The sequence below is a fragment of the Cavia porcellus genome, unplaced genomic scaffold (genome assembly GCF_034190915.1).
Source record: "Cavia porcellus strain 051 isolate PalLab524CR breed Dunkin Hartley unplaced genomic scaffold, mCavPor4.1 scaffold_53, whole genome shotgun sequence".
In the NCBI taxonomy this organism is placed as follows: Eukaryota; Metazoa; Chordata; class Mammalia; order Rodentia; family Caviidae; genus Cavia; species Cavia porcellus.
This window is the reverse complement of record NW_026947536.1, coordinates 2,765,167-2,837,255: the sequence shown is the minus strand read 5'-3', so window position 1 is coordinate 2,837,255 and position 72,089 is coordinate 2,765,167. Positions and strand designations below refer to the sequence as shown.

The 72,089-nt window shown below is 41.1% G+C and overlaps 1 long non-coding RNA gene across 1 annotated transcript; it reads right to left on the bottom strand.

The window, feature by feature from the left end:
- Positions 1-32,969: 32,969 nt before the first annotated feature.
- LOC134475070 (uncharacterized) lies at positions 32,970-65,807 on the bottom strand. Its single transcript, XR_010046028.1, has 8 exons — positions 65,695-65,807; positions 46,684-46,783; positions 46,002-46,117; positions 45,009-45,128; positions 41,596-41,948; positions 40,866-40,956; positions 36,188-36,289; positions 32,970-34,890 (listed from the first exon to the last, which is right to left on the bottom strand). It is a non-coding gene; the product is annotated as an uncharacterized LOC134475070 (long non-coding RNA).
- Between the last annotated feature and the right edge of the window lie 6,282 nt (positions 65,808-72,089).

Below are 72,089 nucleotides of genomic sequence, written 5' to 3'. Positions count from 1 at the left end.
ATAGCAGTTAGAGCAGAACAGTTGATGATTTGTCCATTTGTGATTGGTCAGATCATGAGGGGTGACCAGTGGGTCAGAGTTGATTAACTGTCTTGTTTTGCACAGCTTATTTTTAGGTCACCTAGCTCCTGTGTGGCTTGGTTCTGACATACTTCCCAATCTTGATTAGCATAGTCAGCAGACTTTATCTCTGAGTTTCCTGACATTAACCAGCCATGGTTGCAGATGTTTTCTTTTGGGCCTCTCACAGAGCTGAGTTAGAACTGAGTCAACCGGGTCATGGGACTCAGTTCTGTTCTTAGCTGGGGGTGGGTAGCTGTTCCTAATATCTCCTGAATAGAAAAGTCTAACAGCAATTAACAACCTTAATTACCTTACTTTAGCAACACAACTATTCTATTTGTAGAGGGCAACAATGGTTAGCATATCAATTGGGTAAGACTTTACAATTCTTTACAGAAGAGAGCATTGATTAACATATCAATCTTTTACCCAGGGGAAAAGGAAGACACACATTTACAGTTACAGGTATTACTATGATATAAACGAAGCTATTTTTGTGAAGAATGTACAATCTAATACAATCTGATGCAATTAACACAATTTGTGATGGGGCTTCTGGATAGGGAAGACCCAGGATGTCAGGAGCTATTACCTCAGGCCTTTGTTTTATGGCCTTTAGGAAGTTAAAACTTAACCTAGTTGGATTTGAAGGGAAAAGGGGAGGGGAAGCAGCAGATGGAACGAGCTTTCTTGGTCTCTTCATTCCCCCCTTTTTCTTGTGGATGACCTCTAATCTTAGAGGTTTGTTGTAGCTAGGGGTTCATATTGGTGACGTATGACCATTACTTTGACCTGAGAGACTTGTCCCCTTATGAATTGGGTAATCCAGTTAATGAGGCAAGGGGCAATGGCTAGGATTAGGATTAAGGTTACTAATGGTCCTATCAAGGGAAAGAGATAGGGGAGAATTCCATTTTACATTTTCTAAAGGGGGCTCCCATAAAAAGATCTTTAACAATTGTTTTTTTTTTTTTTTTTTGCTTACAGGAGGACCAAAGCCGCCATGCAACGTCGGCATCAATGTTATTAAAATCAAAACAAGCAAGCTAAAACAGTTCATGACCAGCATAATCTAACTATGCTTTAGTCAATTTTTAACTTTAAGGGTTACCAGTCTGTTGTGTAGTCCAATGAGTATGTCCCTCGTTGTCTGCTGTTTCCAGTAGTTTTACATGAGTGTAGTGAATCCGCGCAGTTTTTCCTGCTACCTTGATGGCAGTGGGGGTACTGAGCACCACGGTGAAAGGTCCTTCCCAGCAGGATTTGAGGGAGTCATGGTGGTGACATCGAACCAAGACTGGAGTCCCTGGGGCCTTGGTGTCTGAAGGCGAGTCCAAGTGTTTTTGTCTAAACAGCTGGTGGATCCAGGCAAACACAGGTTGGAGTGTCTGCAGGGACTTAAGATCTCAGTTAGTAATTTCAGCTAATTTGTCTTCTGACAATCTTGGAACCAATGGCGGGGGCCTCCCAAACATGGCTTTAAAGGGGGAAATTTTAGAAACATATGGGGTATATCTAGCTCTTAACAGTGCAAAGGGAAGAAGGCTCATCCAATTATCGCCAGTTTTTGAAGACAGCTTAGCTAAAATGTCCTTGAGACTTTGGTTCATACGTTCTATTTGCCCTGAGCTTTGTGGCTGATAGGCACAGTGGAGTTTTAATTAATCTTTAATGCCTGGGCTAACTTTTGGGTGACTCGGGCTATGAAAGCCAGGCCATTATCGGACCCCATTGATAGTGGGAGGCCAAATCAAGGTATAATCTCATGCAATAGCCTTTTAATTACCACTAAGGCTGACTCAGACTTAGTAGGGAAAGCCTCTACCCAGCCAGTAAAAGTGTTTATTAATACCAAGAGACAGCGGTGTCCCTGTAAATTAAGTTTTACCATGTCCATAAAGTCTACTTTCCAATGTTCTCCTGGAACAATTCCTTGATGTTGGGTGGTCTCCAGCGCAGAGCTCTTGGCTGAGTTGACTAACAAGCACTGTGGGCATCTAGAGCTTGAAGAGGTGGTCAGTTTGTAGAGTTTTGGAATAAAATACTGAGTTCTGGACAAATCCACAAGTTTAGTTTTTTCTAAACGAGTAGTCTGGCGAGACCGGTATAACAGCTCCTGCCCTAGTGTCTCCAGTAACCGTACTTGTATATCAGGTAACTGGTATTAGCCCCTTGGGGTGGGAGACTTTATTCCAAGTTGTGATGCCAACTGTAGGTCTTTCTTTGTGTAGACTGGTACTGACAAGGTCAGAGGACTAGTATCAGAGCAGTTACTTTCTTGGTTGACCCCTCTGATGTGGTTGCCATTTTTCATCTCTGGTTGGGTGAGCCTTGTAAGGAATAGCAACCCATTGAGGCAGCCAGACAGCTGCCAGCAAATCTAGAATCTGTGGAGCATTTTTAGATGGCTTCCATGTATATGTACAGTAGCAAAGGGATATCTTCAGTAAAAAAAAATGTTTACCCTCTTTTCCGTGGCTAGTTTTAGCCTCTCAGTCAAAGCAACAAGCTCTGCCTTTTGGGCAGAAGTGCCAGGCTCTACCCGCTTAACCCAGAGTACCTCCTTTTCGGTGGTCACTGCTGCCTCGGCCACTCATTTGCCATTTTGGATGAAGCTGCTTCCATCGAACAGTTGTCGGCATTTCCCAAAAGCTGGTCAGTAAGATCAGCCTGTAGGTTCTGCTGCAGTTTGAGGATGTCAGCACACTCATGGAGAGAGGTGTCCTTTGTTCCTCCAGGTCATCATCAGGCATAAGGGTGGCTAGGTTTAAAGCTGAAGAAGTCTTGAATATCATTGACTCTGGGTCTAGAAGCAGGGCTTGACAGTAGAATTCTGGTGTTTGAGAGCCTTTTTTAGGAGGGGTTTTGATAAGAGTCTCTAAACTGTGAGAGGTTACCACAGAAATCACTTGCCCAAAGCGAGTTTCTTTGTCTCCTTAAGTAACATTGTCACAGTAGCTAGTATTCTTAGTCAGGGGGGCCATACTCCTGTTACTGAATCAAGTCTTTTGGAGAGGTAGGCTATAGGCCTCTTTTAAGGGCCAATGTCCTGAGTTAGGACTCTTTTGGCAATGTCCCTGAGTTTATCTATGAACAAGGTGAAAGGCTTGGTAACGTCAGGGAGTCCCAGGCCTGGGGCCTCTGTCAAGGCCCGCTTGAGCTGTTGGAAGGCCTGTTTACATTTATCAGTCCAGTTCAGCGAATTTTGAGTTTCTCCCTTATGGGAGTCATATAGAGGCAAGCTTTTCAGTAAAATTTAGCCTACAGTATCCAACTGCCCCCAGAAACTCTCGTCTGTTTTTTTTAAAGTTTTTTCTCATAGAGCAATTTTAACACCTTGGCTATCTTTTTGTAAATTTTTTAGTTCTCAAAGACCTTTTTGTGCTATCTCTATTAACTGGCTGAGGGGCATTTCCTTAAACCTCTCAAACCTTTGTAATTTTTGTCTAACATGTGGGGCCGACTGAGTTACAAAGAGAACAACTGGCAATGTTGGGAAACCTTCTTACCTCTGGATGTCCAGTCAGGGTGGCACAAAAGGAGAACATGGTTTTGGCATTCGGGATCAGAGAGCCAGCTTCATCTGGATGGCACACTGCTTTTTGTCCAAGGGTGTCACGTGGCAGGCCATCATTTTACTAAAATTATATTGTTAACAAAAGGGGCTTTTTCACAGGTAACAAAATTGTGCTGCATAATCTCCCAGATGTTCACAGTACATGCAAGAACTTGTATCTTATTTCTAGTATCACCTATAATCTCATTTTAATGAAAACATTTTGCAGCAAAGTACAATCTTATGTATACTTCTACCAAAACTGATCTAATACTGTCAAATTCTGAACACATTTACTTCTTGTCAAACCTGTTATTTGTAGTACTATAAACCAAGACAAATAAAATTTACATCCTCTTGAGCCTTCTACAACTTAAAATAATACCTCTCAAACTAAGCTTTAATCTTTTTCTACATTCTGGCATAGCCAGACACCTTTACTTGAAGACCACCCTCTTTGTCCCTCTTTTTACTATTACCAGTCAATTACCTTTTCTCTCACTTCTCAGACAACATCAAAACTCTCAACAAAACCCTTGAGGTCACCTTCTAGTAGTCCAAAACATACTTATTTTATGTCTTTTTACCACATAAAAATGTTGTATTTTAAAAACAAAACTGTAACCTTTTAACTGGCTCAAATATAGTACCGCCTGGTTTTTACTTGGCAAAGTTGACATGACTCTTAACAACCATAGATATACATATATATGTGCACATGTTTACATTTTTACCAGAGAGAAAAAATACTGCTTTTAAAAGGCATGCTGAGGTTGCAAGCAATCAATTGAAGTCTTACATATTAAACAAGGTGCCACAACATTAAAGACACAAACGAAGGTTGTTTCTTGCACAGTTTGGTCAGCTAAAGGAAATAATTTTTCTTATTATGAACCTTGGATCTAATAAGCCATATGGATCCTGCAACAGAAATGGCAACAAGCCCCTAAGTTAGTAACAAGTTTAAACAGGCAACCAAGGAGAGGGCGGAGGAAGGAAGGGTTTTACCCACGGTGGGGGCTCTTTCCTGAGGTCCTGCCATACCAAGATGTAGGCGACCCGGTCGGGGTGGCCCTCTCATCCGGGGTGGAAGATGATGTTCTTAACTGCTAAGATGAGGGGATGGTGGAAAGTCCCCTCCGGTGGCCAACCCATGGAGAATGTGGGCCACTCAGATGAGCAGAAAGTCTGCCATTTACTTTTTTAACCTGTAAGGAGAGATTGTGAGCCCTCTCTCGAACTTCCGACCAATGGTCGAGGGTGAGGGACAATGGGGACGGTGTCATTTGTCCCATGGTGTTCTGAAGACAAAGAGTGGTTAGCGTACGTGTGACACAACAAATAACCGATCACAACAGCCATGACACACAGGACAAACAGGCCGGCCACCTCACTCTCACGCATTAGTTTCACACCAAATGAGTCACCTTAGGGGGTGCCTCCAGATTGGCCAGGACGGACCACAGATTGGGAATGAAATTCCCCAGATTGGCCCAGACGGACCACAGATTGGGAATGAAATTCCCCAGATCGATAGGAAAATCCTATCGCAGACAGTGAGTCACAGAAAACTGTGTGGGGCGTCCCCTGATCACCCAAGAACAGAATTTGCCCCTGAAGTAGAGCCAGAGTTCGGCCTGGGGCGAAAGGAAACGGTGGATTGATCCAAAATGAAAGTAAACAAAAACCGGCCGTACTACTTACCCCAGAGAGGTGCCTTTGGGGTCTCCCTCTGCGAGGAGGTCTGATCTCAGTTTGATCTCGCTGGGGCCTCCAAAATGTTAGACCGGTGTCGCAAGGAAGACTCCAAGGGCCTCGCTCTCATGTAAAAAAACAAAGGGGTTTTTATTATTCCATGCACATGGGGTCCTCCAAACAGGTGGAAACGGAGAACCCTGAGTTGGGGCAAGGCTGGTGTTTTTAAGGATGAAAACCACAAAGCAAGCGTTGTTACAGAAGCCAATCATAGCAGTTAGAGCAGAACAGTTGGTGATTTGTCCATTTGTGATTGGTCAGATCATGAGGGGCGACCAGTGGGTCAGAGTTGATTAACTGTCTTGTTTTGCACAGCTTATTTTTAGGTCACCTAGCTCCTGTGTGGCTTGGTTCTGACATACTTCCCAATCTTGATTAGCATAGTCAGCAGACTTTATCTCTGAGTTTCCTGACATTAACCAGCCATGGTTGCAGATGTTTTCTTTTGGGCCTCTCACAGAGCTGAGTTAGAACTGAGTCAACCGGGTCATGGGACTCAGTTCTGTTCTTAGCTGGGGGTGGGTAGCTGTTCCTAATATCTCCTGAATAGAAAAGTCTAACAGCAATTAACAACCTTAATTACCTTACTTTAGCAACACAACTATTCTATTTGTAGAGGGCAACAATGGTTAGCATATCAATTGGGTAAGACTTTACAATTCTTTACAGAAGAGAGCATTGATTAACATATCAATCTTTTACCCAGGGGAAAAGGAAGACACACATTTACAGTTACAGGTATTACTATGATATAAACGAAGCTATTTTTGTGAAGAATGTACAATCTAATACAATCTGATGCAATTAACACAATTTGTGATGGGGCTTCTGGATAGGGAAGACCCAGGATGTCAGGAGCTATTACCTCAGGCCTTTGTTTTATGGCCTTTAGGAAGTTAAAACTTAACCTAGTTGGATTTGAAGGGAAAAGGGGAGGGGAAGCAGCAGATGGAACGAGCTTTCTTGGTCTCTTCACAATGACACTCAGCTTAGTCAGCACATAAACAAGTGTGCTTTTCAAGTGATGTTAGGGGATAACTGCTGAGTGGCAAGTGATAAAAGTATGATCCTAAAGATTCATACATATATTTCTCAAAGGAAGGTTGAGACTCAAGCCTGGGATATCTTAAATTTTCTCACAAAATCTGAATCAAAAGCTGAGTTGGTGCATATTTATAATCCCAGGACTCAAGAGGCTGAGAGAGGAGGGCTGTTGTGAAGTCAAGGAAATTGTAGGAACCAAACAGGTTCCAAATCCAGTGATCTACATAGTGAAATCCTGTCTCAATAAAACAAAATTAAACTAAACAAAATAGAACCAAACATCACAGCTGAATGGAGACTGAATTCTTCTAAGCTTAATTCCATGTCTCGGTGATTAATTTTATGTATAGACATATTTTTTGAAAAAGCAATTTGGATGCTAGATTGCAACTCACAGCCAAATGGGAGCACTGACTTTTGTGCTGAGTCACTGCAATGGTCCCTGTGTCCCCATTGTCTCTAAAGTAGAGCGCACAGTGGGATCCTGCAGGACCAGCATCCACAAAGCAAAGGGGTAGGCAAATATGTCGTGAATCACTTTGATATACTACAGATGATATCTCTTCAAATCTCATTTAGGTTACTGAGTCCTTTGCTCTTAATATACTTAAGCAGCATTTTGAAATTTGAATTTAGTTTCATATAACAAAACATAAATAACATCAAATATGGTACGTAAATAATAACTCAAATGATAATGGAAAACTGTGTATGTAAATGTATAAACAATGAAACAAGGCACAAGTTGCAAATTATAGCTCAGTGTCACGAAGTGATCATCTTTCACTCAGAAATAAGAAATATATCTTGGGAGGCTGATGCAAGAGAACTGCCTTGAGTTAGAGGCCAACCTCAGTTACAGAGCTGTCTGAAATAGAAACACCTTGACTGAAAACCCCACAAAAAATGAGACTTTAAAATTGACTGCATAAAACACCATTTTTTAAAATTATACCCATACAATATAGTAACATTCCAAGAACATTCAAAACATTCTGAGGAAGAATGTTGATACTTTCCATAATATACACAAAACACATTCATGTTTGGGTATTTTTCTCAGTGGCATAAACACTGTGTGGCAAACATGAGCTAATGAGTTCAATCCCTGGTACAAAAAAAAGAAAAGATTCAAATTCCTGCATTATGACACTGCCACATAATTAGATTAAATCAAAATTAGATCTCAAGTACAGAACACAAAATTCATGGGATAACAGGTATGTGTAATACTGAATATTGACAGAGTTGGTGTTATTCATCTCAAGTAAGAAATCAGAAGCCAAATTTAACTTCATGCTTACCCTAAGAACTACTTAATTTTCAGTGAAGATCTTCTCAGTTATAAATCCTGCTATTGGCATCCTGTATCATGCCAATCACTTGCACAATCTTTCCATTCTCCTCTGATCCACACTACACAGAAAACCCTTCATGCCTAACTATGGATATCCCTGCAGCACAACTTCTATTTAGGGATTCTATTTTACACCACTTAGTAAAGTCCATTGCAGAGAATTTCTATAGATAAACAATGTATATTATCAGCCAAGCTGTTAAATCAGCTGTTAATTCAGAGATGACACGCCTATTCCTTTCCATTCAGAAGGATATCATGTGTATGGGTCCATGAAAATGCATAAATTTTGGCATTTTTTAATGAAGGTTTAACAGGCAAGTGATTCTGGAATTTGTTCTTAGTAAGCACACTTTACCCTGCCCTTGATAACACATTCCTATATGTTTCATTTTTCTCAGAATTCAAAAATCCATGGCTGTTCTCACAGTCTGTGAGTAGAGGTGTCACCTAAATAATTATGTTCAAAATTCTTTTGCATTGTTCTCTGTGATGCACAGGAGTTCACCAGGTGTTTGAGAAGCCTTCCTCAACTGAGGCATGTCACTATACATCTTCAAATACTCAATACCTTTGCCAACAGCTGTCATGAGGATGGAAATAAAATAACATACTATAAATTCAGGAGATCACTCTAAATACAAAAAAAAACACACAAGTTTAAGGAGAGCAGTTGTGGCTATAAGGCCCTGTATCACAGACATTTATAAACATCAGACCCTCCAGGTCTGCTTCTCACAGCAATAAGAGCAGAGACCTTCCTCAGCACTTTTGCAGCAGCTACAAAATGCATCAGAGTCAGGGTGTCCCCAAGCTCCTACCCTCGTTGAGATTATGGAGGTGCCAAGGCAGCAGAAAATTTCAAAGATGATACTGGAATCTGCTGCTGTCAAAGAGAAGATAGAATCACTCTTGCCACCAGAAAGAGGTAAAATGCACAATGGATGACCCACAGCCAATGCTGGAGGACCTCAGGAGCTGAAGCTAACTAAATACCTGAGGATCGAGACACCGGAACTGCTTCTAACCACTTGGAACTGGTTTAGCTCATTTGCACCCTATTTCTGGGCTCCCATCCACAACCTCAGCATTCTGTGGCTTGAAGATCTCCCAGGTTCTTTCCTAACCACATGACATTGAAACCATTAAATGAGATCCAGCAAACATTCTGCTCCAGTACTGTGCTCACAACCGGTCAATAATGCCCAGATAGGAAGACCTAAGAGACCGCCTGCTGTGGCCCATCTGATTGGACAGTTTATATAGCCCACCTCTTCATCAGTGATTCAGTCTTGCTCTACTGCTCTCCTTCTGAGTCAAGAATAAACAGGGAAACGAACCACTCTCTGCAAGAGTGGATCCCAAATGATAGACTGTAGTGTAGACTTCTGGAGCTGAATGTCTTCTACAGTGCTGATATCCACAGAGGAGTGCTTGTACCAAAGATATTTACCTCAGGCTTTTTATTTCCAATTCCATTTGATTTCAAGGATAAAAATAAACTAAAACTAAATTTCAAAACATGTTAATCAGGGGACAACAATGGTAAATACTTTGCACACTGTCATCCCCAGTACATTCACCCAGAGCACAAGACGTTTGTATTGAATTTTCCAAACAATACTGAGCTGAGTTAGTCAAATAATGTTGGCAGTGAGACAGGGCTAGGTCCCCGAAGGAGCCCATGCAGAAGCCCAGATACCTATGGGGAAGACAGATACTTCCTGCTAAGTGTCAAATTTCAGGACAAAATATTAAGCAAATGTATTGATATTGTAAGGATTGATTCAAAATACTTCCCTAGCACTCTGAGGAAGTCAGCTGTCACCATTCAAATAAATGTATCCCTATCCTAAAGCCTGATACTCTAAATAATTCCTATCATCCTGGTGAAGTGCTGAGTTACCTTCTGAACCCCTAATTGAAGAGTCACTACTGCATAAGAATGCCTGCTTTCTGTGTGACAGGCTTCCCCATTTGTTCCCAATTTAATCAACTTTTCCTGAACTACTAATTTTATTTGCTTCCATATTTCTGTCCCATCTTATGCATATCTGCCTTGTGAGCTCCCAGTATTCCCACCTTAAATCCATCTCACAAAATGATTTTATGCTATAGAAGTCCCTGGAAAAGACAGTCTTTGGCAACCCACTCAGGACCCCTTCTCTCTCTCAGACAGCTTTCTTTCTCCCAATTAATATATTCTGCTCTTAAATTCTGTTGTTCCTAAAATTTATGCTTAATTTTAGAGAGCACAAACTCACACCAGACATAGTAGATCAGGAGTTTCTTTCCCCTGTAGCAACACCATTGTAAATTTTTCTTTTTAGTGAACTCAGATAAATGAGTAGTAGTTTTTGTTCTATAAATTTGATCTCACCTCTTCAGGGATACTCTCATTGAAGGCCTTTATGCATGCATTTAAGTGCTGCTTCGGTTTTCTGAAAGTGAGCTGCTCTGTGATTTTGGTTATGGTATCTACAATTTATTAAGGAAATGTCTCAAAATATTTCTTGTGAATGGTTACCACCAGCATTGGAGGAAGACACATTGCAAAACTTCTTTATTTTTGTTTTGCCATTCATACTGACAGATGTACTTGAAAGAGTTTTGCCCTAAAATGAGTTACAGGACCTCCTGGCTGTAGTTGAACATGGTGGAAGACCCAATCAGGGATGCTAACCATATGGCCACTTCCTCTTTTTCCCTGATTACAACCTCCTCATTCCTTTCCCAGGGGCCAGAAGAAAATTCCAATCAGCTCCTCACATGACAGAAATGTCTGCTCCAATCGCCACATCCAGGCAAAAGTCACTTATACCCCTAACCCCATAGTAAAAAACAAACAAACAAACAAACAAACAAAAAACACTTTGGTTTTTATGGGCTCCTCCTCACATTCCTTAAATAGAAAGGCCACTTTTACTTTTTCTTATATTCTGCTTCTCTATTGCACCAGAAAATGCTAACAGTACTGATTCTTGTCTATGTATGTAGCTAATTTATCTCCTCAGTAATTCATATGATCAATGCCATGAATATATAATTGAAATGAATGTAGTGGACTGTTGCTTCACTCCATCAGTGTCAATGCAGTGAGTTTAAGCCTAAGATAAAAATAAATCTTCATATAAACTTCAATGCAGAAAAAGCATCAAAATATAAACAGGGTCCTACAGATGTACAGGATTCTTTCAATAACATAATAGAAGCCTTCTACAAAAAGGAAAAAATACTCAATTCATGTATCTTAAAATTGTTGAAGCAGACAGTAATGTAGAAATTGTTCTAAACAATTTTATTTGAACACTCACTTTTATATGAGATAACCTACTACCATGGCAATATCTAGTTCTTGCTAAATTATACACTCAAACCAATTATTTTACATTTATAATGACTGATATATACAACTTTATACATTGCCAGGAATACAACCACTGTGAGTTGTATTGATCACTTAAAACTGCATGAAAAGGGAAAAGCATTCAGGTAAATCATAAAGATATTTATGTTAATTTGGCTCATGTTAATGTTAGAGGGGAATGAAACTCCTGACCTACTATATGTCTGATATGAGTTTGTGTTCTCTGAAATAGAAGAATAATGTTTAGAATGATGGAGTTTAAGAATGGAATATATTTATTGAGAGAAATTAAGCTTCTGTCTGAGAGACAGAAGGGGTCCTGAGTGGGTTGCCAAAGACTCTGTATTTATAGAGTAAAAACAGGAGGTTAGATGGGTTAAAAGAGGGGAAAAATGGGAATTTGCTAAATTAGTAGCAAAGTGAGCATAAGGCAGGATAGAACTGTGTTCAACCAATAGGGTCAACTGCTCAGGTAAAATTGATTCAATTAGGAACAAATGGGGGAGCATGTCACATAAGTGGGGTTCCTTAACAGCAGGGACTCTTCCTGTAGGCGGTTGGGATGGTGAGTCTTGACTTCTTCAGGGTGATACAGAACTATTTGGACTATTGGTTCTTAGCACTTGATTTTATTTCTGTTGGAATTTGTCTTGAGATTTGGCCCAGAGAAAGAGGTGATTGTCTCTTCCAAGGCTATAAGCAATCTGAATTTCTCCTCTTGCTCCTTTGAAGTCCCAGCCCTGTTGTTAAGGGCAGCTGAGTAAGTTAGAAATATATAGGCAGTGAGACAGGACTAGGTCCTAGAAATTGCCAATGCAAAATCCCAGATACCTTGCAACCATGGGGGAGATGGATACCTCCTGTTGTGGGTCAGGCCTCAAGACAAAACATCAAGCAAATGCATCCCTATCCTAAGGGCTGAGCCGGTGCTGACAGACAGGCTTGGATTGGCTCTGACCTGGCTGCTGCCCCAGTCTCAGCCCCACTCATGGTCTCATTGTTCTGTTGCCCCCTACATCCCTTTATTTTTTCTAGAAAATATCTGGTGGATCATAGCACAAGGAATCCAAAGGGAATTTATAATTATCTCTTAACTGTAGCTGTTAAACATCCAGAAGATGAATACCATACAGTACAGGACAAGCAGAAAACTTAATATAGAACATTAAATGGAAGTGTTATTTTCTATTAACCATGGTGTTTTGACATTTGAGCACTGAAAAAATTTGTGGCATATTTTGGACTGCTCACTATTACATTACATAAATTTTTGTTAAAAATTATTATTTGACTGCTGACCTTGTATTGGCCTGATTTAAATCACCAGGCTGGAACACAAGAAAAAGACATAAGACATCTAGATATGAAAGAAAACATTTGTCATCATAAACAATCGCAATTTTATATTTAAAGGCATGAATATAACATCAGATCAGTAACAACGTATTGTCTTAGTAATATGAACTTTACTTGAACTTTATCCCATGAGGCTAAAGAGCTTATTTGGACCTCCCATCAGTGAACCTGACCTGGTTAAAGTACCTGATTGTTTATGGGTAAATACCATATAGTCTCCCTAGTGTGAGAAGTGGTAAGAGTACATAAGAGTTTGTGGTAATCCTGCCTCCCCATCACACTGCTTTGGAGCCTTATAATATTCCCATTCATTACTCAGAATGGTTTCATCCTGGGTTGTTTGATTTTATTATCTATTATTATTATTTGAATAGCTATTTTGAAGAAAATAAGACATTATAATAGCTAGTGCTGATTTAATAGCATCTTGTTTTGAAGTGCTAACATGCTTTTAGTCTTCTGTTTCCTTGGTTCTATCTTGTTGTATCTTATTGGATTGTACTATGTGTGATAGTATAAACAAATATTTTACAGGCAATGAGATAATATAGTAACAATTGTTCATTTTTTGTTATTTGGTTCTGAATAATCTGTAATACTTTCATGCTCTTTAATGGTTTTATAATATTTTGTTATGTTTGATACTATTATGTATGAAGATATACTCAACTACTTCAAGGAAAGAGACACTATGTAAGGTACTGATATGTCAGGTTGTATTGTGTTGAAATACTGTGTTGCTTAAATTGTTGTGCTCCAATCTCATTTGTTAAGTCCTCTTTTATTTTAATCTCTTTGAAATTAAAATAAAAATTTAAAAAAGTTCCCAGGTGGCCTCTTTCTCGTTTATCAATTGGAGCGCTGTCTAATGTTGCCTCACCCCAAGGGATTTTGTTTAAACAATTTTAACATCATTTTGACCAGCTGGAAACTTAGGTGGAAGCATGTCTTTTAAATCTGTTACCCAAATAAACATTTACTACATGATCTGAAAATATAAATGTTGAGGAAAACCTTTTTGAGCTCAATTAAAAAGAAAAAGCTGCTAACAGAGCAGACCACTGGACAAATGGACAACAGATATATAAACTGACAATCATCTTATAAAGTTATATTGCACTCAAATATATTTGGCCAACTTGAACTATGACAAAGAGTAGAGTGAACCTTCTTATAGATCAATTAATAGAGATCTCTTGAAATAAGAATACCAGAAAAGGAACCTAATTGGTGGTTAACCTGAGGTAGCTCAGAAAGTTAAAAAGAAGGAAAACAAATATTAGTTAATCTTTTAGATCCAGCCTGTTCCCAAAGCAGCAGTAGAAATGAGCCCAGCAGGTGCATGTGTGTAAACAACATGGCTGCTGGCAACCATGTGGCCTGCCAAAAGGCTGCAATGCCTGCGACTGTGTATGGTGGGCATGCAGAGAAAATGGCAATGCAGGGGAAGGAGGAAAAGAACACTCAGATGGGACAGATGGCTAGAGCAGGGGGATTGAGAAGTCAGAGCCTTGTGAGAAATGCTAGGGGAAGGATTAGAGACTCTAGGGGAAAGACTGGAGGCCGTAGGGGAGGATTGGAGACCCTGGGGAGTGAAGGAGGAGGAGGGGATGATGCAGGGTGTATAGAAACTTTTGGCTGACAAAGCAGCGGGATTTGGTATGAGAGATGTGGGGAGAAGCTGTAAAGACAGGAACTGCATCATAAGTGAGGGGAAGGGAGAGATCCTGGTGGAGCAGAGTGAGCCAGGAGTACTTGGGCCATCACAAAAGACAGAGTGAGAGAAAACCACGTCCTTAAAGTGAAGAAGGCCTAAAGATGAAGGGTTTTGGCCAACTTACCATGACTGTGACAAAAGCATAAATGAAAGATCAGCTTTTTGGTTGTTGTAGCCTTTTAGAGGCCAAAAGCACCAGGGTTATGTACCAGGAACCAAGAAGTGTGTTTTCTTAAGGGCAGGAAGTGGTCCCCATGACCGAATTATAAGAGAGCTGAGAGAACAATTTCACCAACTAAGAGCTGTAGCTCCTCCAAGGAATGTGGAAGTTTTGCTCTGTCACATAGAACATAAGAGATCATAATCTATTTTGAAAGTGTGACAGGCAAAGTCCCAACAGCCATTCTTCTTGGCAGGTAACCAAAGAGAGCAGGGCGGGGTCCCAGCATATAAAAATCTCAGTGTTACCTCCAGCTGTGTGGCCTAAGGAGTATGGAAACTGGTAACCCTGTTTGGGAATGGCAGGATGGGTTTTCTGTCACAAGCTTGCTAAAGAACAGTAACAAACAAACAAACAAAAAAAAAAAAACAGAAGGTATCTCACCTCTGTTCAGTGAGTAAGGTTGCTGTTGCATGCATATTAGCAGTGGCAAGTAAACCATCCAGGAGGAAGAAACTGGTGGTTTTAAGGCAAAGGGACTCAAAATGGGAGGGATTCCCAGGAGACACTCAATCTACCTTACTGGTCAGGGAACCAAATGATAGGATTTTTGGTGTGGTAAAAGAGAGAATACACAGTAAAAATGTCAGGTAAGGGCATACATATAGTTTTCCATTGGGGTGGTGCTTAAAGGTGGCATTGCTGATGTGCAAGTAGCTAATTGGGACTCTTTTCATGCCACAGGTAAGTTGCAAAGGAGAGGGGAATGTGACCTCAAGGTAAATGTCCCCTGGTCTCACATCCCAGTGCTGAAATATCCCATCTAGAGCAAAATCCTGTCAATTTATTTCTCTCAAAAATTTATTCTGCTCTTACCTCCATTGTTCCTAATTATTCATTCTTCAGTTTTAGAGAACCTAAACACATACCCAACATAGTAGGTCAGGAGTTGCATTCCCCTATATCACTGTCTCACTGCTTATATTTCTAACTAACTAAGCTGCCCATAACATTAAGAATCCTTTATCAACTTCTCTTAGCATAATTGTAGCAAATAAAATGTACTTAATGGATATAGTGAAATATATGATTAAAATGAAAAAATAATTATCACAATTTCTCTATCTAGCATCACCAAATATTTTCAGGTTTTAAGTATGTGAAAAAATAAAAACTAAAAACAAATCTCAGCAAATACCCATAGTATAGGGGACAGTATATCATTCACTGTATTTACCATGTTATCTGTAGATATTTTGTAGAACGCAAAAAAAAAATTGAGCCACTGAATGAACATCTGTCAATTTTAATAACTGTGCTCATAGCACTACATGGTTTACAACTGTAGAAATTTTATTTTTCATACCAGGGATTGAACTCATGACCTTGTGCTTGCCTGGCTCATCCTTGTACCAAAGAGCTCAATCCCCAGCCTGAACAACCTTAGATTCTAAATACGAATATTACCACTCTTTAATTTGCCATTGACAGATTTAATTGAAAACTTTGTTCATCTACACCTTCACAAATGAAATTATTTTCTTTCCTTGCATTTTAAATCATTTTTTTTTTAGGTACTAGGGATCAAATTTACAACCCGGCTCTTGCCAGGCAGGTACTTTCGCCTGCTGAGCTAAAACTCAGGGCCCTATTAAATAATATTTTATTAAATATATAAATATCACTTTATCCATTCAAATAGTCTTGTGATTTTACTACAGGAGGCCAAGGTAGACAGAAATTGATATACAGTAAGAGAGGAGATGGAACCTCAAAGGAATCAATGTAAAAAACTAAATACAACAATCCCTGCTAGAGGCAAAGCTGAAGAAAGCCAGACCTGAAGGTGAAGATGCAGTGACCATGTCTACATGCCTCTTAAAGAGAAAAACAATAGCTTGAAATGTACTACAGTTACCACCACCTTCCCCAGGAAGTCCAGGTAGGCATTTATTACCATACTCAATGAACAGAACACCTGGGCTATTGTTCCCACAAAATTCCTTGGCTCTTTCTGCATACCTTTTCTGGGTGACTTGCTGCCCTTCTGAATAATATTAGTTAAGCAGCTATACACTTATAGGTAGTTTGTAGTTTGAGACCCACACTGTACTCACATTCTGACTTTGCTGTATAAATGACCCCTGACAATAGATCTGTGGGCTAAACACTGAAGACACCTCCTGCGAAGGCAGGGCTATTCTGTCTTTTTTTCCAAGAAAACTTTTTGAACTTCTTTTGATTTGTGACTTCATTCTTCAATGCCGTGAGCCAACCAACTTGCTGAATTTGCCATCAAACCAGGTTGGATTATATTTCTCCTACTTCAACTTGAATATCAAACATCTGCTAAAGCCCATGATTCAAAGCCTTGATTTCAAGCTGCTTATTTGCTCTGAGTTTGATATTTCCATGAACTTTTGGACCTCCTGTCTAGTAAACTGCAGATGTATTGGAGGAAGGAGGTCACTATTGTGGTGTAGCACAATAGGTCCCATTCATAACTGTATTTTTCACTGCCTCCTGGGTGCCACTTCAGGACCAGCTTTCCTCTGCAACATCATTCCATAATTCCCATTTTAGTTAAGTCAACTTTCATTCAGCTCTAATATTTTTGTTTTCTTTTAATAGTCTTTCTCTGTTCCTCGGTTTTTATATTTTTTCATTTTTTTTTTTTTTGTTTTTAAAGACATAGTCCCCCTTTGTAGTTCTGGCTGACCTTGCACTCACTATGTAAGGTCGTCTGTCCTTGAATACATGGTCATTCTCCTGTTTCAGCCTCTTTAATGCCGGGTAAAGAGGTGGGTATCATAACACATGGTGTTTGTCTTTTTACTTTCCTCCTTTTCACTATTATTCTTTCATTAAGGTGTCACTGTATTTAATTTAGGTTCTTTCTTGTGTCAGTAAACCTTTCTGGAGCTTGAGGTTGGTTTGTGAACAATATATGAATCCACACAGACAAAGGATAAATTTGGAATTTAAATAGCTGCACTTATAACCACTTCTCCCATTTCAAAACCTCCCCCATTTCAAAATCTAAAAAAGTGATCCTGGACTGGAATGTTAAGAGTTTTTAAGAGAGAATCACAAAGAACATCCTATTGGAAACAATGTAGCTACAATCTTATGTTAATTTTTGGTTGACACCTTTATCCTGTTTTTTTGTTTTTGTTTTTGTTGAGCAGGTTAAATTTTTTTTTCCCCTTGGGTGCAACTCATTTTGCTTCTCTCATTGTACTTATATGCTGAGTCATTTTCCATTTTCCTGGCTCAAATACAAGGCACTAGTTAAATGTAGGGCTCAAGATTGTATGATTTATGCCAAGCTACAACACAGCTAGGATATAGTGCCAAGCCTTAATATTTTCTAGGTAAAAACACACATAATATTTGACTATTTCAGTATTTATGATGTTCAGCATTATAATAAATCCTTATCTACAGTCATGAAAGGCTAAAGTCACCAGGTCTCTCATTATTTTCCACTGGTCTTTTCACTCATCTTCCATAAATACTCTTAGTTCATAATACTGGTGCTCAAATTTGACACATATTCCTAGCAGTGATGTCTCCGGTATTTGCAGTAGTGTAGTGTGTTATCCTCAGACCATAAGAGATAGAAACATGTCTTCTGATTCCCTACACTCCAAGGGTATTATGTGTTAATTTGAACAATTTTCCTTTAAGGAAATGACAGTTAATGAATACATATGTATCTCATGACTGTTTTCTCATCTTTCAAATAACACCAGGAATTCTTTCAGGTGTCAGGTGCACACCTGTAATCCCAGGACTTGGAATGCTGAGGTAGGATCACCAGTGTGAATTTACTGGACTAAGATGTGCGTTCACAGTCAGCCTGAACTGCATAGGGAAACCCTGTCTCAAACAAATAGGAAAAAAAAGTATCTATTATTGCTGATATACCTGAGAAAAAGAACTCAATAGTTTGAAACTCTTAGCATCACACATTTTAGGATACATCAGGTGAGTATAAAAACCAGTAAAACTATGTTTAAGGATATGGAAAGCTCAAAAATATCATATTGCAAAGTCTTATACAGATTTAATGCAATGCCCATCCAAATACTATTAGTATAGTTCACAAATATAGAGAAAACTTTTCTAAAATTCATTTGGAAACAGAAAAGATCTAGAATACCAAAGACATTCCTGGGCAACAGAGGCAAGTCAGGAGGCATCACAATTCTTCACTTGCTATAATACTAGAATGCTACTGTCACAAAATCACCACAGTCCTGGCAGAAAAACAGACCCAATAATCTATCAAACAGACTGGAGATGGAGACACAACTACAAACACACTCTGCTACCTTGTCTTTGATAGAGGAGCCAAATATGTTCACTGGAAGAGAGATAGCCTCTTCAGTAATGCTGAAGAAACTGACTTTCCTCATACTGAACACTTAAACTGAGTCTATGCCTATCACCATGAAATAGACTAAAGTCAAACGAGCTTGGAGATCTAAATATTGCAACAGAAACACTAATGAGGCTTCAAGAACAAAACACAAAATTTGAAGAATCAACTTCAAAGAATCAATCACTGGGACTCCATCTTATTAAAAAATATTTGTACATCAAAAGAAATCACTAACACAGTGAAAAGACAATGCACAGTTTGGCCAAGAGATATCTTTCCTTTTTCTGATAATCTCTTCAGTATCCTTTTACAAAGTACTGTAATTTTCAATATGTAAGTCCTTGACTTTCTTTGTTAGGTTCATTTCAAATATTTTATTGTCTTGGAGGGTATTTTAAGGATGTGCTTTCTTTAACTTTTCTCTTAGTGAGTTGATTGTGTACAGGGATGCTCTTAATTTTTGATTGTCAACTTTGTGTTCAGTGAAATTATTGAATTTGGTTAAGTCTAGAAGTCTTTTGGTGGAGTAATTGACATCTTCTACATAGAATATCATGTCATCTGTGAATAATGATAGTTTACCAACTTTCTGTTATATGATTATTCTTATTTGTCTCTTATATCTAATTATTCTGCCTAATGTTTCCAGAGCAATATTGAATAAGAGTGGTGATAGTAATCATCCTTTCCTTGTTCTTAATTGTACTGTTAAAGGTTTTAGTTTTTCACCATTTACTATTACGCTGGGTGTATTTTTGTCCTTGCTTGCTTTATCAGATTGAGGTAAAGGCTCTCTATTGTTACATACTGCAGGATTTTATTACAAATCAATGCTTGATTTTATCAAAAGCTTATCATTTGCTTATTGAGATGATCACCATGTGACTTTTGTTTTTGCCTGTGTTGATATAACATTTAAATTTGTAGATTTGTAAGTACTGAAACATCCTTGCCTTCTTGGGATGAATCCAAGTTGTCAGGTTTTAAAACTTTCTTGATGATTTGCCACATTCACTTTGCTAGTATCTTATTAAGGATTTTTGCAACTATGTTCATTAGGAAAACTTCCCAGTAGTTCTCTTTTTCTGGTTGTGTCTTTCTCTGGTATTAGTATCAGTGTAATGCTAGCCTCCAGGAAAGAGATAAAGAGAACTTCTTCCCTTTCAATTTCATTAAAGAGTAGGGGCCTTCAATTTTCTATACATTTCTTATAAAATTGAGCAGTAAATCCCTGAAGACTTGGATTTCTATATGTTGTTCAGTTGCCTTTTGTTGTCATTGTTTGCTTCATTTTAATGTATTTTGCAGAGGGTCTTATTATGCACTGGAGTGGCCTTGAGCTCACATTGTAGCCCTGGTTAGTTTCAAACTCACAACAATCCTTCTACCTCAGCCTCCCAAGTTCTGGGGTTACAGGCATGCACCACCCAGCCAGTACCCAATAAAATTTAATTAGATCTTCAGTCTCATTGACAGATACTGCATTATCTAGAATTTTTATATCTTCTTGAGTCAGCTTTTGCAAGTCATATGAATCTAGGACTTGATTCATTTCTATGTTATGCAACATAGTGAAGCATGAGTTTTTGAAGTAGATACTGATGATCTTAATTTTCACACGATCTGTAGTTACCTTACTGTTTTCATTCCTCAGTGAATGGTTTTTAGTGGTTCTTTTCTTCTTTTGATCTGGTTGGCTAAAGGTTTATCAATTTTATTTATTCTTTCAATGAACCAACTCTTTGACACATTAAATCTTTTTATTGTTTTATGTTCTGCACTGCATTACTTTCTTCTCTGATTACTATAGTTTCCTCCCTTTCATTGGCTTTGGGGTTTTCATGCCATCATTTTTCTGGAAGTGTGAGGTGCAGCAGTACATCTTTATTTATGCTCTTTCTATTCCCTGAAGTGAAATTTGAGTACTATTAATTTCCCACTTTGAACTGCTTTCATTGAATCCCATGAGAACCAAGATTTGCATCTATATTTTTGTTGTGTGGTAGATACTTTCAGGTTTCTTCCTTATTTTATCTGTGACCTATTGATTATTTGGCTGAGTGTTACTTAATTTCCATATATTTATGAAGTTTTTGTACCTTCTTTTACAATTATTTGCCAATTGTATTGCACTATGGTCAGGTAAAATGCATGGGGTAACTTCAGTTTCTTTGCATTTACTTCAGCATGTTCTGTGGACTAGTTTATATGGCATGTTTTAGAGGACCTGCCCTGCACAGCTGAGAAGAATGTTTATTCTGAATATGTTGGGTCACATACTTTGTAAAGATCTATTCAGTTCATTTGTTCACAGATTCAGTTCTACTTTCTTATTTGTTTGCTGATTATTAGTCTAGGTCATGTATTTGTGATAGTGGGATATTGGAGTCTCTTGGGTCAATTGTGTTATTTTTTGTTTGCCTTATTTTCATGTCTTTTAACAATTGTCTTATATTGTTGGGTGCTCTTGTATTAGATGCACACATATTTATTATTTTTATCTTATCCTTTTAAAAACTTTCCATTAACATATATGCAGTGAGGCTCTTTATCTTTTTGGTCATTCTTGGTTTGAAGTTCATATTGTCTGCAAAGAGAATATCTACTCATGCTTTTTTCTGGGCCTCTGTTGCATGGAAGATTGTTTTCTGTCCTTTGAATTTCAGTCTCTGAATTTCTTTTTGAATTAAACATTTTTTTCTGTATACAGCATATTTTTGTATCTTGTTTCTTGATCCATTTCACCCATCTATTCTTTTGGTCGATGAGGTGTGACAATTAACAATGATATGTATTGGTTTGTCTTTGTGGTAATATTGTTCTGCTGTTGATTCTCTGCTTTTCTCCTCTGTTAATTACTTGTCCTGCCTGGTTGTTTCTGTTTTTCTTGGAATTGTGGCCATTTTTACCTCTCTCTAGTAAAACTTTCATTACTTTTTCTACAGTCAGTTTTGCAGTCATATATTTCTAAGTTATTCTTTGCAATGGAAGTATCTTATGTTTCCATTAGTTTTGAAAGTTTTGCAGGATACATCAATCTGGATTGGATGTTCTTTCCTTTGAAGACTTTTATTTCTGTCCAACTTCAGGACTTGTTCTTCTGTTTCAACTACAGCTTTCTTCTTTTCTTGGATATTTCTGCTGAGCAGATTGAGGTAGGTTCATGAACAAAAATAAAGGAATCAAAGCATACAATTGATAAATTTGCAATTTGATTAATAGAGCTCAGGACCACTCATTTAGATTACCTGCCAATTTCAGAGTCCAAACAAGTGGCTGAACTGGAGACTTACAAAGCTTTTAAACAGAGAACCACAAAGTGACATCCTATTGGAAACAACTGAGCTAGAATTTTACATTAATTTTTAGTCGACACCTGTATCATGTTTCTTTTGTTGAGCAGGGTAATTTTTCTCCAGGTGATACAGCTCATTCTGCTTTTCTCACAGGACTTGTACTCTGAGTAATTTTCCATTCTCTTGGGTTAAATATAGGCCACCAGTTAAAAGCAGGGCTCAAGATGATATCAGTTATGCCAAGCTAAAACAGAGACTGCTAAGAATTTGATTTGCTTTCAATTATAAGTGATCTGTGACTTTTCCTTAATAGCATTTTATACTGTGTTATTCTGCTGTATTTCTGAAATCTTGAATATTATATGTCTTGGTGTAGTATTATTTTGGTTATGTCTGTTTGGAGTTCTATATGCTTCACTTATTTGTATGGCAAGTTTTTAAATCATGTTTGGGAAGTTTTATTCCATTATTTTGTGAAGTTTTTTATGGTGTTTGTGTTGTCTCTGGCTTTCTCATTGACCCCAAACAAACTCATGCAATTCTTCTTTGATGCATTTTGTACCTGTTGGATTGATCTCTCATAGTCCTTTGCTACTTTTAAGATAGCATTGTTTTCATGACAACTAGCTACAATTTTGTCTTCAACATCTGAAATTCTAAACCAAACTTTTGTTCAGTCTGTGCATATAATTTTAATCTCTTATAGGTTTTATATATCTTTTATATAGCATTGAACTTGTTGAACTGTTGTTTGGATCTCTTTCATGTATTCCATTTCTTCGCTATGTTGGGCAACCATTGTTTTTCAATGTTCATCTATTCTTTTTTTTGTGTTCTCTAATATATTTGACTTAAAGTATGTTTTTGTATCTGAAAGAGTTTCTCTGTAAACTTTTCCACTTTTTTTTTCAATTCTGGGTGATCAATGCAAACAATTTTGAGAACAGTCTCTAGCTGATAGGTTGCAATGTCATGCACCACATAAGATCTAATATGCGTTCTGCATAATAAATAAACCATGTGCCTATCTTCAGTGTAATCAATATACACTGCAAAAAAGTGTATATTGCATCATGCAAGGGGTCCTTCAGGCAAATGCAGGCTCATGAACAAAGCATCAACTGTCCTCAAGTTAAGACCTTGCTAATGGAGATTCTGGGATCTTTCTATCATAGTAACATGCACATTTATACTTTGCTGTATACACAAACTAACAGAGACACATGGAAATCTCACTGTGTTCTGACTGGCCCATACCCCCAGAAGCAGCCTACTCTTTTCGAGACAAGTGAATCCACACCACCAATATCTGGTGGTGACTGAGTCATGGAACAGAAAGTGAAAATGAAAAGCAGGCAAACCTTCTGGAGGAGCCCTCAGTCTGGCTCCAATGTCCTGCCTTTCTAACTCTGTTCAGATCACTGATTCTTGCAAAGTGTTCAAAACTGCTGTCTCCTCTCTGACCACAGGCTACAGGCTCAGAAGTGGATGTAACAGTGACTGTTGAAGGTGCCCCCTGCCCCTCTGTAGCTGCTGTCTTGGAGGACAAAGCCACTTTTCCTCCTCCACCTCCCTCCCCGCCTCTCTGACCCAGCTTTGAAGGCTGAGCTGCTACCAGACAGTCTGGTTGGAGACACTTAGCAAGGCCTTGAACATATATTTATCTGGCACACAGCTTCTGAGTAACTTATCATGGGAAGGAAAGTTATAGTAAAAAGTGACATCTGAGTGGCAGGAATCTTGCTCTGTACATCATGACTGCAGCAACAATGTGGTGGGGATCAAAACACATAGGGTTCTTGCCACAATCCACAGCTGTTCACAACACAAAAGCCCTATTGCTGGTGACACAGGCGCTTGCCTCACTCCAGCACACTGGCCTACAACCTCACTGTGCAGCTGGACTTGGGAAATCAATTCTGCTGTGATTCAGGTGAGAACACAATGGAAGCCTGGCAACTAGGCGACCAAAACAAAAGAAGAATTGACGGTGGCCATATCCTGAGGCTGGTCACTGAGACAAAGTCACATTGTACACAAGTGAGCCTTGAGCCTGTTTCATGTCCATGTGCTGTCCAGCTCCTGAGGGGCCCAGAGGCTGGGCCATTAGAAGACTGACCACACTGCCACACCTTATAATACCTTCCATTGCTCTTAGGACAGGACCGAAATGTATGAGCCCACGGGGCAGGAATATGCATGCAGACTCATTTGGGCTGGGACACACTTATTTGCCTTTATTCCAAAGTGTAACACATATCTGAGGGTCCTGCTTCATGGTCTGGTGCACCCAGCCTTGTTCCCTGAGCAGATACAATTCTGCCCATATCTTATGAGCCATTTCAAAGATACTATATCTACCTGGATTCTGCCAGACAGGAGCATCTGCATTTGTCTCCCCACATATCCAGGAACACATGCATCACACAGGGACCCAAACCTTAGGTCAGGTCCTGGGTTGCTCCACAATCAGATTGATCTTGATCCCCCAGTTCTGTCCACCATGTCCTGAGGAGAACTCTAGAGCTTAGAGCCAAGAATAGAATTCCTGGTAGCCTCAGTCCCATGTTGTGAATCAAGGACAACATATTTTGGTTCTAGTTTGTTGTGGGTGACAACAAATCAGCCATACCTGTGGGTACTGGATTCTCTCTTCTGGGGGAGTGCAGAGCAGCTCCCAGTCCAGCCAGAGCTAGCACAGCCCAGATGTGTGCCCTTGAGAGGAGAAGTGTGTATAAGAGGAGGATGGAGGGATACCTGGGGAAAGAGAGAATGGAAGCTGTAAGAAGAAGGCTAAGAAGTCCCTGAGCTGCACTATGGCTGGCACTTCGTTTTGTCACCCATCATACCTTTTGGCTGATAGCACCAAACTGCACCAGCTATATTATGGGCACCTACACATGTAGTGTCTCCTTTCTGGCTCCACTGAAAGATTCAGAGAAGACTGGGGTGGACAATGAAGGATCTGGGTAGACAAAGTCAGGCAGTCACACAATCTGTGTTGTGCAATTTCACTGCCAGACAGAGCCAATGTCCACTGCCACACTGACCCAGAAATAGCAGGCCAGGAACTCCCTTGTTCAATGCAAGAGGCCCATCCTGATGCCCTCACAGGCACTGGGGTCCCCACATCAGAGAAGGGCTGCCCACCTCTGTGGTTTCCACAGCACCTGCTCCTGCCCTTGTTTTGTGCTCTCCCTCATGGTGCTCAGCTCCCACAAGGTGCCACACAGAGGGGCCTGGATTTTTCCATGCTACCTGGCACTGATCCTGTGCTTCAGCTTGCTGTGCCATAGTACCAGTTCAAGTGACTCCCCTCAGGCTCAGGGAGTAAGGGAGGCCACATTCCCAGTTACATGGCTGCCACGTGTGAAAGTGAAGCCAAGAGATGATATTGCCCTGGACTTTGAGCCTGTGCATGATGCCCATCAGACTGTGGTCAGAGCAGCAAGCAGGGGAACAGCACATCTGCTGCTTGGAGAACCATGTTCCAGCCCAGGTCAGGACAGCTGAGATGCTCCATGACATTTGTGGCACAGGAGCAGCATGGAAGTGAGGCAAATATCATCACGGGTCTTAGGAAATGATGCCAGGGAAGAAGAATGAAACTTAGTCTCCTCTCAAAAGGTGTACTCACCAGGGATTTTGGCTTTAGTTAGTCATCAGTGCCATGAATCAGGTCAAAGGGCAGTTGGGTTTGTTCACTGTGTCTGAGGTATGACAGTTCTTGCAGGCACTTGGTAACAATGACCAAAGTGGATGAAGTTGCCTCAATGGACAATTCAGTCAAGAACAACCTCCAAACCTCCCTGTTTAGTGGTGGCCCAGGAGGAGACATTCCCAAAGCAGTTAGCTGCTATGCAGTAGAGGATAGGGTTAAGCATTCATTCTTTGGGATTTTGAGGGTTAAGGAAAATACTACTAGTAATTGCAAACACCCCTTTAAATTGTTTACTTATTTCAGATGACATCCTCAAGGTAATGAGAACCACAGAAGTCATTGCTTTAGGGTGAGGACTTCACTCAGCAGCTTCAGCACCTGCCTAGAAAATGCAAGGTTGCTAGTTTGATCCATGCTACCAAAAAAACAAAAACAAAAAATGAGAAATTACATTAAACCAAACAAAACAGCACACACACACACCCACACACACACACACTCTTGTAAGTCATCTAGACTAACCCATGCTTGTTACAATCACCCTTTGAAACTGGCATAATTATGCACAACTGCAATTCCCATACTGTAGGAATCTGAGACAGGAACATCAGAAGTTCAAGCCTAGGCTGAAGAATATGGAAACTCAAAAAAATGGAGAGATAGTGAGACAGAGACAGAGACAGAGACAGAGATAGAAAGAACAAGGAAGGAAACAAGACTCATAAGGCCATAAGTTCAATCCCTAGTAAGAGAGAGAGAGAGAGAGAGAGAGAGAGAGAGAGAGAGAGAGAAGTTAAACAGAAAAAAGCTATGCACACATTATAATATCAAGTTCTCTACTCAGAAGTGTTCTAATCCACCATTTGTTTAGTTTAGGTTTGTCTTTTTGAAACAAGGTTTCAATTTGCAGTTCAGGCTTGACTTAAGCTCACTGTGTAGCCTAGGTTGGTCTCAAACTTTCAAGAATCCTGACTCAGACTCTTGAGTGCTGGGATTACAGGTGTGCACCACCATGTCCAGCTTCCACTATATTTTTAAAACACAGGCTTCAGAAAGGTTTGCTAGAGGAAGATACAAAATGCACTCAAGCATGGATTGTGGGTGCTCAAAGAGATGAGCCACCTAATCTACCAGTTTTGATGCACAGTGCACAATGCAGCATGATCTATAATGTGATTCCAGGAGAACAGGAAAGTGTCTCCCTCTAGAGGTGAAGACCAATCATCCCCATATGGGAGTGATAGGCCTCTCCAGTACAATCCAGCTGCCCTTGTGTTGGGGAGGCAGCTTTGACAGTTACCCCAGCAGCTCTCTTCAATTGCCAATAGTCACAAATCTGTCTTCACTCTGCTATTCTCTGGAAGTGTATGCTTTTGGCATTGAACCCTGCAGGGTGCACCCCCAACTCTGTTCCTTTAGTAGTTATGAAACAGTGTCAGCAAAACAAAGGGGCCAGAAATATGGATTACTGAACATTTATCACAATTGTCAAGACTCTTGAGACATGAGCCCTCCATATTCCTGTCTCTTGGACTGGGAACAATGAACCAACAGGTTGATGGCTGGGTACAAGTAAGGCAACTGGCAGCCTGAATTTCTAAAGATGCAGGTAGATGCCAACCAATGGTGATTCTGCTCTCAGTCAAATACTTACCAGTCATGAGGTCATTTAGCCATAGTCCATGAAATTAGTGCCCTCTGGAAGAGCATGTGGTTGAATGCAGCTACCTCCCTTGTCTGTAGCCTGAGGCTCACAGAACAGAAAGGGAGTTTCCCTGACATCTGCCAGGTCACTATGCCTGTCCATGGGAGTCTGGAAGGAAGTGAAAGGGTGCAGAGTAACCTCCCTGGGCAGACACTCTACCTTTCACCCAAACCTTGACCACATACTGAAATCCACTGTATCTTGTGCCTGGGACCCACCATACCCTGCCTGACATGGGGTTCATGCTCCAGGTGACAGAATATGGTCCCCTAGGGTATGGTTCCCAATGGGCCCAGCTTCCATAGATGCCTCTGCTTTTTGGGGCGCAGGTCCACCCCTCGCCTTTTGGAATGTTTATTACCTGCTTCTCTGTTATTCTGAGACTGTGAGGCACCTTCAACACAGACAGTCTTGGCTTTGGACATGAGCAAGTGCTAGGTCACAGGTTTGAGCAGCCATAGAGAGCATGGATTGAGAGGACCACACACAGTGTCTGGGTCTCTGACTCCAACACTCTATTCTGTGCACCCAGGAAGATGGGGCTTCCTTCCTGTGTAGACAGAGCCTTGTGGTGGGGAAGAAACCACTGCCCAGCTCCTGGCTGCAGACGGCTATCATGATGTTCTTGGTTGCTCTGCATAGCTCCCATGGAGCATGAAGCCCACTCTCTGAATGGAGTTTTCCTACTAATAAACTCCAAGCACATCAGGAGTCTGACTTTGACAGAAGCTTACTCTTTGGGGCTGAGCATCCCTGAGCCTAGATCTTTTTGGTGTGGGGTTTGGTCAGTCAAGGTTCCCCATGATTTCACAGGTCAAAGGCATGGTCTCAGAGAGTACAAGGCTTGAAAGGTGGTCTGTGAGACACAAGGTCAATTGCAGGTCTCTATTTACACAGGGCCAGCACTGCTCCTTTGGGTATCAAATGCATGGTCTATATGGGAAATGGGTTACACTCAGCTGAATTCAGCAATGTGAGCATGGGACCATATAGCAGGATGGGTCCCTAGTGTGCTATCCTAGTTAATTTTCTCTTGCTGGTGAGACAAAATAACAGACACCCAGATTTTAAAAGGGGATGGTTTATTTAGTTCACAGTTTGGAATGGTTTCAGTCCATTACCTGCTGGCTTCAAGGTAGGAAGGGACATGGCAGAGGCCAACAGACCATGTCAGTGGAAAATGGTAAAAACAATAGGTGAGGAGGGGAGAGGAAGTCTCTTTTCATCCCTTACAATGTAAGCAGGTACTAACCCTAGGGCAGGTATGCCACAAACATTCTTAATCTCAGCATTAGACCATGAATCCATCACAAACTTAGTTTCAGCGATTTCTGGAAAAACTGTGCTCCTGTGTCTACATGAGGCTTTGGGGGTACATCCAGACAAAAAATGTAACATGTGCAATATATATACTGCCAGTGAGAGATGGTATAGCCTTTTGACCTGGCTCTAAAGCAGGGACTTCAATCCAGAATCCCGATACTCACTGCTTAATTTCTCAAGAACTGTCCTGTGTACATAAGAAGCCCTGCTGCCTAATAGCCCACTCAGGTGGCCATGAGTCACCAGCAGGAAATAGGAATAGGGATGGTGGCGTTTCAGGCCTTAGATGCAGAGCAGAGGCCAGGCAACCCAGGTAGAGGGAATCTCACTAGGGCTCTGAGGAAGGCCTTATGGGGGCTGATAAGTGAGCCTGAGCTGGTTCAGGGTTTTGGGAACCACAATGTAAGAATAAATGGGTAGGGGAAGGTGGATGAGATCTGCTTCCAGAAGGACGCAGCCTGGCTTTCCCACCAGGCCAGCAAGCCCCAGGTGCTATCAGAAAGGCTGCCATGTGGAACTGCAATAAAGGACCTGGTTCATCATATGGCTGGTGGCTTCTGTGTTGTCACTAGAAAAGTGAATCCTTTCCCACTTAGGCAATCCCAAAGGAGACAAAGTGAGACCTCCTGGTCTGCTGCCTGGCCGGCTGGTAGCTTTGAGGGCTTCCTGGATCATAAATGCTAGTGAACACCTCTTACTGACTACCTGTTCAGTGGGTCTGGGTGTCCCTACCAACCCTACCATGGAGGAACAGGGTTATGAGACAGGATGTGGCCCCTCCAACCTCACTGTGCAGGGCTGACACTGCAGCTCTATGTGCAGCCTGTGCTTCCAGAAGATGCCAGGTCTCTGTGCTGTATTCACATCTCTGGGAGGCTTTGTGGGAGTCCTGATGGTCCCCTTTTCTGCTTGTCTGAGATCTCAGAAGCTTCTTGCACACTACTGGGCACTGCACCAACTGTGCTGCCCCAAACATCAGCCTGGAGCAGGTCCCTCCAAGGCTGCAATACACATATGTGTACCACAGTGGGGCCTCCCAATAACAACAGATGCCAGCAGGGGGAGAGTGTGAGCTGAGGTGACTCTGTAATGAAGCCACAGTAGGACAGGGGATCTTCAGGGTCAGATTACACCTTCAGAACCTCCCTCCAGTGTATAGTAAATAGCAGGCCTGTGGTACTGCCTCCAAAGGAAACTGGGGTCTATGACGTCAACTATCACATTCTCTCTGCTCAGCCACTAATTCAGCCAAGTGCCAGGTCACTGTCCACACATTAGTGGAAGCATCAAAATAGAGACATGGACATAAAGTCACTTCACTTCCTGTCATGATTTACTTTACTTCCACTGTTTTAGTTCACTGTAACGCCTGGGCACAGCTATCCCTTTGGCACTGGCATGACTGTGCTTCTACCATACCCCCCGCTCTGACACATCATCACATCAGAAGAGGTGCACTCATCCAAAATCTAGGCCCTTGCTACTTTGCCCATGTCTCAGGGTAAATATACAGGCCCTCAGGTCAGAGGTTAGGGGCACACTAGGCTAAATGACATTGTACCAGGAGACAGTGCACATAGCCACTCAGCCTTTCTTGGCTAAGGAAACTGGACACATTTTCTTCAGCAGCACCACAGGGAAGTACCCTGTGTGTTATCACATACAGGTCTCCACTCCCACATCCAGGACAAGCCTATTTTCTCATCTCTAGAATGTGTGGTTGTCACATGACATGTGGGCATATACTCTTCATGTAGGAAGTTAATGACTTATTTGCTCACAACTGATCTGAAAATGCTATTATTTCTAAATGCTCCTTATGAAATTTAACTTTTGAGTATCACTACAGCTTCCAGCACTCACGGTGGGGCGTGGCTGGGCCATTAACTCTAGGCTTCCTACTTTCTCATCACAGACTGCAAATCACTCAGTGTAGAACTTGGTGGTGGTGGTGTGCACAGTGAGGGTGGCACAGGCAGAAGGGCTGCACAGCCTGATGGAGCCCCTGGAACAGGACTTTCTGCACAGCTGCCCTATCCACAGCTCTTCCTTTTCAGGTCCCTCAAGGGCCAACATTTGCACCCCACAGGCCCTGATGGTGGGATAGTGAGTTTGCTCTCAGCTGCACAGTGTGACTCGGCCACCTAGAGCTGAGTCTTTGAAACGTGCTTACATCTCTCAGCCTCACTTCACTGAGAACTGAGAATTATACCCTGTAATAGTGCAATTCTCAGAACAGTAAATTGTACTTATGGCCAAGCTTATAGGGTCCCTATGGTACAAAATGGGGTTTCCAGGCAATTGCTGACACCAACCAAGGCTCTATGGAAGGCCTGCTGGAGTAGCTGTGTTTATTCTCCATTGAGTTGCTCTCTCCATGGTAAAGGTTTGTTTCTCCTGCACTGACCCCTACACTGAGTATACATTCTCTCTTCATTGTAGAGGAGATTGGACAGTTGCTCTATGGGATTTGGGAGGTATTATTCAGAGCCAGATTCTCTGGGGGCTGGCAGAGGCATCAGGCCCTTTTAGACATCAGGGCAGGAACCAGTTGGTACCATGAGTACATGAATATACATAGAGCTATACCATGCACAGACACTTTTCCAGGCACTGACCACGATCCAATGACCAGGAAAGATATATGTACTCCCCTCTTGACCTTCCACATTAGTGGGGGCTACACTTCATGGCAGATCATCTACCACTAACATTATAGTACATAAGACCCCCTCTTGGCTTCCCTAGACATGGATGCACAACAGTGAAAGAGGAGCCTAGAGGAAGCACAGAGTACTGGGTGGCAAGTCACTGAGCAATCTAATGACTGAGGAAAGATGGAACAAGACACATCCTTCTGTCATCTCACTTCTAACATACTTACGGAAAACAACCGCTGTACCACAGCAGACAGTTTTCCATCCCCCATGAAGGCAACATGCCACTGGAGAGCACTAGACAGATGTGTGTCCAGCTTCCCTGGAGAAGGGAGAGATGGTCACACCAGTGTAAACAGACTCTCCCTTGGAGTCATCTGTCAGTCTCTCAGGGCTCTCTGGACCAAGACTGATTCACTGGTGGTGGAGATAGAGTGGAACTGGCTCTCCACAGCTGGAGCAGCAGGCAGGTGTCCAATTCATCAGGTTGCCTTGGGCAAGCAGTTTGGGATTGCGGACTAGACCTCATACTCAGCTCCCCACACCTGTCTCCTTCAGAACCACAGCCCTGCTTCTTAGCTCTAAGCAGCAGCTGCCAACCCAAATGAACCTTCCAATGCAACTTCACCTTGCTGAGATTGAGCATTATGAACACATTGAGGCAGAAATAAAGGTGAGGAGGACTGGTAAGGTATGTGGGTATGTGAGGAGGACAAGGCTAAGGGACCACCCTGAAGCTCTGAGACACACAGGAATCAGTGGGTGGATGCAGTGTGGGAAACTTCCTGATAGTGGATTTGTGCACAGAGCTGTCTCTGACAGGCACTGGGAAATTTGTTTGCACTGCAAGGAACATGGGAAATTGATGATCTTTTCCCCTTGTGCTGTTGAAGGGTCAGCTGCACACCAAGCTCAAGGACCAGCTGCACAGTCTGCACCTGATCCATCTCCAGTGCCTTCACCAACTCTGGGAACACAGGAAGAGCCAGCACCATGAAGCCCATCTCTGTCAGCTCAGAGGTATGACTAACAGGGGCTCCATGGCAGGTGGCAGCTCCTCAACTCCCCTGAGGCCAGCTCCTGCTGAAAACTTGAGTTTCCCATCTCCTCCACTATTTTTCCATTTTCTGGCCCTTACCTCTATACTCTTTTTAAATATTATGGCATAAATTAATTTTGAACAAACGATAGGATGTCATTCACTTTCATTAGCATACTCAGTGAGTGGCATGCACACATTCTCAATATGAACAATCTTCATTTTTGCCCAGTTCCAGAACATTTCCTACAACTTCATTCCCATTTGGACACATTTCCCTCTCTTCCCTGCCAGCCCCAGCCACCACTGATCTTTCTGCCTCTGTGATTTAGTACTCTAGGTTTTCACATCAGTGCATCACAGCTTGTTTGGCCAAGCATTAATGGAAGAGACTAACTATTTTTCTTTGATAAAGGGGACAGTCCCAGATAGATTCCATTTATAAATAAAACTTAAATACATTCATCTTTGAGGTTGGAATTGCTTCTCCATTTGTTTTGTGAGGAAAGAGACAAACACTTGCAATGCAAAAGGAAATCTGCTCATATGGCCAACAAGTTTACAAAATGCGCTGAAGATACATTCAGGGCCATGTCATTGAGTTGTGTTGTGTCCCCATTTGCCTTCAGGTTTTAAGGTAAGTGGGGAACAGCAGTGGGGAGAAAATGGGGTGGGGGAAGCAGAACCATTTCCCTCAGCTCCCATCAGAGCTCTACACAGTGTCCCTGTACCTCTCTGAACTAAGCATAGAGGTTTCTCCCACACAGAGAGCTGCACAACAACAACACAAAAAAAAATAAAGAAAAATATGCATAACATTTTAACTTTCTTTTCAAGATTGTTGTTCACAGCACTTTTAGAACAGGAAGGAACGAGGACCCTCCCTACCTTGCAGGTAGAGAGTGCAGGGCACCAGTGCAGGCCAGAGAAAGCAGGGAAAGCTTCAGGGAAGCTGAGCTCAGTATCTCTAGGCCCACAGAGGAAGAGGCCAAGGAATCTGATCATGAAATTACCATTGATGCAAGATGGATTTGTGTGTGGAAGATCTCAGTTTTTACAATGAAATATCTCTGCCATCATATGCATACACACAGAGATATGCGTGAGACAAACAGAGTGACAGAGGCAGAGTGAGGCAGAGCCTTGGATACTTGCGCATCACTTAATGAATGGAGCTGCAAAGGACTGGAAATGTGAATGCTCTTCTTTGTTTTACTCTCAGATTCCTTTATCATACAATGTCATCTTTGGGTAGGGAAGTGGCACAGGGAACTAACACAATCCTGGTGACATAGATAAATATACCAAGATTTTTTTCTCTTTTTCTAAATCTGTCATTTGTAATAAGAGAGCATGTATTAATGGCATACAAATAGTTCTCCAGTAGCAGAGTCCTCCATGGGCTTGTCATTAGCAGGCTCAGAAGACAGAAGAAGGGTGGGAGAAGCAGATCAAGGTCCATATAAAGGTGGAAATGGCATTTACCCTTAGTTGAAAAAAATGTCCCCTGAGACTACTTACTTAAACCAGAGATGCCACCTCTTCCCAAGGTGTGTGTGTGGGGGGGGAGCACAGAGTACAAGTCTGGGTAGGAAGAGAGCCAGGGCTCAGCTGTGTGAGAGGGGATCACAATGTACTATCAGGGCCATTAGGATGAGAGGTCTGCCATACACCAGCTCCTCTCTCCTGTCCGTGCCTGCTGTGAGCACCTGTGTCTCTTCACTGCTGGGTGGAGAAAGGGCCAAGCCATAAGCTTTCTGTCATCTCAAGTAAGACTGGGGACATGGCCTAGAACATGGCCTTCTTTCAGCATTTTCTGTGCCTGTAAGTTTATAATTCACTCAGCAGTTTTGCTGTGTGCTATGTTCATGGTTTCTAATTTTTCACACCTTACCTGAATACAAAAGAATACGGGTGTCTTTCATTCTCACTTTTTATAATGAAGACTTAGCAGTACATTTTCCAGGTTAAATGTATACATGTTGACTGTCATAGTCACAGATTTCAAACCTGAAGTCTCCACATTGAGTTGCAGCCTGGAAGAGGAAGTCCAGGGATGCTCAGATCTCTGTGGAAATCTTATGTCAGGGGAAAGTGGGCCAGGCAGTGGTAGAGAACACCTTGGCACCAGGCCTGAGGTCCAGGCCTCCTGACCCTCAAGTCAGCTTCTCAGCAAAGCAGCATACACTGCACACTGGACAAAAGAAGGCTGGAATGCCCCTACTGCCAGAGCTCTTCCCTGTAGGCCTGAGGCCCCCTGTCTCACTCAGGGAAGCACTATATGAAAAAGTCAGTCTGTTACACAGCCAATACTGACTGAATGTATTCCATCCAGGTGCAGATCTCAACTTCCACATGTGGATGCACCACAGCTGTGGAGCAGGACAGGTGTTGACAGGGAGCAGGTCAGGAGGTGGTGACACTGCAGACAGGTCAGTTTATGAAGCCTGAAATAATAGACAGGCACCTGATCAGCTTCAGTTTCCTTCAGCAGTAACCACTCAACAAGAACATTTTGCATTAAAAGTCTAAGTAACTGAAAGGAGTTACTGCCAAAATATATACTGTAGGATTAGTTGGAAGATACAAAAGTAAATGGCTGCATCCCTAAGTAAAATGAGACATGACCCTTAATGGGAATGTGGTCTCCTTTGGTGTCACTGACCCACATCCAACAGGAACAAACACACTGATGAACAGAGCAAAAATGAATATAGGCAATGGGTCAACAATCAAAACTCATTAATAACAACAACAAAACCCATAAGATAAATGACTCAGTGAATTTTTTCAAGTCTATAATAATGAATAAATAGCAATCACTATTGGATTCTTCCTAGAAATTGGAGGGAAAGAACCAACACGAACTTCTTTTAGATGACAAAGTCACCTTGAGAATGAAGCCAGACAATATTGTATTGAAAAATGAAATAAAAACAATTGAAAACTCCTTACTGACCAATATTCCTAATGAACATAAGCAAGATTATTCAGCTAAATGCTTGTCAGATAAATTTGCAAGCACATGCAAAATTAAAGCACCATGATCAACACTCAGCTCAATCTCAGTGATGCAACAACCATCCCACTATAAAAACCATTGAGCATCTCTTGCCACTTTCACAGAATGAGACAGAGCTAACCCTTCAATAGATTTGGAAAAATAGCTTTGAGATATTCTGAAGTTTAACATTTTGTCATGGTAAGAACTACTCACACACCATGTATAGGAAGAATGGAACTCAGGACAGCAAAGATGATACATGAGAAGCTCATCCCTGACATTGTGCTCAGAGCCTGACAAGCTGCAAGATTTTCTTCTCAGATCAGGAACCAGACAAGGCTTGCAGCAACTTTTAACACAGTACTCCAAGTTCTAGCCCTAGAATTTACTCAAGAATAAGAAATGAATGGCTTCCAAACCAGAAAGGAAGAATTAAGCACTGTTTCTGTTTCCTGAGGACACAACCTTTCATATAAGAAACTTATATCTTCACTGAAAACCTTTTAGAACAAATTCAAAAATCACATAATGTGCAGGGTACAACATCCACAGGTCCTAAACAATTCATATCTATGTGCTTCAAACAAACTGCAACCTCAAATACAAAGAATACAATTCATTTCATAATTCATCAAATAGAATTAATGCTTAGGAAAAATTTAACCAAACTCACATGTTCTTTAAAATTTGTAGAAATTGATGCAAGCAGTACAATAGCACTAACAGAATAAAACACATACCATGATGGCAGATGGGAAGAATTCATGTTGTTATAATGTACATGCTACCCAGACCAGCCAGCCTTTTCAAAGCATTTCTGTCAAAATACCGCTGATATTTTCCTAGAAATAAAAAAAAAAAACAATATGAAAATTCACAAGGAAGTACAAAGTGTCATCCTCTAGCCATGTAAAGAACATTATATGTAGAAGCACAAAATACCTTGTTTTCAAATATATTATAAAGTGACAGCAGTCAAAAGGGTCTTATACTGAAAGAATAGGATCACAGATGAAAATGACTAGCCCAGAGACAAACCAACTCATAGAGTCACCAGGAATTTGGTTTTGTTTCTTCATTCCATTCCTGTCCTTTCCTATATTTTCCTTTATTTTTTCTTTTCAGGTTCTCCCTCTGTCGATCTGTCCTGAGGTGAAATCAGAGTGTGTTGCAGGCTTGTCTGGAACTCCCGGTAATCCTGCTGCCTTAGCAGCCTGAATGCTGACATTGCAGGTATTTTCACCATTCCTTGCTCAGCCAGTGAGTTTTTAATAACACCAGGATGAAACCACGTCTGGCAGTGTGTCTTGTAATCCTATCACTCTGGAAGCCTGAGGCAGGAACATCACAAATTCAAGGATAGACTCACCAACTTAGCAACTTATTGAGAAACTCCTCAAAAAAGGAAGACTTTTGGGGCTGGGGATTTAGCTCAGTGGCATAAGTGCTTGCCTTGCAAGCAGGCAGTCATGAGTTAGATCCCTGGTACTGATAAAAACAAAAAAGACTAAAAGGAAGACTTTTAAAAGTGCAGTGTAATAAAGCTAAATGCAAAAGCCCTGTATTCAATTTCTAGAAACTGAATGGAAAACCTAAACCATAACCAAAACAAAACCTTGGAAAGTAGAAGGGAAGGCAACAATGCTTTATCCTGGCCAGGCCTTCTGGAGGGCAGTGCGCCCCAAGTAGCCTTATCCTTCACAGCTTTCTTGGGATTTGAAACCAATCATCAATTTCCATGAGTGATCAGAGAAAAAGAGAAAGTGCTTTGGGGATATCAAGCCTCAGTCCCCCAGCAGAAGGCATTTGGAGTGAGCTTCTGAAGTGCATGCTGACCACAGTTACTGTTAAAAATCAGTGACTCTACCAATATTCTTAATGGGAATTTCAGTACTACTCATTGTGAAAGAAATTGCAGATTATGAAGGTGGTAGATAGCTTAACTAGATGGATTCTTTCTACAAAGTCTAAAGATCAAAGTCAAATATTTTATTCCATGAATATGCAAAATTGTTTGCCAATTGCTGGCTCAGAATAATGTACACCTGTAATCCCAGGCCTCTGACAGCATGAAGAAGGATGATGAAGGGTTTAAGCCTAGCATGGGAAACTCAGAAAACTGGTGAGACTATGTCTTAAAATCTTTAAAAACAAAATTTTACAAATGTATGAAATTATTGATCATTAAGAAATCCTAGAAATCACTGTGCAAGGTACATTAACCACTGTTATTCTACAATTATTTTATCTTTATGAAGAGTTAAAAAGAGTATCTTGTTATTAAAAAGAGTCCTTGTTATTGTTTCAGAAAAATAGCAATCCCTTGATCAACTTCTGATTCTAAATATAAATTTAGGAGAGGAAAAAAAGCAATGATCACATTCTCTTCACACTGAGCTACCCAAATCCTAAGAAAGTATATTCGGTAGCATATCTGCAGTCATCTCTGTAAAATATTCAAAAAAATTGGGGCTGGGGGTTTAGCTCAGTGGCATAAGCGCCTGTCTTTAAAGCAGGCAGTCGTGAGTTCAATCCCCAGTACTGGTAAAAAGGAAAACGACAAAAAAAAAAAAAAATCAAAAAAATTGAAACAATGCAAACCTGGAAGCACATCAATGTCTACATGATGGTAAACCTTATGCTAGGTGTGATGACTAAAGTACATTTGCAAGAAAAACACATATGTTTTTATTCTGAATTCACAGGTGATATTTGACTGTATTTTTAAACATTTTAATTTTTCTCTTTTTTTCTTTCCCACTTCTTTCTTTCATTCTTTTTTTGAGATTGGGTTCTGCTATGCAGTTGAAGCTGGCCTTGATCTTCACTTGTAGCCCTGGATGACCTCAAACTTACAACAACCCCCCTGTCTCAACCTCTGAGAACTGAAATGACAGGTGTGTACCAACAATACTGAATGTGTTTTCCTTTTAAAATTTTCTCCAAAAAATCTTACTCAGAATTATGTGATATTCTTATATTTTCTCAGATTGAATATAAAAAATCAAATCAGAAACCACAGAAAATACAGTTTCAAAATCCTCACCAACATATAACATAATGTAATGTAGTATAGCATAGCACAGTGTACCATAATAAAACAAAACAAAAAGCAACCACCTAACTCTGCTTTAAACAACTGCTTCCAAAGATACTTTAAGAATTTCTAAGTAAGCCATAAACTAATAATATAATCCATTAATTTCATATTTAAGTTGTTTTTCTTTAAAATGAAAGACTGCATCCACTCAAGCACATGTATAAGAATGGCTGTGGCAGCTTGCTTTCAGGGGTTGACCCAGAAACAGAAGAAATGGCCATCAGCAGATGGGTGAGGGGTGCATGAACAAGTGACAGCTGGTTTTGTTCAGCCCTCCAATGGCATGTGGTGGCAGCATCCTGGGAACCCAGGATGCAGACACTGCTTGAAGGAGACCAACCAGCGAGCATTTTGCCTGATCAGCCTCAGGGCCATCACCTCTAGGTGAGGCCATCACCTCTAGGAAAGGCAAACTACCCAGCAGGGACACAAAGCCCATGGTCTGTTTGGGGTGGGTGGACTAGAAGTGATATCAGTGGCTATGAGACAAGTTCCCCAGGAGTGATGTGCATGTGTCCTTCCTCAGCATGGGGTGATGATGTTCATGGCCTTGGAAAGCCTCCCCTTGTAATCACCATCTGCTCTCCCCTCCACAAAATGTCAGAGTATGGAGCTACAGTGTGTGGCTGAGTTAAATATCTAAGGATGAATAAGTAATCACTCATAGGCCCATGAGAGTAAAACTTGCTAGGAATCCTCATCCCCTAGACAGGAGGAGGTTATAACATGAAATGTTCACATACTTCAAAGAAAATTATTATGGTTATTCAGGGAACATCTCCATACTCCTTAATGGAGTTGAAATGAAACTAACATAAGCCAAAGAAAGAAACTCATCCTAAAATTTTACAGATCTCTAAGTGAAGCCTAATTCTCAAAGAGAAAACTTTTTGGATGGAAATGTGCACTTGGCACCCAGCCTTCCACTTCCAAAGCATCTACATGTTTGTTGTATGAAATATTTTAAAGTGAAGAAAAGTGTAAAACCACATTCTGTTTTCTAGTTTTTCACTTGCCATTTCTAAGGAACACAAATTTGTTCCACAATAAAAAGAAAGGAGGCATCAGAGGGGGAAGCCCAGCTATGGACCCCAGCACATGACACAACTTCCTTGGCAACAGGTCTAAACAGATTTGAAGGTTCTGGTTACAAGACACTATTTTCTGGTGGCAGTTGACCTTCACCAGCACTTGGCTCATGAGAGTGACCAGTGAATATGCTGTGCTGCTTTCTGAGGCTTTGAAGCCCAAGCCTCTTGACCCTGCATGGGAAAACCACATGCAAATGAGTGAAAGGATGGTTCACTGGGCCAAGATGTTTCAGGAAGCTCACCGGGAACTGCCTAAAATCAAGGGCAGCCCAGGGCAGGGCCCAAGAGCCCCAATTCTCAAGACACCAGAAACAAGAGGGAGCCCAGGACAGGTGTCCCTATGATCAGCCACCAGCCACTCAGAGACACCAACTAGAGGACATTACATTAAGGGCTGGCCACTTCTGTGAGTTCTCCTAAACAATTCACATCCTAAATCATCAGTGTAAGGGCTTTGAAGACAGTCAGTGAAGACAGATGCTCTGGGGCAGGGGCAAGTGTTGGGAAGTGTGAGCCTGTGCTCCTGTCATGTTCCTACCCAGGACAGGGCTGGCAGGAGGAGAAGGGCAGCACCCATGCTTATCCAGAGCCTCCAGAGTCATCTCCTGTCCTCCTGGGTAGAAGTCTGGGACAGAGCTGTTAGTCTTTGAGGAACATAAGGTTATCTGGGTTCACAAGTGAAACCTGTGGTGTCTCAGAGTCTCAGGCTTCCTGTTGGCTACTGGGCACTGCCCCAACCATGCTGCACACAGGACATTGGCATGGAGGTGGACCCTGTGTGCCATATCCCTGCTCCAGAGATGGGACCCACAATAACAGGAGGTATTGGCTCCAGTGCAGAGTATGTGACCAGAAGGGAATGTATGGAGGCCCACACATGACTAAGAGGAACTTTGGGCCTGATTAACACTTCCAACACCTCCATCCAGGGCTTGTCAAATACTAAGCCTATGGTCTTGCTCCAAAAGAATCTGGACTGCAAGTGCTCAACTACCATATCCTCTCTATTAAGCCTCTACCTCATCACAGGCAAGGTCACTGTATGCATATTGATGGAAGAGGAGAAAGGGAACAGACGCAAAATCATTTCATTTCTTGTCATGAATGAATTCTGCCATTGTAACTCATTTTCTGTACTGGGCCTGGTGTCCAAGGACCATTAGCAAGGTGTCTTCCTCCACTGTCTCCAGCTCTTACACAGCATCACCTCACCAGATGTGTGCTCACCTCAAATGTCAGTCCACTCTGTACAATTCTCTGGCACTTGTCTCATGGGATTTTTCCATGAACTTCAGGTCCTTTTGCAGGAGCCTCTGGGCTAAATGAGCACAAGAAGACAGCAGTGAGCACAGTGGCTCAGTCTTCCATGGCTATAGAAGAGGAACTTAATTCCTTCCTGGGGACTTTTCATCAGAATCTTGGGAGCATTCTGTGGTGCCTCATTAATGGACCAGGACATACAGAATGAGCCTCCTTTTCTCATCTCTAAAATGGGGGGGGTGCCTTAGGACTCATAGGTTTTGTTCATACATAGACTTCTATTCAACATCTCAATTGCGGTGATCTGAGCATGCTAGTATTTCTAAGTTTCCATTGTGAAATGTAAGTTTTAATAAGAGAATCCCTTTTCTGCAGGGGCCCTCCTGTGAGCCCATTACCACTAGCCTCTGTGGACTAATTGGAGTGTGGGCTTTGCTTCAGGCCCAAAACCTCCTGAGGAGCCATGTGCAGGACACCAATTCCATGTCTACCCACAGTCTCAGAAGTCAGGCAGCAGAGAGCCTGGTAGAGGTCTGTACAGGAAGCACAGTGCAGGCAGATGAGCCTCACAGCCTGAAAGTGCCTATGGAGCTGGCCTTCTGGATAGATGTGCCAGGCACAGCCTCTCCTCCTTGGACTCCTCCAGGGATGACCTCTCTATCCTATAGGCACCAAAGCTGAGAAGCTGAGTTCTTACCTTAGCAGCCCAGTGGGAATTGGTCACCTGTGGATTCAGGTCCTGGCCCTATGCAAGGGCCTCACTCAACCCTAGTTTACAGTGCCAAATGGGTCGGGACTGAGTGGATTGAGAGCTTAGGGTCACTGAGGATGAAATGGGTGCTCCATGCCAAGGGGTTAGCTGTGGCCTTGGCCCCATGAAGATCTGGTGTAGAGGCTGTGATAATTCTGATGGATGAACTTCTATCCCACTCAGTGACCAACACTTGGTGGATGCAGTTCTGTTCATCAGAAAGGAGATCGGAGAGTCACTCTGTGGACTTCAGGGTTTGTTCAACAAAGGAAATCTTGAGAATGGCAAATTGTCCATGGCTGTCAGACAGATAGGAAGAGCAGATAGGTGTTACCAACCCACAATTGTATATGAAGACACACTGTGTGCAAACATGTTTCTGGGTATTAACCAAGATTCTGTAAGCAGAGCCTGTGGAACCACTGCCCTTTTGAGTTTCGATGTTTGTGGGAGGCCACAGAGTAACCCTTGGCAGCAGAACAGATATTGCTCACCTCAAAGCCATTGTTCCAGTCTCCAGGCCTCCCTAGTTGTGGGTACAACCATGCACAAGGAGTTATACAGGGACAAAGAGAATTGGGCACTGCATCACTGCCTGAGCTAGAGACTGCAGAGATGCAGGACAGATACTGATTGATCCCTCACTTCTCAGATATTTATGGAGTGACAGCCCTGAGCCCTTGAGCGCAAAGACAGGGCAGATTGCAGTCTCTACCTTCTCCAAGCTGACTTTCATTGGGGAGGGGCAGGGAGATACTGTGTCAGGATTCCCTGAAGAATGTAGATGTATGATAAAACTAAGCAAGGTCTCCCTCCCACTGAGACTTCTTTCAGCCACTAAGGGCTCCTTGGGCCCTCACTGCCCAATTGTGGGTGGGTGAGGATGGGGCTGGACATTGTACGAACTGGGCAGGAGGTCCATGAACCCCTCTCTACAAGTGAGATGTGCAGTCATTGTGGGAGCAAAGCCCAGGTCTCTCACTCTGCTGGTTCCCTGTCTGCCCCAGTTCTTCTGTGCTTGAGGCCACATTGGAAATATATGCCCATGTGGATCCCAAGGCTGAGCTTCTCCTGGACCAGCTGGAGCCCCAGAGACTGAAGCACAGGGTAACTATCTCTGGAGTGTAGGATGCAGGGTTGTGGAGGAGGTGATGGCCTTGGAACTCAGCAAAGTTCCCAGATGCTGGGTGACCCAGGAGTATGACACACTCAGCAGTCGGTGTGGGGATGCAGTCAGGAGACTTTCCTGGGGCTGTATTGGTGCACATGGCTGCCTCTGACAGGCAGTAGGAAGGTTTTGCCCAGGAAGTCCATAGAAAGTTGGCAATGTTTTCATTTCCTGCAACTACAGGGCCAGGCTCAGCCCATGCAGAAGTTGCACCTGCAGATCTTGTGCCAGCTCTACCTGAAGCTCCCTAACCAGCTGTGATCCCAGAGCAAGAGCCAGCACCTGGATTCCTTTGTCCAGCAGCTGAAGTTCTGAGCCTCCTGGTGGCTCCATTAGGAGTCATCTCTCGAGCTCTAACTTGGAGCAGCTCTTGACCCACACCTGCCATTCCCCTCTCTTCCAGATTTACTTACTATTGTCTTCACAACTACACTTATGTACCAGAGATATGTTAGTGATAGAACAAATATAGATAAAATTTAAGATTTTAGGGTTGTTTAAAATAATCAGCTTGCTGACATTCACGGCATTCTCAATGTTGAGCAAATTTCCCCAAGTCCACTTCCAGAATATATTCTTCAAATTTTTACACAATGGTGTTTTCTTTCCCCTCTTGCCCCATCCAGTCACCACTGATTGTATGTCCTCATACTTAACCTATATTACATTTCCCACATCAATGCCATAAAGTTTTCTTTGGCCAGGAATGTTGGGTAGTGACTATAACCTATATTACATTTCCCACATCAATACCATAAGGTTTTCTTTGGCGAGGAATGTTGGTAGTGACTATCTTGGGTTAGAGTTAGGTTTAGGGTAGGTTAGACTGAGGGTTAGGGTTGGACTAAGCTCCCAATTATTGCATTATTACCCACTGTATTTGTCATAAAGAAAGGACAATCGAGACAAAGCAGCACCTTATGCTGGCAATGTCTTGGCCCTGAGCTGTGTGCTCAATGCACAAAACTTTGAGAGCAATCACTGGTGGTTGGATTGTACCACTGTGCAAAAGATAGGGCCCAATATGCATTCCATGCATCACATGTGCCCTGGTCCTAACACCAACATAATCAGTATACACTGTAAATATGTAGTAAGAAAAATATACAGTAATCTGTAAACAAAACACAAAGCAAGGAAATCCACTTCTGACATGTGGGGAAAAAAAGAGCTACTGATGAAAAATCTCACACAGAAAAGTCATGCTCTCCTTGGCCAGCAATGGTTCCTTTGTGCAAATGCAAATCTGTAGAGCAAAGCTTCAGCTGTCCTCAATCTACATCCTTGCTAATGGAATTTTGGGGGCTAATCCTCCTAAAATAGGAACATGCACTTTTATTCTTTTCTCTATGCACAACCTAACAGAGACACATAGAGGACTCACTGTGTGCTGGGTACCAGAGCTCTTCAGATGCAGATCACACTTGGGGAGACAATTAAACTCACACTGCCAATAGCTGTTGATGACTAAGTCATGGGCAGAAGGTAAAAACCAAACACAGGCAGATCTTCTGCAGGAACCCTCAGTCTGGCTCCCAAGTCCTGTATTTGTAACTCTGCTTAGACCCCTGATTTCTATCAAAGTGATCAAAACTGCTCTCTCCTCTCTGGCCCCAGGTTACAGGCAGAAGTGTGTGTAACAGTGACAGCTGGAGGTGCCCTGGTCCCTCTGTAACCGCCATCTTGGAGAAAGACTCTTGTCTTCCTCCACCTCCCTCCCTTGCCTCTCACTACATTTCAAAGGCTGCGCTGCTGCCCGGCAGTCTGGGTGGAGATGCTCAGCAGGGCCTTCAATATAGTTTTATCAACATAGTTTTATATGTGACATACTGTGTCACATACACAGATTTCCAGTAAATGGTCTTGAGATAGAAAGATGTAGTAAAAAGTGACAGCTAACTGGAATGAACCCTGCTTTATACACAAAGGCCCCATATCCCTGTGGAGGGAGAGGAAATATATTAGGTTCTTGCCCCCCTCTGTGGCCACTCAAAACTCAGCTGCCCCATTGCTGATTACACAGATTCCTGCCCCACCCCACCACACTAGGCTAAAGCCTCACCGACACAAGGACCAGAAAACTAGGTGTTTGCCTCTGGAGCCAATAGGCAGGAAAGTGAGGACACAGTGGTGCCTGGCAACTAGCTGGACAGGCAGAAAAAAGAGATGACAGTGGCCATGACCATCTTACCTGAGGGTCAGTCACTGATACAGAGGCATGTTTTGCACGGGTGAGCCTTGGGCCATCTCCTTTCCAGGTACTCTCCACTCTTGAAGGACCCAGAGACATACAAATAGCAGGGTGATGATGCTGCCAGGATTTATAACACAGTCATTTGGTTTGGGACGGAACATAGATGGATGATAACAGAGATGGATTTATCCCCAGACACAGTTGGGCTGGGGCATCCTTATTTCCCTTCCTTCAAATGTGTGGTCCAGATCTCAGGGCCCTGCTTCAATGTGTGGTGCACATAGCCTTCGTTCCCTAGCCAGATCCATTTCTGCCCATCCCACAGGAGCCATTTCAAAGTTACTGTTTCTGCTTGCATTGTGCCAGACAGAAGCATCTGCATTTGTCTCCCCACATATCCAGATATTCATGCATCACACGGTAACCCACAGATTAAGTCAGCTCCTTAGATGCTCCAAAGATACGGACTTCCAGACTGACCTTGACACCTCAATTCTGAGCACCATGTTCTGAGGAGAACTTCTAGAGCTGGGAGCTAAAATTAGGGGCTCTTCAGTCCTAAGCCCTGGACCAAGTGCAACACAGGTTGGACCCAGCTTGTCCTAGGTGATAACCAATCAGCCATACTTGTGGGAACAGGATTCTCTCTCAGACAGAATGGGATGGGAGGGGCACAGAACAGCCCCTAGGCCAGCCAGGGATAGCACAAGCCCAGCTTTGTACCCTTAGGAGGAGAATGGAATATAGCAGGAGGAGGGAGGGGTGCCTGAGGAATGAGGGAATGGAAGATGGAGTAACAGTAGAAAAAAAGACCCTGAGTTACTCATTGAGGGACACCTGATTTTGTTACCTACCATACTTTTTTTTTTCTTTTGGTCTTTTTTTTTTTTTCATTTGTTTATCGGTACCAGGTATTGAACTCATGACCACACACTTGCAAGGCAGACGCTAATGCCGCTGAGCTAAATCCCCAGCCTTCACCCACCATACCTTTTGGGTGACAGCAGACAACAGTGACACTTGACTTTGGGCAGCTACACATACACTGCCTCCTCCTGTGATTCCATTCAAAGGTCCAATAAAGATTGGAGTGGACAATGGGGGCCCTGTGTAGACAAAGGTTTGTAGGGGAATGACAAAGACAGTGTGAGAGGATGTCCTGGGCATGTGGTAGTGGTACCCACTCTGTGTTGCTCAACATGACTACCCAACACAGCCAGTGTCCAAATGCCACCCTGACCCAACACCTCGAGGCATGGATCTCCATAGCTCATTCAAGAGGGCCATCCCAATATCTTGAAAGACACTGGGTTCCACACACATCAGAGAAGGGCTGCCCAAATCTATGAGTACCATAACACCTGCTCCTGCCCTTGTTTTGTGCTCTCCCTCATGGCACTCAGCTACAACATGATGCCACATGTTAAGAACACATGGCTTGAAGAGTACTTGGGGGGAATTACCTTGATCAGGGTTTGTGCTGGGGAAGGGATCTCCCTGCTATGCATTAGTGCTATGCCTGGTGTTAACACATCATGACACATAGGAAAAGTGAGTCCCCATGGGTTCCGGGATCAAGGGAGGCTATGATATGCTGGTAAGTAGCTCCACTGTGTGAGAGTGAGGCCAACAGAAAATATTGTCCTCAGCCTCCAGCCTGGAACTGACTCACCTCAGACCATGTTCTGGGCAGTCTGTTCAAGAACTACATGTCTGCTGCTTGGGGAGCTGCGTTCCAGGTCCAGGTCAGAACATTTGAGAACTTTCATGCACTGTGGGGTACAAAAGAGGAATGGAATTGGGGAAAATGTCCATCACAGGGCATAGGAAGTGATCACCATGGCACAGGTATATAACTTGTTGTCCTTTCTAAAGCTGTACCCCAACAGAGATTTTGACTTTAGGATATGATGCATGGCTTGGAACAAGGCACAGAGACTTTAGTTTTGTGGAGCATTAAAGTGCCCTGTGTCTGCAGCATGAAATTTTTTCAGAGTTAGGGAGGTGAATTGGTATTTTAGTGGGTAAGATCCCCAGAGAGAAGAAACCACATGGAGTCAACATTAGCAACAGCAGTAAGCAAGCATCTTTATTACCCAGCCTGTATATATCAGCCATCATCAGGCATTAAATTCTTGAATAGTGTCTCAAGCCTGAGCACATCCATGGCTGTCTATGTTAACTCATGCTCATATAACTATGTCCATGGTGTGCACATGCTAATCGGTTGGGTCAGATCCCATAGGTCCTCATACCTTTTGGTGTTGAAGCAGTGTGCAGTGGTTTCTCACATTCCATAACCTCAAAGATCAGGGAAAATGTGCTTATTGTAAGTGAACCATAGGGTGGGCTCATGCACACAAAGACCATGACAACAATAAATGTAAAGAATAATACCACTAATCATTCCACAGTGCAGCTTATGGCCACCCAGAGCCAGGTGGATCCCAAGGATTCCCACCACTGCATGAGCAGGTCCTGCTGCAAGGCATCAAGGACACAAAACTCCATGTCCATTTCTTTTTATCTTTTACATTTTTTTAAATTTAAAGATAGAAAATAAAACTAAAGGAAACAAAATATAAAAAAGCAAAAAAAGTGTAGAATATAGAATTCAAAAAAATTAACCCCTAAAATTACTAGTTGATGCATTACATATTGTCATCTTAAAAAGTTGTTAAAGTTACAAAAACAAAGCATAAAAAGTAGCTAAATACTGAAACATTGATGGGCAAACCCTTCTGTTCAGTGATCTAACAGAAATTTAGTAATATGGTCATCTATCTTACACAGTATACACATCATTATATCATTGAGAGCCCATTTCTTTGCTTTTGCTTTTACAATATATATTATACTTTTTGGATCCCAATTCTTTGTCAGTTTTTCTTATTTTTTACACTATTGAGACAATGAGAGAGGATATTCTCAAGTTACTTTCATTTACTTATAAAGGCCTTAAATCATCCTTTTCTATAGCTGAGTAGTATTCCATTGTGAAAAAACACAATTTTTTCATCAACTTGTGGTTGATGGCATTTTGGTTGTTTCCAAGATTTAGTTATCACAACTGTGTTGCACATATCATTGCACATATATCACTGTGAAATAATTTTTTCAAATTTTCAGGGAAAATACCTTGAAGGGGAATAGCTGGATTGAATGGAACATCCAATCTTAGTTTTTTGAGGAATTTCCACACTAATTTGCACAGTGCTTTTATCAGTCTGCATTCCCACCAACAGTGGACAAGTGTTCCTTTTTCCTTTCATGCTGCTAAAATTTGTTTCAGTTGATTTCTTGATGTCAGTCATTCTTTCCAGAGTAAGATGAAATCTCAGTGCTGTCTTAATTTGCATTTATCAAGTGACTAATGATGGTGAACATTGCTTTATGCATTTATTTGCCATTTGTATATCTTCATCTGCTAACTGTGTACTTACCTCTGATACCCATTTTTGAAAAGGGTCTTTGAAATATTTTTCAATTCTTTCTGTGTTCTGCATACAAGTCCTTTGTCGTCTATCCAGATTCTTTCTGACTCTGTGAGGGTTTCTGGACTTTATTTGATTTCTATTTAAGTACTAAAACTTTTTAGTAATATGAGATCCCAGTTGTTGATTCTTTGAAGTATTTACCATGTGGTTGTGTATTATTAATGAATTCTCTGCCTACTCCTATGTCTCCAAGATTTCTATCTACCATGTCCTCCAGTAGATTTTTGTTTCTTTTTTAATATTAAGATCCTTGAACCACTTTGACTTTCGTTTAGTGTATGGTGATAGGTATGGGTCTAGTTTCAGTCTTTAGCATGTAATGTCAATTTTTTGAACACCATTTATTAAAAAAGTTGTCTTTTTCCAGTGAATATTTTTAGCCCCTTTGACAAATTTAAGGTGGCTCTGTGTCTTTGTTGTAGTGTTTGCATCTTCTAATCTGTTCCATTGATCCTCAGGTCTATTTCTCTGCCAGTACCATGCTGATTTTATTATTGTGGCTTTGTAGTATAGTTTCAAGTCAGGAATTGAGATGAGTCTTGTCTTTCTGTTGTTGCCCAGAAATGCTTTTTTTATTCTAGATTTCTTCTGTTACCAGATGAATTTCAGAATTATTTTCTCTAGATATAAAGGTATGTTAATGATATTTTGATTGGAATTGCATTGAATCTGTATAACAGTTTTGGAAGCATGGCCATTATCACAATATTGGCTCTTCCTAACGAAGAGCAAGAAATATCCTTCCATTTTCCAATATCCTCTTGAATCTCCATTTTCAGAGTAATATAATTTTCAGCATACAGGTGTTTTACATTTTTAGTTAGGTTGATTCCTAAGTATTTCATTTTTTTAGATGCTATTGTGAAAGCTGATATTTTCATAATTTTTCTTTCATGGAGTTTTTTGTTTGTGTACAGGGATGTTATTGATTTGTGAGTGTTGACTTTCTATCCAGGTATGCTGCTGAATTTGTTTGTTGCCTCTAGTAGTCTTTCAATTGAAATTTTGGGGTCTTCTACGTAGAGTATCATGTTGTTGGCAAATAATGATAATTTAACTTCTTTCCCTAATTTTATTCTTTTTATTTCTCCCTCTGTTCTGATTCCTCTGGCTAATATTTCCAGAACTATATTGACTAGGAGTGGTGACAGTGGACATCATTGTCTTGTTCCTGATTTTAGTGTGAAGGCTTTCAGTTTTTGTCTATTTAGTATAACACTGGCTGTAGGTTTGCAATAAATGGTCTTTAGACTTTGAGGTATATAGCGTCTATTCTGAGTTACTGTAGGGTTTTTATTGTGAACAGGTGTTGTATTTTATCAATAGCTTTTTCTGCATGCATTGCAATGATTAGGCGATTTTTATTTTTGGCTCTGTTGACGTGATGTATCACATTCATTGATGTGTGCATGTTGAACCATCCCTGCATTCCTGGAATAAATCCTATTTGGTTATATTGTATAATCTTCTTGATGATTTGCTGCATTCTATTTGTCTATATTGTATCGAGAATCCTTGCATCATTGTTCATTAGTGAGATTAGTCTATAGTTCTGCTATTTGATCTCTTTCTGGTTTTGGAATCAGAATGACACTTGCTTCTAAGAATGAGTTAGGGAGGACTAATTCTCTTTCAATTTCATTGAAGAGTTTAAGGAGTGTTGCAGTCAGATCTCTGAATTTCTTATGGAATGCAGCCCTGAATACCCCAGGATCTGGGCTTTTATTGTTGGTAAGTTTTAATCACATTTTTGATTAATGTAACTGATATTTGGTTACTCAAAATTGTTATATATTTTTGATTGAGCCTTGATAGTTCATATTTCTACAAATGTATTTCCTCTGCTTTGCACCCCATGTGAGTAGACATTCTCAAGGTGGGGGTTCTTGATGTTTTGAATTTCCATGGGATCTACAGTAATTTTTCTCTTTTCAGTCCATATTGTGTGGATTTTTTTCTTGATAAGCTTGGCTAGAGTTATATCAATTTTATTTTCTCAAAAAGCAGCTTTGATTCATTAATTCTTTGTAATTTTTTGGTTTCAATTTCATTAATTTCTGCTCTAATCTTTATAATTTCCACTCTTCTATGAACTTTGGGTTTGACTTGCTCTTCCTTTTCTAGAAGCTTGAGATATAGCGTTAGTTTATTTATTTGTGTTCACTCCATTTTCTTAATGTGACTACTTATTACTATATATTTCCCACTTAGGACTGCTTTCATTGTGTCCCATAGGTTGTGGTATGTTGTTTCTGCATTTTCATTGTATTATAGACGTTGTTTTATTTCTCCTTTAATTTCATCTATAACCCACTGGTTGTTCAGGATTGTTATTTAATTTCCTTGTATTTAGGCAGTTTTTTCAGGGAATTTTGCCATTGATTTCCAGTTTTAGTGCACTATGGTCCCATAATATGCATGATATAATTTTGCTCCATTTGCATTTACTTAAAAATATTTTATGGGATAATATATGGTCTATTTTGTAGAATGTCCCATGTGCAGCTGAGAAGAATGCATGTTCTGATGTGGTTGGGTGGAATACTATGTAAACATCCACTAAGTGTATTCGTGCACAGGTATCATTTAGTTATGTTATTTCTTTGCTGACTTTTTGTCTAAGTTGATCTATTTCTTTGTGACAGTGGGGTGTTAAGGTCTCCTATTACAATTGTGTTCTTGTTTGTTTAGCTTTTCATGTCCATTAGTATTTGTCTAACATAGTTGGGTCCTCCTGTATTTGTTTCAAATATAATTATAATTGTTAGTTCTTCCTCTTGTAGTTATCCATGTAAAGGTTTGTAGTGGACTTCATTATCTCTTTTAATCATTTTGTGTTTGAACTTCACTTTGTCTGCAAACAGAATAGCTACCCCTGCTCTTTACTGGGCTCCTGGTGCATGGAAACTCTTTTCCATGCTGTGACTTTTAATCTGAGTTTCTTTTTCAGTCATATGTGTTTCTTGTATACAACATACTCTGGGATCCTATTTCTTGATGCATTCTGTCAACCTGTTTCTTTTGATAGGTGAGTTGAGCCCATTTACATTTATGGATATCACTAATATATACTGCTTTGACTTTGCCATAGTGTGTTCCTGTTATTGGTTTCCTGCTTTTCTGCATTATTTTGTTTCTTGTCCAGCCTGGTGGTTTCTTTCTGTTGTTCTGGAGATTGTGGTCATTTTTACCCCTATCTTGCATGTCTTTCAGTATTCTTTCTAGGGTTGGTTTGATGGACATGAATTGATTCAGTTGTACTTTGTCATAGAAGTATCTTGTTTCTCCTTTAAGTCTGAATGAAATTTTTGCTGGATACATTAGTCTGTGCTGAAAGCTGTTTTCCTAAAGGGCTTAAAATGCTTCATTCCAAGCTCTGCTTAATGTGAGGGCATGTACTGAAAATTCTGCTGTGATTCTAATAGGCTTTCCTTGAGAGGTGAGTTGTGTCTTTTCTCTAACAGCTTTCAGTATTCTGTTTTTATGTGGTAAGTCTTGGATCTTAATTATTATATATCTGGGTGTAGATTTATGTTGGTTTTGACTGTTTGATACTCTCCATGCCTCATTTATTTGTATATCAGACTTTTCTTATCTTTGGGGAATTTTCTGCTATTACTTCCTGTGAATTATTTAGTTCTGTCATTAGTATCAACTACTATGTCTTCACTGATGCCAGTTACTCTTACAATGTTTCTCTTGGCATCATCTTGAAGCTACTGAATTGTCACTTTATGTTGCTTCGTTGTTTTTAAAAGTTCAACCCTATCATGATCACTATGTGCAACTGTGTCCTCAATGTATCCTCAGCTTCATTCAAATGGTTTTGCCAGCTTTCAATAGTTTTTGTCTTGGATATCTCTTTGCATTTGTTTCATGGATTCTGCTTGTTTTCCATGTTATTCATGCAAAGTTTCAATTTCCCATGCTCCTGTGTTTTTAAAAAAAATTATTTCTTCTCTAGCTATGTTGAGCAACTAGTTTAATAAGGTTGGTATTTCTGTCTCTACATGAGACAGTCTTTCTAATTTGATTTCTGCTATAGCCTCATGGACTTGTTTCTTTACTTCAGTTGCTCTCTTATGAGAGATTTCTGCTGTATGACTTTTAAGATCCTCTGTTTCAGTATTGCCTGTTATTGCTCCTGATTGACTAATGTATGAGATTGCACTTTGCCAATTTGCTTGTCATTTTCAAAATTGGAGTATATAGTTTGTCTTTAAATCCCAACATAGTTTGACCTTTAGGGTCCTACTGTGTGGTGGATGTTTGTGCAATTGCTGGGTACCAAAATGAAGAGGAGAGCCAGTCACCTGAATTCCTCCTGCAGAGCCTGTTTTGTGAGTCCTATATTCTTCCCAGGCTAACTAGCCTAGAAGTATTGATGTAGGTCAACTCTTATTTCCTGCTATTTCTATCTTCAGGTTGTTGCAGGGCACCAGATCTCCCTGTTTATAATGTTCATGTCAGCCTAGGCCCTACTGTGCCACTGGGTTGCTTATAAGCTCTTTTAATTTGCTTCATTTGGGAGAGACCTTATTGGGGCACTGCTGTCCCATGTCCTCTGTATGGAGAAGGTGGCCCTCTTGTCAGGTTCACCAAGGGTTATAGTTGGAGGGAGCTTCATTTCTGCTCCTGTTTACCCACTGCAGACCTCTATTTTAGGCATAAACTCACCACATTGACTGGAGCCTGATGATGGCTTCTGTTTGCGTGAGGGGTCACTGAGTCTCTCATCAAGCAGCATGGTAATCCACTATATTCCAAGGTTTTGGGAGAAAGGGTTAGAGTCAAAGATCAATGGAAATACTAGGTCCAGGAGGTGGGGGAGTTCCTCCATGGGGTGGGCCTGAGTGGTTTTCCAGCAGGTCCTAGGTTTTCGGTCAGAGCAGTGGCCCATGTTGGCAGTCCAGGCCTCTCAGGTGCACATCCATTTCTTGCAAGGCTTCTTGTTCCTATCTCTGTTGGTCAGGGAAATAAATGCCAGATTCTACATGCAAGACAGCATAAGTACCTTCTTGTGCTGTGGTTAACAAATCAAGGCTCATGTGGTTTTGCAAAATCAACTTTCACATTTGAGATGTTTCATCCATGAGCAACACCAAGCCTAGCAAGTGAGGTTCATGGGTTGGGCCCTGCATTGACAAGGCTTTTAATCTGTACTGATGCCAGTTACTCTTACAATGTTTCTCTTGGCATCATCTTGAAGCTACTGAATTGTCACTTTATGTTGCTTCGTTGTTTTTAAGGTCCATGATTCCTGTGCTTGGTAGCAACACAGTTACCAGAGAAATCAACCAGGCCACCTTTACAATATGGTGGCACCTGTTGAGCATTGTGGCACTTATAGAACTGTTTCACAATATGGAAGATTGTCCAACATAATGTGTTTGATGGTTCCCTGGATATATGGGAAAACCCAGGTGGTGTCCCACTCATTGTGGGGATAGTTATGGTCATCCTTAGCTCACACAGACCTAAGAGGCTTCCACAGTAAGCCAATCAGTGGGCACCACCCTGATGAGCTTGTTGCCTCCCCAAATGTTTGTATCATTTTTCAGTGATACACAGTTACACAGGTCAAGTCATATCCACTGCACAATGGGGTGCCCCAATGCTGAATTTACTTGTTGCATAAAATGTGGGGCTGCATCCAGTTATGCACCTTAGTTCCCTGTTACCCAACCCCAGACATTGTACACAACAGGTCCCGGTCCCTGTGGTGTAGTCATGTTCTACAAATTAGCACCTTGCTTGCCTGGCATCTCTGATACCAGGTTGCTGCTGTCAACAAGTTTATGAGAGTGTGCTTATCTGCTCACAGGCTGTCATTTGCACATTCTGTAGCACTTGTCACATCTAGGGAGTGCTGGCTGGAATAAATTTGGGACACATTCTGTGGGCACAACTTTGTGTTATCAGCACCATTTTCCCATACCTATAAAACCCATGTTGGGACAATTTCACTCACATTTTGCTTCAACTGTTTTATCAAGTCTCATATTCCAGGGCATTATGGGTAGAGAGGAGCATTCCCAAAAGTCCCCCTTCTTAGGCTAAGGGCTCTTCCACCTCCACCTTCTGTCAAGGAGTAGGCCTATCATGAAATACTAGAGAACTCTCACAGGGACTATCCTGGTCATTGGGCCTTAACCTCAGAAGGAGGCAGTGTTCCCTGGGTCATGCAGTGTGACTTATGCAGAAGCCAGCAGTGATTCCAAGGCCTCTTTGGGGTCCAAGTGTCTATCACTTTTGAAGGCCTTCAATGTTCCCTTGGGAGTCAGATGGACCATTCCCAGTATGTACATGTCTCTTATTATTATCAGTAATCAGGTAAGTAAATATTCATCACACAAGGAGAAACCCTGCTCATGTTTTGAAGAGCAGTAAAGAGCATACTTTGTCTTTTATGTCAAAGTACACTGATATTGGTGAGGAAGTGTAGGAAAGAGACTCCTTCTGCCTTGCTAGTGGTACATTCACTTCAGAAATCATTTTGTTAGTTAATTTAAGAGTAACACATCTGACTACCTTAACATTCTGTGCATCCAATCCTCTCCATGTCATGAAGAGAATTTTATGAGATATTCACATCAACATTGTTTTCTTTTAACTGAAAACTACAATGTGAATATCCAGTAAAATCTGAATGAATAAACAAACCACAGCAAGCCATGCATTGAATGTCTGCTAAAAACATAGCAATAACCACAGAATGACTGATTGGTGAAAAAAGGTAGAAAGGTCAAATTTTGTCCAGTCATTACATACATTTGCAAAAATATGACAAGACACATGTGTGATAGAAGACAGGTCAGTCTGTACCTATCTGATACAAGAGAAAATATGCTGTTGTATCAAGAGTTGCTGTGTATGAATCCAGGAGACTTTGCTGGGGCTGCTACCATAGTAGCTCGGTGCACAGAGCTACATACTCAGTGAACTTGCCAGTAGGGCAGAATTTGCTCTCAGGCTCTGTCCCTTGCATACAAGCATGACTCAGGACAAAAGCCTGATGTCTCCTCTCTCTGTTTTCTCTTTTCTCACTCAAGGTTCATCAGCCTGTCCTCAAAGAAGCTGCAGAGATAGGAGTGATTTAATCAGAGCCTGAGATCCTCTCCCAAAAAACCCACATTACTGGGGAAAACAAATGAAAATATGAGGAGGTTGGTCACAGTTATTTTGTGTAAACTTTAATAGTACCAACACACAACCTCTGCCATATCCAGTTATTTAAGACTGAGTCAGGAACTGGGGAGATAGCTCAGGAAACAACATGTGCTTACCATGCATGAGGCCCTTGGCTCAATTTCAGCACTGCTAATGAAATATAATAACACTAATAATAATAATAAGCCACAAAGCTAGGCCCATAATATAGGGAACAGGCCACTCAGGATATGGCCATCACAAGATGAGGTTTCAGTGACTGAGCAGGTGCACGGGGAATCGGCCTGGTGGCTCACACAGGTGTGAATATAGGAGCTATGGACATAGATATGGGGATGTAGCTCCACCCATAATGCTTGCTTAGTCTGTGTGAGGTCCTGATTTGAGGCCACACCACCAATAAATAGAAGAAATTGAGATGCTTAGGGAAAATAAGGATGGCTGAATTGACGCACTTTCACCCCCTCATGAAGCCCCAAGGGAACCATGTCCAGGAGTTAAGTCTCATTTCTACTGCCATACAGCAGGATCCAGCATTGTTTGTACTGTATTCCACCTCCATCCTAACCCTTCCTAGATTTCACTTCTAGTTGTGTGCTCTATGTATATGTGATACCAGCCCACAGATTTTATAAATGTTATCTCACACCACTGATGATGTTCCCAGGTAGTAGATGCCAGGATGACCTCCACAGAGCATAAGAACACATTGGGAAGGTCCTGAGAGGCATGGTGTCATGTCTAGGTTTACACAGGAAGTCAGGAGGACAAATTCAATCCAAACCCCTGACTTTTTGCCTCAGAGCTGAGACCCTGCCTGCACTGCTGTATCCTTAGGCTTGAAAAAGTGTAGCATCCTGCCAAGGATCCATCACTTGGGTGAAGAATTTGTTGTTTATTGTGAAGGACAATGGATATACATTCTGTGGGCTTCCATGTTATCTTGACCAGGAATCTCTGTGAGATATCATGGAACAAGATCCATACAGAAATCATGGAGGGAGTGGGTGGGTACCTTTAATCATCAGTTTACTAGGCTCTGATAGATGTAATGACTAGATTCAACATAATGTTGTCTTGTGCTTCAGTGTTGTGCAGGCCACACAGTCACCCTGCAGAACAGACGAGGTACTACCCACATTACTGTGAATGCACCTAACTTACTGGCCTCTGTACATGTGAACACATAATAAGGTAAGGAGAGTACCACTAAGGCACATAGAAAGGGGTGATGCATCATTATATATACTGAAGATGGAGGAAAGGCAGGCAGGACCCCTACCCTCTGTCCAAACACTTTGAAGATATTTATAGTACAGCACCCCTGCAGAGTGACTATGAGTAAAGTAACACTGCAGATACCACTCCTCCTCACAGAAACAACATGTCACAAGGGTGGTAAAGTTAGGTATATGTCAGGCTTCCCTGAAGAATGGAGGAAAGGTGGTCATAGCACTATTAGGAACTTCTGTCAGCACATGAGGACAACCTGGGTCAGCACTGCCACATTCCAGGCAATGAAAAGATTGGGGCTGGGATCTCTGCAACAGGCACAGGAGATTGATGTCCAACTCTACAAGATGCCCAGTTGAGTTCAACCAACCTAAGCTCACTGAAAATGAGAACTGCAGTCAGGAAGGTTTGGCCTGGGTCTGTGGGCCTCTGGGAAGACCATTGGTCATTTTACACAGACAGACTCAAACACTTGCGACCTCTAGCAACACTGAGGCAAGCAGAAGTGAGTGGGTCAAAGAATGGGAAGCTTTCCTGAGTTGGATTTGTGCACAGAACAGTCTGTTACAGGCACTGGAAAGTTCTAGAGCCTGCAAGGAACAAGGACAGTTGGTGATTTTTCTCCTGCTAACAGAGGGTAGTACTTAGCTGAGCTCAAGTCCCACATGCAGAATTTATGATAGATCCATTTCCAGTGACCTCTCCAGCTTTGGTAGCAAAGTGAAAACTAAGGCCATGCACCCTGTCTTGAGGAATTATAGAGCTGAGGCTTTTACTGGCTCCACAGCAAGCATCCTGAGCTCCACTCAGGGCCAATCCTGAAAAGCACCTGCCTTTCCCTTCCCCTCCCCTTGTACCCCTTGTATTATTTTCAGTTTATATTTCTACTCCTAAGTCTGTAATTCTTCTAAACATTAAATTCTAGTACAATTTAAATTAAAAATTAAGATACTATTAGTTTCATCATGTTAAATTCAGTAACATATAAGCACATCATCAATTTGTACAATTTCCACATTTGATGAGTTCCAGCTTTCTGCTCGGTTTTGGAGCCACCCAAACCCCTATCCTCTCCTGCTATAACCCACCCAATTCTGACCTTTTTCTCACTGTGATTTAGTACTCTGGGTCTTTAATAACCTTTTATCAGATTCTTGTCAAATTTTACCGTACGACAGTTGCTGCTATTGCTGTTTGATAGAAGAGAAAACCCCAGATAGAGAATGAGTTCATTCTGTGAGAGATAAAAAATTCTTGTAATTTAGAGCAGAAATCAATGCAATAGACACTAAAAAAAATCCAATAAATCAACGAATCAAAGAGTTGGTTCTATGAAAGGATAAATAAAAGGCCTAGCCAACCTTATTTAAAAAAGGGAAGAAAAAGCTCAAATTCATGCAATAAGGAATGAAAAAGGCCAAATCACGACAGACCCAATAGAAATACAGAAGATCATCAACACCTGTTTTGAAAACCTCTACTCTCAAAGGTTTGATAAAATAGAACAAACAGACAGATTCATAGAAGCATATGAAGTACCAAAGCTAGGTCAAGAAGATGTAAAACTGCTGAATAACCCAAATTCTATTAATGAAATTGAAAATGTAATTAATCCTTACCTACAAAGAAGAGCCCAGGCCCAGACAGATTCACTGCAGAATTCTACAAGAAATACAAAGAAGACCTAATGCCAACACTCCTCCAACACTTCAATGAAATTGAAAGGGAAGCAATCCTTCCTAAGACATTCCTGGAAGCAAGTATTACTCTAGTACCAAAACCTTAGAAATACCCAACTGAAAAAGAGAACTACAGGCCAATCTCCCTAATGAACACTGATGCAAAAATCCTCAATAAAATATTGGCAAATAGGATGCAGCAAATCATCAAGAAGATCATACACCATGACCGAGTGGGATTCATCCCAGGCATGCAGGGATGGTTCAATATACGTAAATCAATAAATGTAATCCACCATAACAATAAAGTCAAAAGTAAGAATCAGATGATCATTTCTATATATGCAGAAAAAGCTTTTAATAAAGTCCAACATTCATTTATGATAAGAACCTTGCAGAAAATTGGAATGCATGGTTTTTACCACAACATAATAAAGGCCATTTATGACAAACCAAAATCCAGCATCATACAAAATGGCCAAAAATTGAAAGCACTTACTTTAAAATCAGGCACAAGACAAGGATGTCCCTTTTAACCACTCCTATTTAATTTAGTATTGGAAATATAAGCCAGAGCAATTAGACAAGAGAGAGAAATAAAAGGTGTAAAGATTGGAAAAGAAGAAGTTATCATTATTTGCAAATGACATGATACTCTACACAGAAGACCCCCAAAACTCCATTGAAAGACTCCTAGATATAATAAATAAATTTAGCAATGCAGCTGGAGACAAAATCAATACTCAAAAATCAATAGCATTCCTATACACTAACAACAAAGTCACAGAGAAAAAAATAAGAGAAGCCACACCCTTCACACTAGCAATCAAAAAAACGAATATTTAGGAATTACTCTCACAAAAGAAGTGAAAGACCTATACAGGGAAAATTATACACTGAAAAATGAAATTGAAGATGATTTCAGAAACTGGAAAGACATCCTTTGCTCATGGATAGGAAAAATAAATATTGTGAAAATGGCCATTTGCCCAAACCTTTATACATATTCAATGCAAGCCCAATAAATATACCATCAACATACTTCATAGTTCTCAAGAAATCACTCCTAAAATTCATGTGGAGTGAGAAGAGACCTAGAATAGCAAAGACAATTCTTAGTAGCAAAGGCAAGGACGGAGGCATCACAATCCCTGACTTGAAGTTATACTACAAAGCAATTGTAGAAAAATCAACATGCCACTGGAATCAAAACAGAGCTAAAGATCAGTGGAATAGATTAGAAGATACAAACAAAACTACAAACACACTCAACCACCTTATCTTTGATAAAGGGGCCAAACATGTTCACTGCAAGTACAACAGTCTCTTTAATAAACGGTGGTGAAAAACTGGCTCTCCATATGCTGAAAACTAAAACTAGACCCATGCCTATCACCAGGTACTAAAACAAAATCTAAATGGATCAAGGATCTAAATATTAAAACAGAAACACTAAATTTATTGGAAGCCAAATTGGGTAAAAACCTTGAAGACACAGGGGTAGGTAGAGAATTCATGAACAAGACTCAAACTGCATGGGAAATGCTTCCCAGAGTCAATAAGTGGAATCACCTCTTATTAAAAAGTTTCTGCATGTCAAAAGAAATGTCTAGCATAGTGAAAAGAAAACCTAAGAATTGTGAAAAAAATCTTAGTGAACTGTCCCTCAGACAAAGGACTTCTTTCTAAAACATATAAAGAATTAAAAAAAATCAGACACCCAATATTCAAAGACCCAATCCAAAAATGGGCATCTGAAATGAATATACAACTCTCAGATGAAGAAATACAAACAACAAATAAATACATGAAAAAATCTTCATCATCAATGGTCATTAGAGAAATGCAAATTAAAACCACACTGAGATTTCATCTCACTCCTGAAAGAATCGCCAAGATCAAGAAAACCACCAACAACAAATGTTGGAGAGGCTGTGGGGAAAAAGGAACTCTCCTGTACTGTTGGTAGGAATGTAGACTGGTGCAAACATTGTGGAGGTCAGTGTGGATATTTCTCAGAAACCTGGGATTGAAAGCCCCATTTGACCCAGCTATACCACTTCTAGGCATATTCCCAGAAGAACTGAATGTATGATACCACAATGACATATTTGCACCCATGTTTATAGCAGCACAATTTGTAATAGCCAGATCTTGGAAACTACCTAAGTGCCCATCAACTGAGGAATGGATAAAACAGTTGTGGTATTTTTATGCAGTGAAGTACTACTCAGCTATAAAGGATGCTCACATTGAGATATAAATAAATGGATGCAGCTTGAGAACATACTCATAAGTGAAATAAATCCAACTCACATGTATAAATACCGAATAGTTTCCCTAGTGTAAGAAATGATAAGAATACATAAAAGTACATGGTAATCATGATTCCCAACATATTGATTTGAAGCCATATAATGTTTTCATTCATTAATTGGAATGGTTTTAATCTGAGTTGTTTGATTTTATTGTCTGTGATAGAACGAATAGCTATTTGAAGAAAATTAGACAACGTAATAGCTAGTGCTGATTTAATATCATCCTGTTTTGAAGTCCCATCAAGTTGTTGTTCATCTGTTTCCATTGGTTTTAACATGTCGTATCATACCATATTTTAATATGTGCAATAGTATAAACAAAAATTTTTATAGGCAAAGAGATAGTGTAGAAAACATTCGGTTTCTGTTAGCTCATTCTAAATACCCTGCAGTACTTTCATTCTCTTGAAAGATTTCACACTGTCTTGATAAGTTTGATGTTATAGTACACAAAGTTATATTCAAATATTTCAAGACAAGAGACACTATGGTAACAACTATTATGTCAGGCTATCTGGTGGTGAAACACAATGATGCTTAAATTGTTCAGTTCTGACCTGTGTTGTTCTATTGATATGTCCTTTTATCTCAATCTCCCTTTTCTTTTTTTAAAAATTAATTTCTTATTATTTTTAGGTAAAACTAAATTAAAAAGAGTGGGATATATAATAGTAACTTTTTTGTTTTCTTATTAACTGATTTGATGACCCATATTGTTCTCCACATCTTGTCCTGACTGATTTTACTACATTCTGTTTTGTTTAATAGCATCAAGTTTGAGGGTATAGGTAACACTTTGAAGGCAACAAGATATTCTATGATGCTCATTATGATTTGACTATTATCTTTTTTGGAAGTCCTGTAAAGTCTGCAATGTGGGTTTTACTGGCCCTGTTCTGTACTGTTTTGTTCAAATATATTACACCAGATGATACAGGCAACTGTTTTTAAGATAGCAAGAGGCATAATGGTAACCATTGTTGATCACCTGGTATTCTCTTTTGCATTATATATTATGTCCATCCTCCTGCTCTAACTGACTCTGTTTTGCTTTGTCATGTAGGGATTTTTTGTTTTGTTTTGTTTCATTTGTTATGTTTTTATTTTTGTTTTTTTTCCTCTTCAAAGAAAAAGTTATAAGAACTTGGGAATAATAAAACCCCAAATGTGTAATTGTTATCATAAAAAAGAGAGGAAAACAAAATGATCAAAAGGATATAACTGTATGCATACTTAAGTGTATAGAACAGAAAACCATATTACCGAGTTTTGTTGGATCATTGAACAGAACTGTCGACAACTTCACCGTATTAATGTCCACTTTGTTAATCAGATGACAATATGTAATCTGTTAACTAGTGATTTCTTATTGTATTTTTTCTTGAAATTCTGTATTACTTGTAACCTCTTACTGTTTCATTTTGTTTTGTTTTTATCTTTAAATAAAAAAAAAACAGAATCACCATATTTGGCCAACAAATGCAGAAAACGCTGAGCCTCCAAAGCTGATTCATGCAGGCACACATCCCTGAGATGTGCTGAGTCTCCACCTGATGGCAGGTTTTAAGGCAGATGCCGAATAGCACTGGGGAGAATAAGGGTGGCAGACCAGAGACCTGTCTGGCAGCTAATATCAGAGTGATACACACATTTGTCCCTGGACCTGGCAGGGTAACAACAGACTTTTATCCCTTACAGAGAGCTGCACAACTTTGCAAGATATCCTTGAGATGAGTTTGATTCACAGCTATTTGAAGCAGGAAGGAACTGGGACCATTCCTCTCTTCCATGTAAATGGTGTGTGGTACCAGTGTGGGTCATAGGAAGCAGGGAAAGCTGCAGGGATGCTGAGATTGGTCTCCCTGGGTCCACAGGGAAAGAAGCCAAGGAATCTGATCAGGAAATAATACATGGATGTGAGAACAAGTATCTCAGTTTTGAAAGGGAAATGTTTCTGACATCAATGTGCATCCACACATAGACCTGTAAGAATCTGTGTGTAAGAATGGTGTCTCAGCAGTGTAGTTACTTATGGTGACCATGGCTAAAAATAAAAAAGAATTTTAAAAACAGATGTTAGTGTAGTTCAGTGCAAGTCCCTTGTCATAGTTTATATTTGTGGCCCCCAGGCATCATGCCTTTATTGTTTAGGGCTTGCAGTGGGGATGTGAGTACTACACTGGCCTAGGGGTAGAGCCAGGATGTGATGTAATGGCAGGAAGAAGTTGTGACTGTGCTTTTGCCTGTTTCTTCCTTGCTGTTTGCAGCCATCATGAACTGCGGCCCTGCCATGCCACCCTGCCTTGGAGCCAACTGAGTATGGAGTGAAACCTCCACAAACCTTAAGAAATAAACCTTTCGTTTCCCAAATTTTGGCATCCAGATTTTTGTCTCAGCAAAAAGTAAAAAGTAACTAAGAGAGCCCTGCATCCAATTCCTAGAATTCAGTTAAGGAAAAACAAACAAACAAACAAACAAAAATTGGGAGCAACCTGAAGGGCTGCAGAGTACTGCTGCCTGATCTTTCTGAAGAGCAGCGGGCCCCAAGTACCTTTAGCCTCCATACAATTCTTGAGCACTCTGATTTTAAAAAATGATCATTTCCATGAGGGATGTGGAACACCCAAAAATAAAACATCTCAGTCATGGTGGACAAGAAATTTTCAGTTCTCTACTAAACTGTATGGTGACTACAGTTAACTAAGAAGGATAGATTTCAAAACTCCTAAACAATGGGATTTGCAGTCCCAGTCACTGTGAAAGAATTTGTAGGTTTCTAGGATGGTAGGTACATTAACTAGATTGATTCTTTCCACAAAGGAGCCATAGATCAAAAGCACATTTTACCCCATAAACATACATAATTATTGTGATTTTGTAAGTAAAGAGAGCCTGTACCTGTACTCCCAGAACTCTAGGAGGTAAGGAAGAAGGACAACAAGGTTAAACCAAACCTGGGGAATTGAGTAAATTATTTAGACACTGTCTCAAAAAGCAAACAAATAAGAACAAAATTTAAAGGTGCAGGGGCATACACCTCATGCAGAAATCCCCAGCATCACTGAACATAGTACATAAACTGCATAGTATGAAACTGCAGTTTCTTTTTTTTTTTTTTTTGGTCTTTTTTGAGACGTGGACTTCCTATGCAGTTTAGGCTGGCCTTGAGCTCACTTTTTAGCCCAGGCTGCTTTCAAACTTGCAAGGATTCTCCCACCTCAGCCTCCTGAGTGGTGGGATTACAGGTGTGAGCCACCACACCCGGCTGAAAAATTTCATAGTTTCATACTATGCAGTTTTGCAGTATATAAATTTATATAAAGTATGATATAGTGTATAAATCATACTATATAGTTTCATAGTATACAAACTGCATAGTATGAAAACTTTATAAAAGTGTTTTCATATTTTCTTTATTAGTATCTACTTATGGTACATTAAAATAAGAAAAGAGGAAAAAGGGGTTGTTTTTTTGTTCTGAGACAAGGTCCTGTTATGTACTGCAGCCTGATCTTGAACTTAGCAAGTATTTCAGGCTAGCCTGGCATTCACTGTGATCCTCCTGTCTAACCCTCCAGAGTGCTGGGATTACAGGTATGCACCATCATGCCCAGCAAGAAAATATTTTTTACTTCATTTTTTATTTTTATGGTAATAAAACGAAATGAAACAAAACAGGATAGAGTCAATCAAAACAAAAAAAAATGAACATGGTACATGACTTAAAAATAAAGTCCAACTGTGGCTGTGTGGCCTGTCTCTCAGACTGCACAGAAAATGACTCAACCTCTTGTTGAACACCAAATTTGCCAAGAGATTTGGGCAAATACCTATATTTTGAAAGATGTAAACGTGTCTTGTTTAGGCACCAATTCATATAAAGTGGCAGGGAAAGAGCAGAGAACTTTGACTTAGTATTTCCAAATTCCGGAATTTATCCCAAGAAAAAATGATATATGTTCAATGAAAATTTTCTAAGAGGAACTAGACTTATGTACATGGTCAGTAACAGGATAACTAAGGATAACTACAGAATTCTACAACTCTACCTATGCATATAATATAAATATTCAACACTATACAAATATATAAATGATGTGAGCAGAACTGGGGAGTAATGGTCAGAGACAGCAGAATAGGGACAAGAAGGATATTCTGCAGCAGGGTTCAACAATGTGTGTGCAGTATTTTTGTGGACTTAAATTGTGGAATCACACTTCCTCATGCCTCAAAGCCCCATGCCGCCTTCAGACTCCTCACAAAACTAAACACCCCTCACAAAACCTAAAGACCCAAGTAGCGCCAATATTAAAAGAAGCAGAAAGCCCCTTATCAATGAAACGGAGTGGAGCCACGGCATGTGCAGGTAGAATAATAACTGCTATCTTACTGTAACATCTCAGTCCTCTCTCGGTTCCTGCAGGGAGGAGCTCCTAGTGGAATGAAATTGTCGGTTTGGGGGGTAAATATCCGCGGCTCAGCATGGCCAGGCTCACTGACAGCTGAGGCCATGTGAGACCCCAAGCCACCTCCTGCAGGCCCCACACCAGGGCTGGGCTGCCTGTAGCCTGGCTGTGCTGACCCCCGACGGAGAGGAGGGAGGAAGGGAGAGAGGTGCCCTGCGGGCAGGGCCCGGGTCGCCCCCAGCGCCGTTGCATGCCACCGCCCCGGCCCGTCACACCACCATAAGGCTCCCTGCCTGGAAACCTGCGCCCACTAACGTGGGGGCCACCGGGCCACGCCCCCCCGCTCACTGCCTGCTCCCGCCAGCCTACCTGGCCCATACCTGAGCTCAGGCCCTGACGCAGCCTAGGCCGCTGAAGGAAGAGAGCACTGGTCTTCAGACAGCATCCCTAGCGGCAAAATGGCGACTCAAAGCACAAGACCGGCATGCACTGCGAGGGCAAGGCGGGGCGCGGGCAGGTCTGAGTCGGGATGCAGAGGCTCAAGCTCAGGCCGTCCGTGGGCGTGGCCCGCCGGGTGTGGGGCGGGGCAGCAGAACCTTTGGTCCTGGAAGGGGGTGGGGCGAAGGGTGTGAGGGAAGGGTAAGGGGCAGGGCTAGAAGTTGGGACAAAGCAGGCGCTAAGCCTGCCAGTGGGGCAAGAATGAGGCAGTGGGCGTGGCAGTGGGGTTTAGGGTCCCGCTGAAGCAGGGTGTGGCTGCTGGTGGAGGTTTCTGATGAGGCTTCTGGGAGACTCTGAGCCCCAGACCCAGTATGACAGGAAGCAGAGGAGTGGACTGAGTCCCAGACTTGGAATTTATTGGTGTCTTGTAGCTCTGAAACCTTGGGCCCACTGCTTCTCTTCTTGGAGCCTCAATTTCCACTACTGTCATTCTCCTATTACTTTGTTTTGAAATATTGTGGATTTTTTTCCATTCAAAAAACAAACCATGATCAATGGCAATACTCCTCTCTTGGCACTGCTGTGAAGATCCGATGGAAACCCTGCAGAGCTCTTCCCATGGCTCCTAGCACATAGCAAGTGCTCAGATACATTGTTGTTATTTGCATTGTTGCCCTTCTTTTATTACAGAGAAACGAGTGCTTCCAGAATTCATTGTCTGATGTTTTCATATCTTAAAAGTATGTTTACATGTTAATATAATGTATTAACAAGGTTCTTTCGCAGTTATCAGTGTCAGGCCAGGGCCTCTTTGAGGCGCTTTACATATGTTAATTCTTACAAGAGTGTGAGTTAGCAATTATCTTCATTTTCATTGCTGCGTGAGACTAAACACCAAAAATAAATGCTTTTTCAAAGGACAAAGCAGTGGACAGAATTTTAACCAGCGGGCCTTACACCAACACCTCTATTAACTAACCCATACTTAGCACAGCACCGCTGCAGTTCCGCTTTGGATTTTTCACATGAGTGAGGCATAAAACTGTTCATGGGAGGTTGCACAGCTAGGTAGAGGCAGTTTTTGTCAGGGTTCACTATAGGATCAGATTCAATTTCTCTCTTTGTGTGTGTGTGTGTGTGTGTGTGTGTGTGTGTGTGTGTGTGTGTGTGATATAAAGGATTTGCAAATTTAGGCTTAGGATGGCCACCTGCAGAGTCAGGTGGAGAAGAGCTCAAAAGGGTCAGGTGCTCCTTGGAGATGCAAAAACTCCAATCACAAGTCTGAGGCCTGGAGCTCACTGAAGAGTCCCTGAAGAGTCTCTGGCAGGGAGCAGAAGAATCTGTGCTAGGTGCCTGGAAATGGACAGCTAAGGTGATGACAAGGATTCAAACTCTTCTGAAGAGGCAGAAGCCATACTTTCTCCTTTCCCTTTTTACTGCCTCCAGGATGCAGGCCTATTGGTTGCCCACCACACACAGGGAAGGTCTTCCATCTTCAGTGAGTCAGTAATCTACACACAAACACAAAATTGTGCTGAAACGATCAGCTAGGTGTTCTTTGTTTGTTGGTTTTTGGTTTTGTGAGACAGGGTTTTGCTATGGAGTTCATGCTGGCCTTGAACTCACTGTGTTGCCCAAGCTAGTCTCAAACTCAAAGATTTTATTGCTTCAGCCTCCCAAGTGATGAGTTTACAGGTATGCACACCTATACCAAGTTCCTCCTTCATTTGAATGCACTTATTCCATCATTTTGCCATTTTATTTGAAACAGTTCTGGAAGTCCTCTTATGAGTATCTTTAGTTGTGCTGTTGTGGCTGCCTCAATATATTGAATCAATTCAAAATACTCATCTTTCATCGTCATTTTGATTTTCAGAAAAGCCACAGGGGTCCAGATCTGGTGAATGAGGTGGATGAGGACACACCGTAATGTATTTATGAGACTTTCTTTCCATTGGATGGCACTCAGCAGCACCACTACCTATAATGTTTATTCCAATATCTAAAGACACTCTCAAAGAGAACTTCCAAATTGCTTCAGAAATTGCAAGAACAAATGGAGAATGTTTTTGAAGTTAGGATGTGTATTTTATTTATTTGTCTAAATAGGTGCTTTTTAAGAAGGATTAATTGTCACATGTCACTATTGTAGTGCATCTAAAAAGTTTAAGTATTAGCTGTATATTTTGATCACCCCTTGTACTTCTTCCTTGAGGTTTTTAGTTAAACATCTACAAATTCAGTGTCCCCTATACAACATGATTGTGACCAGAAGTGTTTGGAATTTCTATATTTTTTATTTGTTGGAAAATTTGCATATACATAATAAGTTATCTTGAGGATGGGACACAAGTTTAAATATGAAATTTATTTATGGTTCACATACACTTCATAGTCATAACCTGAAGATAATTTTATACAATACTTTTAATAATTTTGGGTTTGACATGTGTATTGTGTTGTTTCTCTGGTGTGGGAAGCTGAAAATGTAGATAAGCACTAAAATAATATATATATTGTGAACATTTTCTAATGAAATAAGGAATTAGGCATGTAGGAGGGAGAAAAGAAGGAAGAGAAAAGAAACAATTGATGAGAAAAGAAGCCAACAAAGATTTCATAAACAAGGAAGGGAAGGGTGTTGAAGCAAGGTTAGGGGAATGGAGAATAACACATTCAAGCTTTTAATGTACGGTACAAATTTCCCATGGTTTACATGATCATTATTTGCACCTAAAATATACCAATAATCTTAATGAAAAAATATTTTGTGTTTGAGACAAAATTTCTTGTGAAATTTTTCACTTTTGGCACTGTATCAGTACTCAGAAGTTCTAGACTTTGAAGCATTTCAGACTTCAGGATTCAGATTAGGAATGCTCAGCTGACATTTGGGTAGTGATTGGATAAATATCCCTCCACCTCAATAGACTGTAGGCTTCTTGATGAGAGTATGACAGCAGGCTCTTTGTCCTGGTTAACCTCAGTACCCCTCAAGCCTCATGCCATCATGGGTGTGACCATATCTATGTTTTCTGATTGGTTGTTTTCTAGCACTCAGATTGGTGGTATGAGTACTACACCAGCCAAGGGTGGAGCGAGCATGCAGTGTACCTGAGGAAAGAAGGCTTGTGTTTCTCTTTTGCTGTTCATGCCTGATGTTTGTAGCCACCATAAACTACTGCCCCTCAGCCATGTCATTTAACCTTGGAGCCAACTGAGTATGGACTGATGCCTACAACCTGTAAGAAATAAACCTTTCCTTCTTTCATGTTGGGCATCAGATGTTTTGTCTCAACAACCAAAGTAATTAAGACAACTTTTAATTACTGTTTCTCAGTACCCAACTCAATGCCTGACACAAGAATAGTGTAGTTTTGTTGACAGAAAGAAAGTAAGCAATAGCTCAAAATTTTAGATTTGTATCACACAGAATTTCACTACTTCCAAGGCTCTGCAGTGAAATGAGGTCTCATCAGTTTTCCTCTCTGCTGGCACTAAGCTTGTCATTTCTTTTGCTTTATTATAGCAAATAATGCTCCTCTATCCAGTTTTCACTTACCCTTTGGTCTTAGAAATCAATTTTAAGCCATTATACAATCTTATGCTAGGCATGTAACTCAGAACCGCCTTCATGCTGGGTAAGTCCTTTACCTCAAGACACATTCCAGCCCTCCATTTTTTATTCCTGGAGTTTAGGCTGTGGGAATCTATTGTAGTGGATGTCCAGCCCAAATGACTCACCAGGGAACTGCAGTTTTAGCTGCAAGCTGACTGAAGTTCCATGACAGTCTACTGTAATCAAGAACTATCCAACTGAGCATAGTCAAACCAAAAAATTGAGTAACAATTATAAAATTTTGCAATAAGGCACTGAGTTTGGGAATGCTTTGTTATACAACAATGGCTAATGAGCAAGAAAGGAGCAAAAGAGGCACTATTCACAATAACCAAGGCAAGAAATCAGGCTACATATCTGTCAGCTGGTCAACGGGCAAAGCAAACATGGCATGCACATGTGCACACATGTACACACACATCCTACTCAACCATAAAGAAGAATAAAATCTGGTTATATGCAGGAAAATGCATGGAAATGGAGCATACGTGTTAAACAAAATAATTCAGATACAGAAAAACATTGCATGTTTTCTCTCATATGTGGAAACTTAAAAAAAGTAGAAGAGGGACTGCACAACCTGGGAGGAGGGTTAGGGGAGAGGGAGAAGGTAGGAGAGGGGTGGATGAACTTGATTGATGCATAATATATGAAATATGAAAATATAATGAATCTCCTTAGTCTGTACAACTAGTATGTGTCAAAAATTATAGTTTTTAAAACTTAAAGGAGGTGGAATAAAATTTAAAGCATGTGGGCAGTTACATGCTAATGCAGACAATGCTGAATTGCTTGCTAATCCCTTGTCTCTTTGGTAGTTTTCATGTGATAGGAGTGCCTAAATTTCTGGGAAAACACCACTGGCCATATTCAAGGCTCACACTCTTGCATGTGGAACATCAATCAAGGGCCCAAGGCTAACAATCTTGCTATCATTTGATAGAAGGTTTTTTTTCCAAGAAATGTACTATAGCAGAATGATTCTCTGCCATCAGATGGCAAGGAGGTGGCTGTCAGACACAGGAACAGGGATGGCATGCTGACTCTCCTAATGCAGAAATGACCTTGAACAGGTCCTGTAGCTTTTCCACAGTTAGTTTTCTCCCTGAAAAATGATCACATAAGTTAGCAGCTGTAGAGACTGGAGGTGAGAAATAGCATTTTGATGGAGTTCATGAATCAGAGATGACCAGAGAGAAGTCTTTTGAAAGTGCTTCTTCACCCTTACATCTGTGGCCATCAAGGATGAAGAACAAGGCTGTCATGTTTCCCTAAGGAAAAGAAAAGGACAATGGCTTGTCCTGCAGTGGGAAGCAGCAGAGTCCTAAATCAGGTCACCTCACATGGGGGTTTTGAAAGTTTCATCATTGAATACTTTCCTCATCCTCTAGTTTTAGTTTCTCTTTATCTACCTAAATTAATCTTTTAGTAATTATGATAACATTTACACATTTCACAAAATCAAACAAACAAGGAAAAATGTAGAAATATTTGCCATTTTTCTATGTAGAGAGGTAAATGTTGTTCATACATTTTTAGCCTCTCTTTTCCTGTTAACAATTTATTGTAGACATGGTTCCAGGGTAACTGATTTAAGTTTGCATCACTGTAACAGGAATCAGTGAAATAGAAGTTTGGGTTCTACCAGGCATTAAGGACAGCAGCCCAAAATGGAGTTAGCAAGACCAATGGAGCCTGCTGAGTTGTGACCATCCATGCAGCTTACAAAAACATCTCCTATCTATCCTTCAGCTGTTTGGGACCTTCCCAGAGAATGATTAGGCAGGCCATTGGCTGAAGGGTACATGGGATTTACATGGGCACTGTGTGAAAATTTGTTGGCCTGCTTTGAGGACCCAAGGAAGATTTTCATGTGTGAGGTCCTAAGGTTAGAGAATGTACATGTTCAAGACATCCGTAACAGTGTAGGCAGCATGGAACATAGCAAAGAACCACGGTTTATGTTGCATAATTCTTACACAGGTTGTTATCTCATATTTACATTCTTTTGTAGTGCTCTAACCAGTGCATGGGAGTTCACCTAAGTCATGGTTACATAACTGTAGCCCACTATGTGCCTGTGCACACAAGTAGAGTCATGTCCTCAGTTGTCTTTAGACATCCCTGAACTGTGAAGCAGTCTGAGTGATTTGCAGCAACACTACATATATTGGACTCTGAAAAGTAGGTAGTCTTCCATAGGCTAGCTCTTTTTGAAACCCATTAACAACTTCTAGACAAAGACTCCCTCATGGTTCCCTTACTCGGAACCCCCTCCTTACTGGTTGGCACTTTATTTCCTTGCCTTTATATCTTTCAGTGTGTAGGAGGCTAAGGAGTAAATTGCTTGTGAGGTCCCCAAAGACAGCATGGAGGCAGACATCAACACAGCAGCAGCAGCAGGCAGCAGCAGAGAGAACAATTGTGTCTTTATCGTCCAGCCAATGTATATATTGTTATGTTACATTCTTGCATGCTGGCCTCACCCGCACGTCTGTGGTCATCTCATGCTAAGTCATTGTTACCTAAGTGTATCCTGCTCTGCACCTGTGCTAGACAGCAGGTTCACATCCTCAGGTGTCAGCAGACTCCCTGGGGTTTGCTGTAATCTGCTGTGGTTCCTCACCATATTCTTTATGCTAGATAATGTATCTTTTCAGCAAATTTGCTTGCATCCTACCTCTTCCATCTGTGGTTTCATTTCTCATTTCTGTGGGA